Source organism: Magallana gigas, chromosome 9 (genome assembly GCF_963853765.1).
Source record: "Magallana gigas chromosome 9, xbMagGiga1.1, whole genome shotgun sequence".
Lineage (NCBI taxonomy): Eukaryota > Metazoa > Mollusca > Bivalvia > Ostreida > Ostreidae > Magallana > Magallana gigas.
In genome coordinates this window covers 29,884,394-29,956,482 of record NC_088861.1, presented here as the reverse complement: position 1 = coordinate 29,956,482, position 72,089 = coordinate 29,884,394, and the positions used below count along the sequence as shown (strand labels likewise).

The following is a 72,089-nucleotide window of genomic DNA, read 5'->3' as shown; positions in this document are numbered from 1 at the left end:
AAAGGAATAATATGCACAAAGATAAATGTTTGTGTTCACTTTTGGAAGTATCAAAATCTTACCGACGGGAATGCAGACCGAATTACCAAATGCTGATCGAACACATTTCGAGTAAGAATTGCAAGTCACAGCTCCACAAGTTTTGTTTGCCTATCATCCAGTGTTCCAAAAAGGAAAAACAAACAAGTAAGTACAATATTTTTTTAAAGATACAATTACGATTTCGAGTAAAACACGTAACAACTACATGTTGTTACATAATTTCTAAGGATGACTATATTAATCCCAATTGCGGCATGCACTGACTCTAAACTGTCAAATAATTAGTTCACTTTAAAAAATTAAAACTCTGCAACTAAATGAATGGTGAGTGCATTTTCTTAAATTATATTTTAGTATAGGGTCACAACCCGATTCACTGTCGATCTGTATTTACATTAAGACAAAGGGGAAAATAAGAGAATGGATACGTTTGGCTACTCTTACACATGTGCAGGCCATAACCACCTTTATCCTACACACAAATATTATGTAAACTTGTTCTTAACAAGTAATGTTCGCTACATTAAAAGTATTTACCGGGTTTCCCCTGCATCTTCCCCCATTACAATTACCTGTAAAATATTTAATTCTTATCATGTCATGAAAGAAAAAAAATAGTTATAGAAAAGAATTGAATCAATTTTATATCTTAAAAGAATGGGATTATTATTCTAATTTTTGATATGATGTCATAAAGGAAACTCTGATGTTTTAATAAGTCTCTGTCCGTAAAACAAAGTATCAACGTATTAGAGTTATGTTGTTAGTGTTTTTCAGCTGTAACATATACATGTAAATATGATACAAAAATAGTATATAAATCAGAAAACAAAATTCTGAAAAGACAAAGACGGATTGCTCTTAAACGATGTGAAAACATTGGATCTACAGAAGATGGAAACTATTAGCTTTGTGGTCAATACATTTTTTTAACATTAAAAAATATTATAAAGCATTTTAATTAATTGTTATTGACAACAGTGCTCACGGTTAACTACTTGTGTACAATTCGTATTTTACATTATATTTCATAATGTCATTATTGTATATTAATTTCGGCATTTAAATGAAAGCACCCAAAAATTGTCCTGCTTAAACAAAAGGAAGTTGTTCTTTTGACTCATTACAATAATGAACGAAACGTAATATTTGGACAATATCTTTGAGTGCTCAAAAACCAAAACTACCTGAAGATTTTATTAAACTTTTTAGATAAAGAATTCTTTCGGAAAAGAAGTTAAAAATTATACTGAAACTGTAGCTGAATGAGGCCAAAATTAAGAACAGTTCCTGAAAAATCGCCCCCCCCCCCCCGAAAAAAAAAAAATTGCGGCTGCTGAAAACATACTGAATAAAAGGAACTTACCGGGCGTTGTATCTCTTTGTAGACATAGTCATTGTCATTAAACAAATAAAGAGTGCTGCTTTTCCATCCACTGTTCAGCTCACAAACAAAGTGCTTGCGATTGTAGTTGATAGACAAACACGCGCCGTACGCCTCACATTCCCTGAAACACATCTGCAACCCAAACTTGTCTAAAAACATAAATGGGACCAATGGTAGCTTTTTCCCGAGCTCGAATCCCTCTTTCATAGCGGACGATTTTGGATAACAATTGCATGTAATAAACACAAAAAGTATTACAGGAATATACACATTCTTTGGCATATATGTACCCATTATTGTGCATTGATACATAATTGCTGGTTGTATCCCGACCATGTACAGTTAGAGAGTCTTCAACAAACATGAGCTAATGTAATACACCAGATCTTTTTCTCCATCAATTTGACAAATGTACGTTTTTGTTTTAAATCAGATCCATACAACATTTTCCTTTGTTCAATGAATATTTGATGACACAGGAATGGTTCTCTCTCATTTTATTCAATACTTTATATCTCGCTCATCCTTTTGATATTATTGGCTGCAAAACTGAAACATAAGTTATACTAACACATAGAAATTAACAACACTTTTACTTTGCTGAAAAACAAGAGATAGGTTTGGACTTATATCCATAATTTCTTTTAACAGTGTGCTGAAGCTTATTTGACACTTTAACATGTCAAATTATTAATATACAGTTGACTTTATCATTTTTTGTGCTTTTCGTTTATCACATATGATATTTCAGAGGCCATTCCCGAAAATCGGAACATTTTGAAAAAACAAATCGTAAACCGTCTTTAAGAACATATCCAATAAAACCAATGCTAACAATTTTCAAATATGGTGCTATGTTCTAAATGTTTTCATCGCTGCGTTTTGCTCAAGACAAATCAAGTTTTTAATAAGTTAAACAGTTACTGTTCTTGTTCGACCGTTTTAGTTATCCTGATACATAATAAAGTACATTTTGTAAGCATAACAAAATGACAAACTTTTATTTTTATAGAGCACTTTCGTTTGTCCGTTTCCTGTTTCGAGGTTATAAACTTTTTCTAAACCAGCGGTGATTACTAAAAGAACCAAACTTACTGGAAATATAGCACAATGTGTGTAGATGTGTTTAACATGTTTTGATTTTTTTATCGGCGTCATAGTATACGTATTAACAATTAATGCTATAACTATGTATGAAATCTTGCTGTTTACAATTTTTATACCCACACTTTCTGAAGAAAATTCGGGTATATTATTGTTACATGTACCCTGTTCCGTCCGTCCGTCTATTTGCCCGTCCGTCTGTCAGGTTTAACTTTCTCAAACTGTTTTAAAATCTTATAAACCAGGAAACTGAACTTTGGTGTTTGATTTGGGTTGTCATGCTGTTTTGTAAAAAAAAAGTTTAAAAAAGTATCTTGGGGGTTAAATAATTGGTAAAAAATGACGTTTTTTTTCATACAAAAAAACTTCTTCCTCGAACTCCTCTCACATTTAAACAATAAACAAATCATTTCTTGGTATATGTTTTGAGGTGTCCTATACATGTAGATGCGCAATAAGTAATGGAAATTTCAAGTTTGTCCGGGGGGGGGGGGGGCATTGGGTGATCGAAAAATGCCAATTTTGTTGTTGTTGGGGTTTTTTTTTTTTGTTCAGAATTTTTTCATTTATTAGGGAGACGGCAACAAAAAATAACGTTTTTTGCAAAAAAGTATGGTTCCCGGCACTCTTACAACTTTTTGAGTAGCTACGTCATCTCTTGGGATATAATTGGGACTATCTTTTAGATGTACAATAAGGATTTAAAAAATTTAATTTCACCCAAGGAGTCCAATAGTAGCAGAAAATTGACGTTTAATACTCTTTAAAAACCTAGATCCCAGAACTCCCCTTATAATTCAATGAATAGACACATCATAATTGTATATGATAAGGGCTGTCCTATAGATGTGCATAAGGTTTTAAAAATTTTGAGTTTCATCAAGGGAGTCAAATAATAGCAGAAAATTGACATTTATCACTCTTAAAAAACATAGATCCCAGAACTCCTCTTATAATTCAATGAATAGACACATCATAATTTTATATGATAAGGGCTGTCCTATAGATGTGCATAAGGTTTTGGAAAAATTTCATCAAGGGAGTAAAATAATAGCAGAAAATTGACGTTAATCACTCCTTACAAAAACTAGATCCCAAAACTCTTCTTATGATTTAATGAATAGACACATCATATCTTTGGATATGATAGGGACTGTCCTATAAATGTGCAATAAGGTTTTGAACAATTAAATTTAATCCTTGTTGTGTAATAGTAGCAAAAATTTACATTTATCCCATGCACGGATCTAGAGAAGGGGCAGGGGCTCCAGACCCCCCTCCAAAATTCAAATTGCCAAACATATGCCTAGGACACCCCCCCCCCCCTCCGCGAATGTATCCCTCCTTAAGGTGGAATAACACACCTGGAAAGTCTCTTGAATTAACAGGAATTTTGTTGAAAATGAAAGATATAATGATAAATAAACTGTACAAATGTCAAAAAAGCTAAAAAATTAGCAGTTTGGGGATAAAAAATTAATATCCAAACTAATTATTCCAGTAAGTAACAACAAAAGCCCCTGAATTCGAATTTGGGATGTACGGGTCAAAAGTCCGAGACTTTATCCATTCGCTATTGAGTAAGTTACATGTGTCAGTCCATGAAATCCTTTTAATAAAACGAAATGTCGTTTCAATCAGCGGTCAGCTGAATAAAATGACGTTTTTATTCCTTAAGATAAAAAAAAAACCCTTGCATTTATTTTTCCTTGAAATAAAAAAGAACCTTACATTTACACTCTTTTTAATTGTCGAATGATCAATTAATGATTTTAAAGATAATTTGGAGTCTAAAAAGTTTTATAAACTGGTAAAAAGAATTTCCTACACATCACATTAAACCTTGCATGATTGACAAATGATCTATTGAGGTTTTTATAAGTTATTACAGGGAGGAAGGGGTCTTTTTTCTTCGTGTATTTTTATGGGATTGTTCTGACCCCATGATACAGGAAAATACCAAATATCTTTAAAACTGTTGAGATCCTTACCACTACACTTATTTATATTCTTCTTTCTAATGTCATTATGATGAATGGTGTAAATGGTGTAAAGTACATGATCCCCAGGAGTTGTCTTTAAACTTTGATATCTTTTCACCCGGCTTTTGTGAATCAGTTTTGAAAAAAAAAAAGATTTTAAATTGTATGGTTATCAATACTCAAATCGTTATTATTAGTGAAACTGATATCAGATAACTTTTAATAATAAATGCTAACAGATGTTCTGTGTGTATATAGCATATCAATAATTTGATATATCGACTGTAGATAAATCAATAGTGTTTATTTTATGAAAAAAGTTGTAATGAATTATACCGTCAATGCGGATAAATACAACTAAAATTAACTGTTATCATATCAATGACAATAAGTATTTAATTATTAATTGATTAATGATTTCATAATAATGTAGTGCATTGATATCGTTTTCATTTTATTCATTTACTCATGGCAGACCGGTAGTATTCCTAAAGTTGTCCAATATTTTGCGTGAAATTGTGTTCTTGAGTCATCTAAAGAATGGCTAAAAATACATATATATTTGATGCAGATGATATAATATTTACATCTAGATTGGTGTAGGTACCTTTTTTATTCGCCAGTACTTCCACTCGCTGCCGGAAGCATATTGAGAAATCTTGGGGTTTTTTTCTCCACCCCTTTTTTATTTTTTCTTCGGTTAATAGACACGCTTAACTGGATGCAGAATATATAATTTGTTTTAAAATCAATGAATGCATTCTCTATATGTTGGGCTTTAAAGCTAACGTTCCCGTGGACTTTAAATAATCAAAATAATCTTTTTCACAAGAAAAAATAAAAAACTGTATGCTTTCATTTCATAACATTTGCTTCTTATTAAAGCAATATGAGCTGAAGTTTTAAGAATTTTATTTTGCTGCAAAACCCTGCTAGTACGATCAGTCTGCGTGTAACTTTAACTTTTACAGAATTGAAAAAAATCATTGATTTTTGTCAGAAGAAAGATTTCTCTTTTAAAGAATATATATAGCAATCCAATTTTTGTACAGGACGACAATATTTCCATTTTGCTTCAATTAAGGTTTCTTAACGGCTTTTCCCACTATAATAAGGCTAACAGAAATTAAAAAACCATGATATTTTTTGTCATTTTTGTAGAAAATAACAATTTTGTTAAAAAAATTCAGCATGAAAATTGCAGCTCATATTGCTTAAGTGTTATTTTGTGCGCCAGCTTAAGGCTAACATATTTGATTAAGAGAACATATTTGTAGTATGGTTTTTGAAATAGTATTGTAGGAAGATTGTTATTATAAAAGTAACTACAAGGTGTTAGCATATTTCTGGATCCACTAATGTATTTGATATGGCGGTATGTGATATATAATAATTGCGTTACTTATGGCGAGACTCCAATAAATGTAAATAACAAGGTAATAATATATATAATATAATAATTATATTATGTTGCAAACAGATTTTTTTTTCATGGTTGTTAAGTAGAATTCCAAATATGTGTGGCCTTCTTAGTCATTTAAGAATGAAATATTACATTGAAAGGTGTGTAGCAATACACAACTCAAAATTGTTAATTTTTGATAACCAGTGGTCGCTCTGGAAAAATATTTTTGAACAAAACTAGTTTTGTTATATTTTATCTTTCTATTTTTTTTTTTAGTATCAAGAGCAGTAATTGATTAAGTTATTCCATTTACCTGTGTAAATTTTAAAGCATATTACTTTACTAATGTGAATGTGTGTGCATGTATGAATGGGTGGTGAAAGGAAAATAAAATTCATTGTAAAACCTGTATATATCTTAAAAGTGTTTATGAAAATACAATGAATAAATGTTAATTAAAAAAAATTGCGTTACTTATTGTACATATAAAAAAATCTCATCTGTTCATACTTATTTGTTTGGTCTGATTCTGTCTTGATTATATGTGGGGGTTTTCTTCTTTAAGTTAATTCAAAGTTATATTATACTTATACAAACAAAAGGTTCATGTATATCAATGAACACCTTTGATTGACATAGTTCTGTGAAAAATGTTGATAAGTCCGAAAAAGGATTATGCTTCTGTCGTATGGGACGCAGTCACACATCTAACCACGCATGAAATGAAAATGGTGCAGCGAAAAGCAGCACCTCTCATTAATTGGAATAATATACCCTTTATTTTTTCATATTTTATTTATAACTACATATAGTTAACGATTGAGACTTTAATCATAAAATAAAAATGTAGGAAATTTAAAAATGAACGAAAGTGAAAGTTAAACATTGTTCACCCGAGGGCAATTCAAATATACAAACATATTTTCAATTAAACCGATAGTAATCACAATGCAAGAAATCGGTTTAAAGTATTTCGCTGTATAAGTCTTATGGGCCATGTAACTCGTTTACAATAAAATTTTTAATTTCACGCACCTGTAAAATTGAAATTCAGTGAAAAGCGCAAAACTAAGACATCTTAAGAAATACTACACGTCTGCCATGAGTAAATAAAAAAGGTGAAAACGAAAACGTTGCATTATAGGAAATATGAAATCTTGATCAATAAATAAGTTTATGTAACTGATATAATATTGCGGTGTTTTTTATTTCGCATTTGACGCTCTAATTAAATATGATTTAGTTTTAATAATTTGAAGTAAACCGTCAGCTTTTTCAAATGCAATAACTATACGAATTCACATTGACTGATGTGATAATTATGCATCAATGCATTTGGTTAATTGATCTGGAATAGGTTAGGTCTGTGGCAATAACAAGCCACATACGTATTAACAATGAGGATATTTTGGTTAAAACAGACACAAGACTCAAGCGCACATTTAAAGATAACGTATATTATAAAGAGCCTGAAAACAACTTTTCTCCAGAAATGGTATATTTTCCGGATCCAACTGTACATAAAAGAATCAACATCGGTTTCAGTTTACAAGGTTATACATTTACAATTTTAAGATACAAAATTTGACGAGATAATATTAATCATCTTTGATCAGTGGTAGTAATAAAAAGTGAATAAAATCAAATACGAGGCCTCTTCAGTATGTATTGTCTATTGTACGATGTCTCAAAAGCTCTCAACTAGCTCAGATAGTAAAATGAACATCTCATCGCTTCAAAGTCTTCTTCGCGACTTGAAATACATAATTTCAATCTTGAAATCAAGTTTTGAAATGGTTTTGGAAAAAGGAAAAAGCCGCATTGGGCTAGATCTGGAGAGTATGATGGGTGTGATCAGACGGTAACCTTCTTTGACTTCAAAATTTGCTTCACAAGGTCAGATGTATGTTATGGAGCATTATAATTAAGTAGACAAACATGCTTAAATCCTGACATCATTTATGATATTTTTCTCATGAGTTTTTTTGTTAAAGAATAACATCTCGGTAATTCCGACCTTTAACACTTTTGTCCTTCGGCACCGGAATTTTTACGGCTACACCATTTCATGAGAAACACATGCAATAACAAACACGCCTTGTGCTCAATCGGAACATCGCTCCGCTTTTTAAGTCAAGCCGAGAGGCCGAGCGATGTTCCAATTGGCTTTGTGCTTATGATTTTTTTTATCGACTGTATGCCTTCTACGTACAGTGATTAGTAAGCCTTATTCTGGTTCTAAAAAGTGAAATCATGTTTTAACAACAGTAAAAAGATTTGCAAATTGTCATTGATTGAATTAGGAAAACATTTTTAGAAATTGCTTGTCAGTTTGCACTCGTACCCGCTGTTTGGTTATCTGTCAATATATGCGGTATCCATCTGGTAGAAATACCTCGTACTTTCAAAATACGCTTCAAAATGAAATGTCCCGCATAAGCAATTTTCAACCACTTTTAATTTTTTCCCCTGACTTTTGAGACATTTGCCTCGCCTGTTACAGTCACAAGTTGACCATATTTTGCTGCGACTTTAACAGACTTTCTTCCACTTTGAAATGTCTTTCTCCATCATTCTCAAAATATCTCATAAGACATTATCAGGTCCCAAGATTAGCAAAAATTTGCATTACCGAATGATTGAGTTTTGTGCGATCTTGTACATTGTATATGGGTTTTTTTTTTTAAATTTCATCCCGTTCCCAACTTTTTTCCAACAATAATGGACGAGTTGCTCTATTTGAATGACTTTAGATTAAAACTGTGAAGCTTTTGGCTCATGTTAATGCCGTTTAAAATATCATGTATATAGCTTTTCAAGATTTATCGCGCTGTGCTACAGTACACATTATATATCAAACAGCCCTTGCAAAGCTATTTTAACTGACATTTTCTTCTTGAGTATAAAACTTCTAAAGAATAAGTGTGTGACTTGTTTGCCTTTGGATCACTGACAAATCAACGTGAAAAGTCAGCATAAGGAATATATCTCGTTAAGCGTAATTTTATAACTATGATAAGCCTTATTTTATAAACACATACATGAAGAACAAGTGTAATTTTATCGAGTTTGGTTTTGCTATTTTTTTTAATATGAATGTACATATAATTTCAGATAAGTTTACTGTGAAGTAACTTAATTACCGCTAAAGAAGTATAAGTTAATTATAGCAGTTTAATGAGTTTCAACTAGTTGTTGAGATCTTTTATTAAGGAGGTCGATTTGTGCTTTTTTTTTTACATGACTCTATGTATAACTATTTAGTAGAACTATAGTCTACATTTATATATTCTATTTTGACTCTGTTCGGTTTTTGGTTTACTTTTGCATAGAAACACATTGACAATGTTCATGTCTACAGCAAAGTCCGCCTAAAACTGTATTCACAACGTTCTCTATAAAATATTAATCTTTTTACGCTTTAGGATACATGTAATTAACAGTTGCAGGATTATGATTACTTCTGCAAAACTAAGAAATGGCCACGCAGAAGTTAAGAGATGATTTTCAACGAATTAATGTTATTTTTATGCACGTCAATGTAACAAAATAATTTACATATGGAATACCGGTAACTGTAATTGCTAAATAAAATGAAATTAAAAACAAATATTACATGTATATTTTGTTAAACATGAATTAATTTCATACATATTATGAATTCTGTAGAGGAAAACACCTAACGATGGGCCAAACACCAATTATAAAAAATGCGGACCTGAACATATCAGAATGGACTAAGCGATTAAAACGCAGTGTGAAAACCATTCATCCTTCTATTTTTGATAATTTAGAAGTGAAAAAAGAACTAGATAGATTACACGATCAGTTTGTATTGGTCCCTGCTGAGAAAGCAGGAAACACCAATGCCTTTGTAAGGCTCATGGTTTAAATTGTATATTAGAAGAACTAATCATTTACGCTGGTGGTTAAGTATGCGTTGTCTAAGTCTTACAAAACACATGGGTATTAAATACTTGGAAGGGGGATTTACCACACTTACATTTTGATTTTTTTGGTTTTTTTAACCATACGCAGGAGGTATTTTACTCAGTTTTAAGATAACAGTGTAACCAATTTTACAAATTTCTCCCACTCAAAAATAACCACTTTTACAGTATGCTGAATGATCATCCTAGTGGGGTTTTCCTGCTTACATGTGTACGTACCTCGGCAGGCAGATTTTCCAATATTATGTTCAAATCATGGTCCCCAGAGGTAGTACGGGGCTAATAGGGGGACCAAGCTTCACATTGGAATATATAGAGACAATCTTTTAAAACGTTTTTTTTTTTCAAAAACTATTTGTTCAGAAAAGCTGTAACTCCTGTAAAAGCATCATCGGGTAGTGCCGGAGAGAGTGGGGGCCACGGTGGGAGATCTTAGGAGTTTTACATGTGGATATAAAAGTAGAGGAAATCTCTTAAAATGTTCTTCTTGATAACAATTTGTCAAGATAAGCTTATATTTTGCGAAAGCGGGTTTGCTTGGGACCACAACGGGGGTCAAGCTTTACATTAGAGTATGTACAAAACTCTTTTAAAACTTTTTTTCAAAAACTATTTGTCCAGAAAATACAAATTCTACTGTATCACCTATTTGACAAAAGAGCCAATCGTTATTCAAAACGAAAAAGTTGTTTAACATATTTATTTATGGGATAATTGTAATATTTTACAAAACAATAATAAGAAAAAAGATGTACTCTGACAATCATTTACAAATTTACCCCTCTTTTTCATTGCGGTCATAATTAAACAACTCATGCATAAGTTATAGTTCATCGTTACAGGTGCATGAGTACTTCTTTGTCACTGCCATTTGTGCCTGTAAATCATATCTGTCAAACCATCAACACACTTAAGGAAAATTCCCTATAGAAGGTGGTAATGCCTCAACAATTTTTTTTTTTTCAAAACAATAGAGAAATGCGAATTAGGTGGATTTAATACTTATAATAGGACAGACAAGATAATAAAAATTTATCACTTTTTATCAATAAGAGGTGTTTTCAGCAGACATGAGTTATAAACTTTTCTTCTAATGACCTTAAACTTAAACAAATAACCTAGGGTCAAGATCAAGACACATCCTCAGAACACAAGATCTTTTTTGAATATAGTTCTTTCTATGAGAAACATTTGGACCTAACACGAATTATACTTTTTTTTTCCAGTGACCTTGAACTTAATCAAATGACCTTGGGCCAAAACTTTATAATGACAAACTTTAGGTCATAAACAATCCTTGTATGAAGTAGAAACTTCCAGTGTTTCTCAAAAAGACTGATATGATCCGGATACAGATGTAAAGGAACACAAAGAGACGTGCAAGCAGCATAGAAAAGGGTGATTTCTATATAGCCCAAACTTTTTTTGCGGGGGGGGGGGGGGGGGGTAACGACTAACTTGTGGATATATATATTGACATTGAACAGTATAAATTAAAAAAAAACGTGATTTGAATCCTTATATATGTAACCCAATAAATGTTTTATTTTCAGGGTAAAATGATAAGAGTAATTTATATATGTCTAATCTATATATGTCTAATTATAGATTTAAATAAGGATGTCATTGCATAGTAAAAAAAAATATTGCAAGGCGCAATGCGTGTGCAAATAGTTAAATTTGCCGGATGCCTTATATGGACACAACTGTGATCAGCCAAAGCCGATCACAATAAACCGAATACATTTAGTAGAAAAAATCATTCCAATTTTGCCGTCAAAACAACACTTGTTTGTCGTTGCATATAGCTTTATTTTAACAAATATTTTATAAAACATAGATCGATTTTCTAAAATATTGCCTCTTAATTATGATTTTCTGTTTAACCCATATGCATATTTGGGGAAAAAACAACAAGATAATTAATAAAGAATAAATGGTCAACTGTTTAAATCCTATTAAAGTAAAATTGTCACGACAGCCGTATAAAAATAAACAAATAAACACAAATCTTACATGTCATAAACAATAAAATTGAAAGTTCTCCGTTGTCACAAATCTCTAGTACAGGCACAAAAAATCCTGTGAGGAAACAGATCTAGACTAGAGGTGTATAGGACTGGCATGGCGTGATACAGTAGCACACAGGTATTATCATGGCGATGGACTGCCAGAAACCGATTAAATGCCTTATCTAATCAAACAATGAACATATCTTGAGTAACATGCATAGTATACCTTACATTGAGATAACCTTATGGCAACAACAGCACGCCATATAGCAGCCCGAAACCACGGCAAATACGAACAATGCATAGCATTAAAAGTATCACACTACTTAACAAAGAATAAATAGTCTATACAATAACCAAATTACACGCTATTACGTGGCAAAAATACAACTATATAATGCATTTGTATTCCAAGTTTAAACACACACACTCGACACGTGACCACACAAGAACGTGCGCGAAAAAACACCTTTCTTATCAGTTCTACCGCGTAAAACCAGTGTGTCAAAAAGTTACGAAAATACTTAATACAAACAGTAATGTTAAAAAAAAACTAAGCTGTAGTTATATTACAAAAGTATAAAATAGTTCAGCTTACCCCTAATAGGAAAAGGGGTCACTAAATTCTTTGCTGCTTATATCTGCCATGGAGAATTCATGGCCACTGGAAAGGTCTGCAATGCTGCATTTTAAATAAAGTAATTAAACAGAAGAAAAAGAATTGACCAATTCTATAGCTGACACAATGTTCAGAGAGGTACACTACGGCTACTAGTTTAAAAGAATAGTTAAAAAAGAACGTTTTACAGGTTCCCTAAAGGATACTTATACGTAATAATATAACAATAGAAATTGATTTTGTCGCAACAATCAACATGTATAAAACGTCAATGTATATTTACAACTAAAGAAAAAGTTTAATGACAAATGACCCCAGCATCTTCGGAATGATGACAGTCATGGTTCCCAAAACCCGCGAAGGAGCACTTTGCAAGAGATGTCTCATTACCTACACAGGCGACATTATCCATCCAAATCTGTCCACTTCCTTCACCGAAGTGCGCCGATGAGACGGCCTCTGCAGTACTTTGAAAAGAATACAAACATGAGTGACATCGAAGATATTGCTGAGAGAAATTTTATCTACGTTCATGTGATAAATTGACAAAAGTATATTTCGTTCGGCTTTACAAACTTAGGGCTTTTAAAATGTATGTTAAGGAGTCTGGATGGTTAACAGATCACCCAGTCAGATCTTTCTTAAATTTTCAAATATCATTTTTGGTCCTTAACTAATGTTAAGTAAAGAAATTTTTGTCTACAGAGGGAAAAACAGTCTAAGAATCGCCACAACTATCAAATCCTTATTAACGCAATGAAAAGCCAAACAAAATGATATAAAGTTTGCTTATTTTCTATAAATTTGTTAGTTTTCTGATTGATAAAAATGCTCATGTTGAATGTTTATTTTCATTAAGTAATGACAAAAAAATGTATGAATGACATACATATGCAATAAAACCAGAATTTCATGGAATGTGCATGCATTGCCATTTTAAAGATTATTTTTATATATTTGTGTTATTTTGATTTGTTTTTTAATTGAAATCCCTTTACTTTCTTCTTCTCGTAAAGTAATAGGAGCAATTAAACCGAAAGAGATTCTTATGATATATCAAGAGATTTTCTGCTTTTTATCGTTCATTTAAAGGCATTAGCAAAATGTTTTTTCTATACCCAGACATATAAATCATAGCTGTTAAAGAAACCGTTCAATACTCAAAAACTTGTTTTATAGTTGTTACCCATGATTATATCCCAGCATTCTACAAACAACTCTGGCATCATCATTGTCCCACCAATCAGCACAAACAGTCCCCTCTGTGTTTCCTAGTGTCACAATTATAGTTCCTTCTCTCGATGTCGAGCCTCCAGCCAAACGTACGGATACTATTTCAATTGTAAACATTTATAAAGAAAATTATAACAATTAATTGTTCATATTAATCATATCTAGTAGAATAACAGAATGGTTTATATGTTTGTCGCTGTTGATTTGATATTCAATGCAATACTATAAAATGGGAGGAATATTTTTACATAGGAATATCATCAGTTTAATGATAAATTGGATATAAAGTTACAAAAAAGTTATAGAAAAAACACATACAACATACAACTCCGACGTCCTCCGTGTGATGACAGTCATGCACCATATATCCGTCGTGGACGCAACATCCAATGAAAGTTTCTGGACCTCTACAGCTAACCTCATCTAAAACGATATTTCCCGAGCCTTCGCCATATGGGGCATTGTGTTTTTGAACAGCACCGGACCTTCAAAAGGACTCATTTATAAATATATACATGTCCTATTATAGAAAAAATACTATAATGAACATTTTTAAAAAAATCCATAACATTACAAAAAAAATAACGTTCTTAACGAAATAAAATTTCAACACAATTTGGCTAACATTTTGTAATGAAAATATGATAAAATATGTTTAAACTAATCAAAGCAATTCAATAAACAGACGAATATTGCTCTTAATAAATAACAAAACTATTCTGCTAAATTAAAAATAATTTTATGTTCTGAACTCACACTTATTAAAATTATGGAAATGCAGATGAAGGCACTATCACTTTTTTTTATTTTCATGAAAAATTAAAAATTTATCGGTTTTCAAAAATATGTTAGTTCAAATATATAATTTCAGATGATTTGTTTAAATGACCATATCTGATTTTTCATTATTCTGCAGTAAAATTGAGGAAAAGTTAGTTGTTTTTGTGTGTCGCCTTGTCATGTTGGTGATGGTTAAGATGTTTTTCTTTTACATTTCACTAGGTTTAATTTCGATAGGGATTATTTAGTGTGATTTTTTTCAAGTTAGTCTTTTGAAATGTCATTCATTAATGTATAATTTTAGTATATCACTGAAATCTTTAATAAACTCACGAAAAGTTAAACTTTCCTCCAAACTTCAACAAATACTATGTGCCTCCTCCAGTGTCTCTAAAACATGTTAGGGGTTTTAATTGTGCAATTTATCCTTACTGACATTATATCAAATCGGAAAAAAAATCAGCATTGCTTTGAGGTAAATCATGTTATTAAGAGAAAACACTCCAAATAGGATAACCATTCTTTCCATTTTAACGTCAAAAAATCAGTACATGTATACTCAATCACTTCTGAAACCCCCATTAGGACGTTTTTTACTCATGGTTTGAGTTCTCAAAATTTAATTCTTTAAAGTTCAATGTCATGGGTAAAATTTGTTTTAAACACAAAATGTATTTATGATTTGAATTATTATTGATACAGCATTCGATATTGTTATTATATAATGGAATTAGACTACAAACAGTTGTGATTTTTGCAAAACAGATGAAATTAGGATTAAATTTTCCAAATTTTGTTTTTCACTGAAATATTTTTGGTAGCTATATAGTTTTATATTATTCGAAGTAGGTTTTTATTTGTTAGTTACTTAGTTTTGCATTTTTTTTGGTTAGTTTTATTTTACTTTTTCATTTAGATAATTGAAAAATTCTTAAAAACTATATAATCTAAATATCTCAAAATTTGATCATTGACTTCATATTAAAGTTCATATGAAACGATTTTTAACACTATGATTTTCTTTCATGAATATAAATCTTGGTATAAACAAATGTTAAAATACGTGAAGTAAGATTTTATTGCCTTTGCATTACTGAGAAATAACCGTGAAAACTCCGCGCCTGAAAAAATTCTTCCCCGCTTATCGTTCTTGATTTTGTGGATTTATGACGTCACACAGACCCACCGATGTAAACAATGCATCAAAACTAGTGTAATTTTACAGTAGTTTATCGATTTGATTTTAGTAGTTTCTGCATATATGAACGTTTCTTTCTTTTCAAATGAGATCATTTGATTTCATAGTATAGATGACTTAGTTTCGTTAATGAATAAATCTACTATCAGCTTCTCACCAAAGTAAAATAATGATGAAGATCCCGTACTGCAGTGAAAATTAACAGCTGATTAATGAATTATCCTGATCCTTTTGGAATAGACACATCATTTTCTTCTTCGATACGTATAATGATTGAGCTACATTTAAAGGGAATTAAAGCATTTTAATTCATTTGATTTATTTGTCACTAAAAAAAAAGTATAAGGCAGGCCAATGAAAATGTTTGAGGTATAGGTATTGTGTACATAGTTTGTACATGTATTTAAGAGCTGCTGCAAAATACCGCAAAATTATTCTTAAGTTTTATTTTTTCAAATAATATTAATTTCTGACTTATTGATATGTACATGTAGCAATATCTTTAGAAAATACTTTGTGTACTCGTGTATTAATGTTTTATTAAACTCGATCGCAGAAATATGGCACTTAAGGATTTCGAAATGTATCGGTAAAATAAATCGGTTGTTTGATAAATATTGTTGTGAACGAATGTGAAGATAATCAACAGATTTTATTAACATTGCGTTATTAACATCAATAATAATAAAAGAACGAAAGAAAAAATTGTGAGAGAAAGTGAGATAGAAGGAATCTGTGAGTAAACACAGCACATACACGTTGTAAAATCAAAACACCGCACATATACAAGTACACGTTTCAAAATTAAAACATTTTGAAGAAATTTCTCTTAGACTTAAAATAATTAAATGGTAACATATTTGTGAATTTGAAAGCGAAACAAACAATATATACTCGTGATGCGAATGATCTTAAAGAATATTGCATGAACGTGCAAATGGGAAAAAAACGATCAGTTATTTTTTAATTTGAAAATTTCATTAAAAAGATTGAAATAAAACATATATACATGCATATATTAAAAGTATATTAGACTTGCACGTAGATTAGATCTATAAAGAAAATCATTCATTCTCCGCGCAGTCTCTAAATTGAATATGTACACGCTATCAAATATAAATGCACACGATTACATTTCTTAAGAGAAAAAATACTACCGTGGTTAATTATTGTATAATTATACAAGTTTTTATATAAAATAGTATTTGTTTTCTTTTAAAATGCTGCAAAATGACATGGATATTTGTATTCATAACATAGCTTTATAAGGCCATTGGGTCTTACTGACGTCATAAGCAAGGAAGGTAAGCCGCGTAAGTCAAATGTTCCTTTTCCCGATTAAGTGATTTTGATCGATTGTGGCGCTCACATTTTACATAAAATATTCAAAAAACAATGTCAGTCTTATTAAACAGGCACTTATGAACTCATTCCCGTATATAACTCAATATGGTCAGGATATCGTTTCATGTGAGCTTTAATTTAATGCCAGCAGAGTAACGTCAATATACGTAGTTTAATGGTTAAGATTGGTTTAAATGGTTAAGTATTATCATCATTCAATTTTTTGTAAAATAGATTAAAAAATGGGTTGGGATTTAAAAACTGATAGAGATAAATCGGACAGGAACATTTATAAAAATTGTGAATAAAGACTTTTATGCTTTGTATCTATTTGGTGTCTCTGTAATTCATCAACTTTATTTCATTTTTAAAAGAGTTAAGCAATGTTTTTTTCACAATTAAGGAAATCTCAATCTTAGTTTTAAAATCTTGGAATTTTTTATAAATCAATTGGCATTAAGTCAAAAAGTAGGTCAATGGCCTACTTTTTGAAAGTGAAAAATAGCACACAATAGATAGTAATGTATTATCATTAGTGGAATTTTTTTCATTTTGAGTAAACGTAATCCTGAATCTGTTGGAATCAATATTTGCATCCTAATTCCTTCTTGACGATATTATTACGATGAAAAAACCAGCATCAGTTAAAGGAAAAATTATTTAACTAAGAATCTACATCCCCATGAGGAAACCCATAATGTTCAATTTAACCATAAAAAATCACTTTGGAAACCCCCGAAATTAGTTGAAATCAAATGAATATTTGTATACTAATTTCTCATAAATAACATTAAATGATCAGCATTATTTAAAGGAAAAATTTCTTTATTTAGAAAATACACCCAAAAGAGAAAACCAATATTTTTTGTTGTAAAGTTCGAATATTGGTGTAGTCAATCAGTTAGAAAAACCGGGTCCCTTAAATCTTTTTAGGTCAACTGAGTCAATCAGGTTTTCTGTAAACTATTCAACACCATCTCGTTATTTATCCATTACATATCATATCAAATCATATCATGCATGCTGTAGCCAATCAGATTCGACTATAAACTTCAGAGTAATTGTGCAAAACGAAATTAAAATGGAAATACATTTACAACATCAATTTTATTTGCTATACAAAGTAAATATCAATGAGAGACTGGTATTTTTATATATTTACAAAACGGTGACGAAAATTGATGCGTGCTATTATTTTTTTTCGAATCGGATATAGCAATATGCAATTACTCTAAATATGTTAGGTTACATAATACATATTTGCATTATTCAAGGTGGGTCGCGCGTTTGCTTTCGTCATCAAATTCTGTACGCAATTTAGACAACTAGTTTGGCCGTTTTGTGCACATTCGTTAATGACGTCATAACGGATACATCTCAAGTTTCTCGAATTACACTCTAAAATCAAATGCTCGGGGTGATAATGAAGTTATCATTTATATATATGCCGTTTATACTAGACAGTAGTAGTCATGCATATTTATTCTCCACGAATCAAAAAAGGAAGTGCACATCGAATGCAACACATAATAATTATGCAGATAATCAGCAAGAATTGGAGCGTTCTTTTTCAGTCTATGTAAAAGTTCAAACTGTAAATAAAAACCAGCGGTGTAGTCTCAAACTTGTAACACAGGAGAGAGAGAGAGAGAGAGAGAGAGAGAGAGAGAGAGAGAGAGAGATGTAAAATATTTGGTCCTCGGCTTCGGCAATAATTTTTTAACAATCGATTAGTTATTAAATTAATATATAATGATATAGTATATCAATAATATATTATTATTACATGTAACTATTTTGCCCGAAAAAAAAGGAAAGAGCACAGTCGGGGAATTCATTTTTTTTAGATGTGAACCGTTTTCTAGATTCGAGATTATAAACATTAGGTCTAACTTATATTCCGACCAAGCAAATTAATATGGAAATGCACTTGCTAACAAATTTGATGTCCCCTTTCCCTCCGTGATTTTAGATATTTAAAACATTATGCTCTGCGGCATCTGATTTAGAATAAGACTGTAAAAGCTAGCTTTTCTGGTTTTTAATTTTTAAAAATCAACTGAGCAGATGTCTTCATGTATATAAAACCGGAGGTACACGAGAGCCCCCCCCCCCCACCCATTAATAGTTTATTAATAGTTTTGATAAAAATATGTTTTATCTCGAGCTCTTTCATATTCTCAAAAAGTCCATTTTTTTAAAGAGAGATGTGTGCTTCAGCAAGTTTATTATGGTAGGTGGTCTAATCACTAGGAAAATTGTCATTTTAACTGTTACAAAGTTATGTGTACGAACGTGGCTATATATAGTTGTTTGTAAAATATTTTCTCTTTTCTGTAATTTTTTGGGCAATATTTATGTAAAAAGAATCTGCGTCGTACTTTGAACCTTAAATCTGTAAAAGTTTTAGCTTTAGCTGTCCTAAAGTATAGTAGTTTTTAAATGATTGCATCACTTTGTAAGTGGAACAGGTCTAACATTGTTTGACGTCGTAATCATGACGTCAAATACGGAAATGCGACAATTTTTGGTAGAATAATCAGAAACATAAAATAAAATAGCAAAAAATCGAGCGAGAACACATATATTTTTTTTTCATAAACAATTTGTAAATCACATTTTCTTTACACATAGAAACCGTTGATAAATTCGTCTAAATTTAGAAGCTATTTTCAATTTTTCAAAAAAACTCCATCTCGAATATAAAGAAAAATATGCTCATTTTCCTATATATTTCATTAGAAAAGCGTCAAAACAGCACTACAAACGATACTAAGTTTAGAGGGGTATTGCATTCAAATAGCGTAGGCAAATTTGATAAAAAATTTATATAATGAACAGAGTATCCTAAATAACGATTTAACAAATTTTCAGGGTATGTTTATATATATTTGTTTTTAAAACCCACCTGAGATAATTTAGTTATATCACCTCACCGAAAGTAGAATGTTAGTGTAAAATTAACATCGCATAGATGACATTCATAAGAATTTATACATATAATTATATTTATTTTATGTAAAATGGACTTAATTTGTAAGAAAATTAAGTTTTGAAGTGCTTCCGCTGACGACCGGAAGTTCTTATAATCAACTCAAAACAAACATATTTCATGCCATTGTTATGTAATATGAGGCATCTTAATACTATACTGCTACTTGAAACAAGGAAAATCTACCTCCAAGAGTTTATGATTTTATACCTGATAGCCACTACTTGAGGTCACATGACTCAGTTTGAACACGCACCAGAAACTCACTTGAGTGTGTAAATCTTCCTTATTTACACGAAAGTCAATATATTTAGTAATGTGTTGAATTGTGGTTGCACAAAGGACATTTAATACATAAACCGTTTATCACGAGAGAGAGAGAGAGAGAGAGAGAGAGAGAGAGAGAGAGAGAGAGAGAGAGATTCATAGTGTCATACATTCTATTGTATTTCAAATATTTAGTTATTTGGATTGAATAAATATTTCAACGCTCTTTAAAGTAACAATAACAAATTAAAATGCTAAACGAATCAAACCGAGTGGTGTGTAATACTAAAAGTCCACTTGCTTCACTTGTCAATTAAAATCAACATCTTTAGATCAGACCATGATATGCATCACGTGCTGCTCAGCTAAATACTATAATTTTGCTTGAAAAAAATTTAGAGGAATTGTTTACCTCTTAATGTGTTTATTATCTTAAAATTGATCATAAGTTTTTTTCCTGCCCGTACATCATGCATATGTTCTATTTATTTCTTCAGCATACCAAGAATATCTATGGTCACACTCTTTAAACAGTTTAGGGGAGGGAAAAACAGATAGACAAACAAATAGACAATGAAAGTAAGAAAGATATGTATCATTATAAGACACGCACAACAACAAGTCACTACATTGTTGGTGCACAGCAAGTACCTACATTGATGATACACAGAGTATAGTCACTGCATTGTTGATATAAACACACTGTAAAGCCACTACATTGTTGATACACACAGCAAAGTTATCCATTGTAGACACAAACAGCAATGTACAAAATGTAACTAGATTGTTGATAAATATTGTAGTCAAATTGTGTTAACTTTAGACTTCCTTTTGTTGTGTATGGTTTATTGCTAAATTTAGCTAAACTTAATAAACTAACAGCTTGACCTACCTTGACCTACCTTTTGAACAGAGAGCTTTAAATAATTCAGCAAATTGTAATAAAAATTATTTGAATACACAAGTATTACTAGTACTTCAACCTCCAGATCAACTCCTGATACATCTGCTTCGGGCATATCCAATGTACATCATTTTTTCATGGTAAACTCAATTTGCATATTGTCAAACTTTATCACAACTATATATACTTTTTAAGTGAATTCTGGATTAGCCAGGCTGGACTGAACTTTTTTCACGTATGTATGTTTTTTTATTTAGTATACTTTGAAATATTTTTACTACTATTAGTATTAATGCATAACTTCCAATTTAACGTCAACAGAATAAGGGTGTAAATATTAACCCAGAAGGATTTAGGGGTTTCATTAATCTTAAACTATAAAAGCGACAGCCATGTTCTTTTGTTATTTTGTTGTAATTGTAACGTGTCGAGGGGTCCGTTACCTAGTCAATTCTAGGGTCTAGGGGTTGAATATAAAAATATCAAACAATAATAATTTTCCTCTCTAAAATGATTGGTGATTACAATTGGCCTACAAATATTTACAGAATAATCTTCCCTTACTTAGGGTAGAATCACAAATGAATATGGTCGGCCGGGATTGAAACCTTATTGAGGTAAACACTATCATATGCCTTATTCAGGCGGTAGTAAATACCCGTGACACGCCCTAGCTATATAACCTACTCTAGAGGTAAACTCTCAGCAGAGGCAGTCACTGTGTTAACGCCTTATGCAGGATGTACAGTGTACAACCTCTAACTAAAGGCGTACCCCTTCCCTAATACTACTACTAGAGTATCAGCGACGACTAACTAGAAGAGGATAGCCTATATGATAGGATTCAAGGGGATAGCCTATATAATAACGAACTAGTGGTCAAACACGATTTGTCCTATAAAAATCAAGCCTCTCTTTCAAGGCAACCCACCTACCAAATCGTACTTTAGTCTCGCAATTCCTATCCGTTGGAACTCTGCTAGGTAAGAGAACGCTGCGACGCGCTCGCTTATATACCCTCTGTGGGTCACGTGACAATCTCCGCTGGTTGCTAGGCGACAATACAAACACAGTCATCATGAGCCTTACGCATGATTCAACATTACATAACATAAAATCGTCAATTATTATCACTTAATAAAGGTATATTCCTTAAACTAATGTTGATTATTTCTTTGTTTTAATATAATTCAGAATAAATTAATGTGCAAATATTGATAAAAAAGATTAAGGTGGTTTCCTATGTGTCTGACTAATCATTGTACTGAAGTGGTAACTTTAAATGTAAAGAAAAGGTTTCCTCATGAGGTTTTAAGTGAATTCATAATTATAGGATTCTTCCTTACACTAATGCTGACTATTGCTTTGTAATAATGTAACGACGGATATTTTAGGGTGCAAGTATTATTAAAAAAGATTATAAGGGGTTTTCTAACTGATTTTGCAACGTTAAATTGAAAAAAAAATATCGGTTTCTTTATGGTGATGTAACGTCTTAATAAAAGATATAATGTTGATTATTTCTTTGTAATAATGTAATTAAGACGATATTTGGATGCAAATATGAATCCGAAGAGATTTATGGGATTTCTAAAATGATCAACTATACAGATTTTTTAACGTTTAAATAAAAACTATCATGGTTGTTCTGTTTAGAGTTGGGTTTTTTTTCTTAACAACATGATTATTCTCATGTATTGGTATAAGAAAGGACAAATTAGGGTGCATACATTGATCAAACAAGAGGCCAATTGGCCTTAACGGTCATCTGAGTAGCATATATACCATACACAAACTTGTCACGGAGTCTCATAGATGCATCTAATTATTATTAGGTTTCATACTGGAGTAAAAAAAATTATAAATTTGCAATGACGACCACATTTCAAAAAGAACTGTGAAACCTATAATTTTGGTGAAAGACTAAAAGATCTGGTCTACAAAATCATGAATTCAGTTTTCCTTTCAGTCGTGTGGGAGTAAAGAAGATAATTTTTAACGTTATACGCATTAACATCTATACATCCATTTTGGCCCTGCCCTAGAATCAAAACCCATCCTTGAGGGGACATGAAAATTAAAATTTTAGTAGAGGACTTCCTGGTAAACATAATTATTATTCAGTTTTTTTATACAGATGTGTGAGAATAGAGAAGAAGATTCTTAAACATTATATGCATTAACACTATACATTTGTATTGCCATATTGCCCCCCCCCCCTTCATGTCCTGAACCCCTGACCCAGGGGACATGGATTTCACAATTTAGGTACACATGTAGGAGATTGCGGATATCATAACCATGTATTCAGTTTTTTGCCCACATGTGTGGGAGTAGAGAAGAATATTTTTTAAGATTTAAAACATGTTACTACATGTATATGGCCATATTTGCCCTACACAAGAACCTGAACACATAACAAAGGAGTCATGAATATACAATTTTTGTAGAAGCCCTCATGGACATCATAACCATGTATCAAGTTTTTGGTTCACATGTGTGGGAGTAGAGAAGAAGATTTTTTAAGATTTAAAACATTTTTACTATATGGCCATATTGGTTCCACCCTAGAGCCTAAACACCTAACAAAGGGGTAATGAATTTCACAATTAAGGTAGAGTGCCTCATGGACATCATAACCATGCATTTAATTGTTAATATATATATATGGGAGTAGAGAAGAAGATTTTATAAGATTTAATACATTTTTACTATTTGGCAATATTGGTCCCCATCCTAGAGCCTGAAACCCCTGACCGAGGGGTCATGAATTTCACAATTTAGGTAGAGGGCTTCATGGGCATAATAATCATGCATTTAGTTTTTAACAAATATATATGGGAGTAGAGAAGAAGATTTTCTAAGATTTAATACATTTTTACTATATGGCTATATTGGCCCCACCCTAGAGCCTGAACCCCTGACCAATGGGTCATGAATTTTTTAATTTAGGTAGAGGACGTCATGGACATCATTATCATGCATTTAGTTTTTAACAATTAAATATGATAGTAGAGAAGAAGATTTTCTAAGATTTAATACATTTTTACTATTTAGCCATATTGGCCCCACCCTAGAGCCAGAACCACTGACCCAGGGGTCATGAATTTCACAATTTAAGTAGAGGACTTCATGGACATCATATTTATGCATTTAGTTTTTTAAAAATGTATATGGTAGTAGAGAAGAAGATTTTTTTTAGGATTTTATACATTTTTACTATATGGCAATATTGGCCCCACCCTTGGGGATGTTTTCTCTAAACTATTCAACACTATCGAGTTATTTATCTTACTTAAAAAAATTCCCCCCATCGAACCTCAAAGAAACATTGACCCATTCATATATCCAAATGTGCTGTAATACAAAAGCATCTAGTTCATTTATGATTCCAATAGTACCATACACAATAGCCTAGCCAAACACACCTTTTATTCATGGACGAGTGAACAGGTGCGCATGTTAAAGTAAAGCAATCCGCTGTACTGAGCAGACTTAAATTTAGATAATGAATTTTTTTAACGCAAAGTACATTCAATGTATATAGAGGTCTACGCTACCGGGAAAGACACGGATACAGGTTGAATGATATTTTTGACTTGCAAGGAGAAAGGACAAATCAGAAGTTTGACGAAAATTAACAGAGCGATGATTTGTTAAAAATTTTGATAGGAGTCTTGTGAATTCATAGTGCGAAATATTCCCTATATATTTAAAACTAAGGAAAAGCTAGAGCGATATGGTTCAAGATTCAAAGAGAAAGTCTAAAAGTGTTGATGGAAGTGATTTATATGTGATCTCAAAATTAAGAGAAGGAGATATTTCTGCTGAAATTTCATTCGCGGCTTAACGGATATACATTTATGGATGACAAGATTCTGTGTTATAAAATTTGATTTACAATGTATGTTGGAAATACACGTTTCAACATTTTGTCATTTCTATTTGTTTTATGCACTGTTGGATATTTGAATATCCAACTGACGGGCAGTTTGATATTAAAAATATCCAACTGTCCATCAGTTGGATATTTATATATCCAACAACTGTTGATTGAATAGTGAAAATAAACGTAGACTAAATACAATGGGTGATGTCATAGAATTTTTTTTAAGATAGAAAACGATAGGATAGAATTTAACATGACTATTTATATCATTCATCCTTCATAATGAGTATAATCGTATCATATCCTTGTCAACGTTCATTATGCCAGCACTGTATATGCTGTTATATTTATGGTTTATAATTGTATTTCAATGAATTCATTTTCACTTTAAGGTAGTCATAATTGAATTTAAGTTGTTTGGGTTTTTTTTTATTTTGTTGGTTTCATTTTGTTTTGTTAATTTTGTTTCGTTTCAACTTTTGGGTTCGTTCCGTTTGGTTTTGATTCGTTTTCATCGATTTTGTTTCGTTTGGATTTTTAGGTTATTTGCGTTGGTTTTGTTTTGGTTCGATTTATGGGTTCGTTTTGTTTGATTTCGTTTCGTTCGATTTTGTTTCGTTTCGTTCGATTTTGATTCGTTTCGTTCGATTTTGTTTCGTTTTGTTTTAATTCTATATAGTTTCGCATTTTACAGGTACCCTTTAATATTATTTTTCTAAAGGAGCATGGTTACAATTTGCGCTGAAATATCTGAGATTTTATTTTCCATATTTGAATAAAGTACGTCATGCATCATTAGTGGTTCTCTTATAATCAACTAAAATTTAACATTACGGCTATATATTCGACCTTGTCATATTTTCAATCCATTTTGAAATGTGGATGAAAAATATAATGAATGCGATATATTGAACCCCTCTCTATTTTTCACTGCTATTGGAATAACAGTTCAAAATATTATGGCTGTGATATACAACCCCCCCCCCCCTTTGGTTTTTCAACAATACATAACAATGAGCAGGTGCAACCAGTCGGCAGGGGGTGCTTACTCATCCTGGGCACCTGATCCCACCTCTTTCTTTTTAGAGGTCCGAATTTGCTCTGCTTGGAATTTTTATTTCGCTATACGGATTTTTGAGACGGTTGACAGTTTGTTATTGCCATCTTTCATTACGGACCGCCGGAAGGCCCGTTATTTGATATACATTTAAATGTTGTTACTTCGTTTCTGCGGGATAGTTCTTTTTTAATATAATTAATAATATGCTTCTTTTTTATGAATTTAAAATAAATTTGCATGTAGAAATATGTTTAATGCCTTTTAAAAAATATCACATATTTTTTGTTTTACTCGTGAATGAAAAATAGGTCATACGTAGTAGACCGTCGTGCTTAGCGCGTTTTTATCGAGACTATAATCTATTCGGAAAATTTCGGAGCTGTTCATTCTTTTCAAAACAATGCATCGGGATAGGTATGCGGGACATACTTAAGACCTGAAATACTAAAGACCTGAATGTAATTAAATTTTATGTAAATGCTATATTGGAATTTCTATGTGCCGTGTCAAACAAAATGGCTTTGTATGTGTATTTATTATATCTCCATGTAAAATTTGGTAGAAAATATCATGAAATGAAATACATATCAATTATTTACGCAAAAATAGACATAAATGAAATTTTGAATTGACTGGAAAGTTTGAACTAATCAATTTTCATTTTATCATGTGGTCCCTTGAAACCATATAAACTAATGCATTAAGTTTTAATTCAATACAGTACAATGCTAAAAAAAACCAAAATGGTTTGAAATACATAATCTCCAAGAGAAAAAAAATGATGAGTTGAACTTTGTATTAGAGTAATGTACAAATAAATATGTTCTCCATTACTTCAATCTATGGCAATGATCATAACATTACCGTTAGAATTGCTTACAGTAACGAACTCGATTCTTTATGATAATGGCAAACTTTTAAAATTAAAAAAAAAGTGCTGAAAGTATATTAAAATTTACCATAAAAATAAGTACAACCAACTTTTATTTTCTTCTTTGTAGTGTTTTTTTATGTAAATGACCAATGATTCATACAACAATTATATTTTTTGCAGCCCATTCGACGCTTGCGTCAATATGATTTCTTGTCAATATCTGGATCACAAACCATCTCAATCCTTGAACAATATCAGCTACTTATACGGTTGTTGTATTATAGTATAAATGAATAAATTAATGATTTTTTTACCATGCATATCCCAATTGGCGGCAAACAACCTGAGCGTCTATATCATCAAAACCATCATCGCAGACGGTTCCCCAACTGCAATTATACAAAACTTCAACACGTCCTTCACCAGAGTAGCGCCCACCAATAAGTCTAACATCTAAAACCAAGAAACGGTACAAATCAATATATAACAACAAACTTAATGTATGTAACTTGATTAAACATATGTCCATAACTTGGACATTACGTGGCAACAAAGGTTGTATGTATAAAGTCCTTTACATCTAAATAAGAGAGAAATAAGCATAACAATTTTGATTTATTTTTTGGTTGTTGATTTTGTAATCTCTTTTTACTAGAATATTACGTTTTCTCTGTCATTTTCCTTCAACTTCTTCGATATTTCATTTTTGTTGTCAGTTCTACAATGTAACTACTGTTCAATATTAGATATGTAAATCAATTAAGCAAATTTTAAAAAATGCAAAAAACGAGAGCTGAATATATTGTCTGCTTTATCTTTAAAATTAACATCTTCTAAGCGTTAATAAACATGCGTTAACACAAAAATACACTCACCATTTCCTGCCAATGATGTCTTTTTGTACGTTCTCCATCCTGATTCTGTGTCTGTATAGGTGCATTCATTCCATTGGCAGTAGTGCCGACACATCCCTGTCTTACTGTTGAAGCTGAAGAAACGACAGGTGTCGACACACAAGACGGCGCAGCCAGAGATAGAATCTGAGTGTCTAGTGCCAAATAAAGGATCGGACAATACTTTGTTGTCTAACGCTGGAATGGCAATAATATGATATTCGGACACCATGCCTTCAGATAATGCAAGAAATAAAAACAGCAACTGACGATGATAAGGTAACATTACTTCTTAGATTTAAGTATAATTGTATTTTTGAAGACTGTGCTCTCTACACCACCATGCATTTGCGTAAACTGTCATCTAACGACGGATTTTTAATATTAATAGTGTGTTCTGTGTCATGGAGCAGTACTCGTTAACATCTGATTGGCCGATCTAAAAATTCGTTGGCGAGGGTTACTTTTCAATACACATCGATTTTTATATTGTTTCATATCTAATATATAGCTAACATATTGTTCGTTAGATTGGTGTGTAATGGAAAAATACACAATTTATCAACCTCAAGATATTTGAAAAATAAAAATGTGATTTATTTTTTTTCAATCCCAATACTGGTATATTCGAAACACTCTTCATTTATGCTCATATAATTATTTAATATTGATTAAAAATCAACCAATACATTTTTCCTAAATGTAAACTTGCAATTAATACTAGTAAAACTTTGTTTCAGTCTGTGTGTGTAAACGAATGCACTCCACTTATCACCTATCTGCAAGTTTGATACTCTTTTCAGTTGCTGTAACTCATTTAAGTTATTTTTAAGCGGATGGTGTTCATTTATTTTGCACGTTTAATTGACATAAAATGTTAAAAGAATACAACTAATAGTAGCTATTTAGAGTGCTTTTTTAAAGTTTCACAATAGCATTTTTACTTAATATTTCGACACTTTTAATGATTCTTTTATAGTAACTATGGTGAGTATATGAAGAATCTCGGTCCAACTTTAAAATTCTTAGCATAAACATTTCAAGTATTGTATTTAAAAAGATATTCCAATCCTGGTTTTAATCGAACTAGCAGGTAACTACAAATAGACCAATATATTGTAACAGTGCACACATCATGTTAGGAATAGTACTACCTGTTTGGGTATTTCTTAAAATATGATATTTGAAAGCTCACCTTTTGATACTTTGAGCTAACAGTTACAATGATTGAATTTGTAATTGCTAAAGAAAATTGATATTTATGATTTTGTTTTATTCATGCTAATGCAACATTTGAAAAAACATACATTTATTAAGAACTCCTTGATGGATTGATCCATGGCATCTTAGACTGTATTTGTATTTTGATAAGTAGTTTAATTTAAAACACCAACAAATAACAATAAAAAAAGAAAATTCATTAGTTTCAATAATTGCCGGTCTACTTTAATGTATGTAACTATGAGCTGCTGTTTCATTGACAAAATTTTCCTGTCGATGAGGTAGTCTCTCGTTGAAAAATTGCAACGAATAGTAATGAACCCATATGCATTCAAATATTAGGCATGTGAACTTTTCGTATTACATTTAATCATATTGCACATTTGACAAAACTTTTACCGTTCTGTTGTACAGACCGCCAGGAAATCAATCTCACTATTTAGGAGTATGGGTAGTCAGCAAAATTAATCTTCAGATCCACTTTATAAATTTCGAAATGATTTGATGGACAATGAATTCTATTATTAAGTTCAGTTATGCCTTTCATATATGTTAATACAATATCTCTTAACAAGATTTAACGTATAATGCCAGAGCTTATCACAATTGGTATGTTATCATTCAAAATTCCATTTTTATAATGTTTTATTAAGAAGGCTTCAGCATGAATTGTACATTTACAAACCAAACATCTGCCGGCGAAGTTACCAGTCGACTGAGTCTAGCAAGCGGCTAACGTAAACATTGGCTGTCATCAAGTGGGAAAATCGACGGTATTTTCAAACGAGCTCTAACAATAAAGATAACAATGAACTAATCTAATTTTACGCATTTGAATAAAAACTCTTTATTGATTTATGGACGATATATTATCTACATTGAGCAGCTGTTAGAATTTATTATTAAAATCTATGAAGATGTTAGCTACACTAACGATTGAAGTATTGACAACCCTGTAAGTGATAACCTCTATTTAAAATCTTAAAGTTAATAGCAAGCAGAGTGTAAAAGTTTAGTATAAGCCCGAAAAACATATGCCTACCGATTAATTTGACGATGTCATAAATAATAATTAGATTAAGCAATTAGAAATGCATATGGTTCAAAACATTTATATCAATTTATTAAAATCATTTAACAAAATAAAAAAAAATAGTTTAAGTTCAAATTAAAATCAGGAATGTTTATACTATAGATCATCATTTTCTTTGATACAGCGCCAACAAAATGTGCAATACATTACCAGCATACTTTAAGTTCTACTTTTAGCGTCTGATGTTTAATTTTCTTTTTTACCTACAGTACTGAACATTTAACACTAGATTGCATTTAAGAGCCAGACATTTGTTAAGTTGACAATTCGTTAAGCCGGCAAACATTTGATCGGAAACCTTATGATCATAGATTTTGTTTAATTTGAAGAGTATGCATATAGTTTTCAAAGAAGGCTAATTATAGCATTCATATATTAAATGTTCCTACCTTTAATAATTAAATATAAACATGACATTTATGAATACACGAAAATATATTATCTTCCATATTAAGTTCAAGTTATTTGCTCCGGTACATATTTCTTACAGTTCAATTGAAGCATTTATTTAAACATTTTTAGTAATATACAAGAATAGGAATTAATGCAACTTGAAAAACAAAGAAATTTGATATCATGAGATAGTCCTCAAAACACCAGAATATAGTCAAATACGCATTATAGAGTCTGTACATTGGTGAGGTATCATTATTTGTCTAATAAGTGATTTAATTTGAATATGAGTTTGGTTGATAAAATAAACCATGTTTCATGTTTTGCTGGGTTTGATAAAGTGACTAATTCGTCATAAATCCCCCAAAAAATGATTCTGACACACAGCAAAGAAATATCAAATGGGTAATATTTTCATCAATTTGGAAACGCTCGGGGATCTACGTCAAATATTTCTGCCTTCATTAATACTTAACGTTTTTTTTTTGTTGTTCAACAGTCCAAAAATATTGTTTTTGAATAATTTTCATATTTTTTATAAATGTTGTGAAATCTTCTTTCTAAGAAATGGTACAAGTAAGACTGATAATAAGAATTAAAACAAAAAGACAAAATATCTACTATTTTATGCACAAAACTGATGTCAAATATGTACAGAAAGACTTTAACAAACCTTTCAGAGAAAGTTGACTTTTTTCACCAAAAAATAAAGAATGGTGAAAATAAGTAAACGCTGATATCTTAAACTGAAAAAAAAATTAGAAGAAAAATGAAGAAAATTCATATTTTCCGCTTATAAAACATAGGAGCAATGAAACGCTTTAAAATGACGTAGTGATGAGTTTCGGGTTGCTCCGGGTCACTGGACCTAAGGAAGTTTATTAACTCACCAGAAATGATCTAATGAATTCATTAAATGGAAAATTGTCACATTTATAAATGGTATCCTGGTTACCTTTTTAGTGAAATTTCATTGGTTTATCTTTTTTTCTCAGTGCAGTAAGAATAAATGTCTCAAAAATTTCGAACCAACCCCCATACTTGTAAAAATAAGTTAACGTCAGTGAAAATGTGATGAAAGAAAGAAATTCTTGAGAGAAAATTGTGTGTGTGGGGGAGGGGGGGGGTTAGTTATGATATCGTATATCCGGTAATTTTCGCGATAATCTAATATATCGTATACTTAAAGAAAATATACCCTATTCCGCCATGTGCGATATAAACAGAAAATTCACCTACCCGTGCGATAGAAACCAGAGGGGTGTGATATAAGATTTACAAAAAGATTTTCTAGTTTTTTATAAAAAATTAAAAAATTCGTTTAAGATAATTAAAAGCATATCCATCAAATAAAATTTTGCTGCAGCATTCCGCCTTAACACTTGTTGTTGTATACAGGAGGCTCGGACACATATGCCAAATGTTGCATATACTGACGTGCTTTGCTATTAGTAGCTGTGACGTTTGAGTGATGTCTTATCCCCAAAAAAAATCACCGAAAAGTTAGCGTTTGTTCTTAGTAAAAGACGGTTGTAACAAAGGGGCAGGGACGGGTGATTTTGTTTTTTATAAGCGTAATTCGTTATATCCGTCAATTTTACAACATGTTATATAGTCACGGGAAATGAAAGTCACTTCGCTGTAAGCGTCAATGCATTATAAACGTGTTTGCTATAACCGTGTCTTACTGTTTTGAAAATGGAAAGGATGGAAAAGAAATACGGGTAAATATCGCAATTTTTGTATATTATACTTGGTCGTTATGTAGTTTAAAAGTTTCAACGTTGGGTGAAAACAAATCTGGATTTATAATTTACTAAAAACTAACATTTATACACGTTTAAAATATTTTCTGCAAGGATCGAGAGAGCCTTTTTGTAGCAAATAATTTTATTGCTGCAGTTTGGTATATGCAAATATATAGATTATTTTTGTTTTACATATTTTCACCAATCAATATAAAAAAAAACAATTTAATTTTTTCTATGAATTTTTCTTCTAGCAACTAGATTGTAATCTGTTCTTGGCTAAATTAACACGTCAAACAAAGGTGTAATCATGAAACGATAACCTTATGAAAATGTTTTATATTTGTTATCTTATTTACTGATCATCCGGTGTGCCTTTTTTTATCTAAAATCACAAAAAGAAACGTATAAAAGTAAAAACATAATGTAACCGTGTTAATATTTTAATGAGGCCAATTTCTGCTTCATCTCCGAAATGGATCATTTTAATCAAATTCTACATATTTTCACTCTGTCAATTATTTTATTTAATGAATAAATATTAACTCATCAAATCAAAGAAAATGATTTTATTAATGATGATTTTTTAAAATTATTTTTTTCATTTTTTCCCCAAATGACCAAAGAATACTTTTCCCTGCCTTTGAAATCTAAACGTATCTGATAAACATGTTTAAGATCGATCACTGACTTGCATCAAGTCGCCTACAGAATGATGTCCTTTACCAATCAAATATCAATCGCTTTGAGTTTCAGGATACATGTATCAGTTGCAATATCAGAACTGCAAGGTTAAGAAATGGCCATAAAGCAGTTAAGAGATAAATTTCTTGATTTTTTCTTTGAATGGAATTAATATTAACATAGTTCAACTTCACAGTAAAGCTTAACACTGCACGTAAATAGGCACCGTCACACGGGTACCTGGTATATAAACCCTTCGATTCCGTTACACCCGATTGCACACCTTAACCTCGTGGCCGACGTTTAGTAATCCTTTCGTGGTCTTTCGATTTTATGCATTTATTTCTTATTCTGTGTGCATATTCTGTTTGTAAATAATGTATTGACCAATTTATTTGATGTTAGTATCCTCCTGGCTTGAAAAAAAGTGCGTAAAATTTAGTAATTTCACCGCAACTGAATTACACGGCGAGACACGATGTACACCCACACTTGTGAGACCTCTACAGCAAAGTACTTTGAACTGTTTAGAGGTCTGTGCCTTATATAGGGGTTGTAGGGACAGCAGGGATGAAAGAGAAATATGGCGGACAGTGCCTATTGACGAGCGGTGTTCAGCTGTAAGTTTTGGGTATTTAATGAAATTATTCAAAATAATTTTCGTTAGGAGTACCGGTAACTGTAATTGCTCAAAAAGAAATAAAAATTAAACAAATATCTCATAAATATTTTGATAAATATAAATGAATTACTAATGTTTATATTTGGTTTATACCTAAGATGCTCATTTACATGTTTAACCCGGAACTGTTTGTCGGTACAGTGTTGTTTGTATGGACAACTTCCAACCATACAATCCAAACTGACATTGGTAGCCTTCTAGCAGCTGGTTTAATCAGCATTGTGGGAATTGCAGCGGTTAAATATATTTCATCATACATTTACACTAAAGCAAATATTTGTAAACAATATAGAATCATATTTGAAAACAGTTCGAGTCTTTTTTAGTACATGACCTAATTTAACCTGGTCCTGTGGATCCTGATTTCGTAGATTACTTATGATCTATTTTGGTTAAAATAAAATGAATTTTCAATTATTTTAGCTTAATATTCGTTGATAATGTGTAATTCGTAATGCGTAAACAGGATATTCAAGAATATTGATAAAACAGGTATATTGATAATTAAGTGGTATTTATTTTCTAATTTGATTCATAATCATCGACTTGTATTTTTTAGCAAGCGGCCCAGTTGCGGTAATAGCTAGACAACAGGTCACCGGGAGAAATTGCAACTGTCATGAGAACCCTTAGGATCAAGGTCAGTCTTGTAAAGTACTTCTAGCAGCTAGAAGACAAAAATACATTAATGAAAAAGAAGCCACTTATCTCTAACTTCAGAATAGGTTAAAATGGTTGCTGATGTAGTTAGTAGTCATGACTGAACTCTAGTGTTAAAATATATGGATAATGACTAGAAATTTTATTAAAGTGTTACAGTGGTTGTAAACTTTTTATTTTGAATACCAAATGCTACAATGTTGAGCATCCTTGTATGCAATTTTTAGTTGTTTCTTTTTCGAACGCGACATTGCAAATTTTGAAAATGCTAGGATTTCATCATTTGGTTGAAGCTCCTGATTCGGGTTCCTTTAATGCAAGAATTTTAAAAGGTTATTACTTTCCACTGTGTTTATATAATTCTTTTTATAACTATTCATTCATTTTCATTGCTACATTGTTAGAATAAAGTAGAAGCGGAGCTTATTGCGCCAACGAATGCACAAATTTGATTGTATACTAATAACATTGATAGAAATGATAATTTACTCAATGACATGTTATATTTCTGATTTTTCTAGATATTATTATTTAAACCTGAGTTTTATTCATAAATGATACAATACGCCCATGGACCACATTGCTCACCTGAGGAACAATAGGTATGATAAAATCAGCTTAATGGAGTCATAATACAAGCTATCTTGACAATTTACAATAATACATGTAGATCCTGTATAAATAAAACCCATTTCCCCCTCTGGATTGTCTTATCTTGATAATCATTAGTCCCTTTTCTAACAGGATGATTTTGTAGTCATATCACATGTTGAGTATTGCAGTTCTCAAAAAGATCCTTATCAATTGTTTATATATGGGATATAAACCTACATCAAACTCTGAACCTTCTTGTGACTCCGAACAATTGTCCTTGGGCCAACGTCTTAACAGTTATAAAGAATCATCTGGCTGATTAGTTTCTGAGAAGAAGATTTTTAAATATTTACTCTACATATTCCTATGTAAAACTTTGACACCCCCTCCCTCCATTGTGGCCCAACCCTACTCCAAGGGGTGTCATTATTTTTACAACTTTGAATCTACACTACCTGAGGTTGCTTCCACACATGTACAAGTGTCAGCTTTCCTGGCTGATTAGTTTCTGAGAAGAAGATTTTTAAATATTCACTCTAAATATTCCTATGTAAAACCTTAACACCCCCCCCCCCAGTGTGGCCCCATCCTACTCCCGGGGGTCATGATTTTCACAACTTTGAACCTACACTTCTTGAGGATGCTTTCACACAAGTTTTAGCTTTCCTGGCTGATTAGTTTCTCAAAAGAAGATTTTTAAAGATTTACTCTATATATTTTTATGTCAAAACTCGACCCCCCATTGTGGCCCCACCCTATCCCCGGGGGTCATGATTTCACAACTTTGAGTCTACACTACCTGAGGATGCTTCAACACAAGTGTCAGCTTTCCTGGCTGATTAGTGTCTGAGAAGAAGGTTTTTAAAGATTTAATCAATATATTCCTATTTTAAACTTCGACCCCCAATTGTGGCCCCATCCTACCCCTGGGGGTCATGATTTTCACAACTTTGAGTCTACTCTACCTGAGGATGCTTCCACACACGTTTCAGCTATTCTGGCTGATTAGTTTTTGAGAATAAGATAATTAAAGATTTACTCCATATATTCCTATGTAAAACTTCGACCCCCATTGTGGCCCCACCCTACCCCCGTTGGTCATGATTTTCACAACTTTGAATCTTCAGTACCTGAGGATGTTTCCACACAAGCTTTCCTGGTTTGATGGTTCTTGAGAAGAAGATTTTTGAAAATGTCTCAAAATTTTTCATTAATTTCTAATTAACTCCCCTAGAAAAAGGATGTGGCCTATAATTCTCACAACTTTGAATCCCTTTGCCTTAGAATGATTTGTGCCAAGTTTTGTTGATATTTGCCTAGTTGTTCTTGAGACAATGTTGAAAATGTGAAAAGTTTACGGACAGACGGACGGACGGACAGACGGACGACAGACAAAACGTGATCAGTAAAGCTCACTTGAGCGTTAAGCTCAGGTGAGCTAAAAAGGACATAGAGGGTAGGACAAGAACTTTAAGTTTACCAAGTTTACCAATTTCGCCCATAAGTAAACATCCAATTCAATTTGTTCTTTGCCAAGGATTTATATCTGAAAACAAAATAGTAGCTTTACAGCGACAGACTTCTCCACACGCTTACAGTTAGTATAAGTAAACTGCTTAAAAATTAACGTTTATTGGACAAATTAAGTCATATTCAGAAATAAACACTTATTAAATACATAATTAGAGAATATCTGGAATTTTTCGTCACATGGATGAATATACCTTTGACAAAAAGTATTATAAATAACTAAATAGTACATTAAAAAGTAATAGAAACAATAACTTGAGGCAGAGTTTATATTAACAAATTCGAATGCAATCAAATGAAAGGTTTTGAGCATTAATATACCCTGAGTACTGTTTATTTGATAGAGAGATCATTATTTGGATGTTTCATTCAACGAAGTGGACTTAATTGAGTATTCATGTTTGTTATATACAGGATACAACTCTACCGTTCTGTCATTCAGTCACCTTTCAGTTTCCTTTCAGTTACATTTTAGTTAACTGAATGGCAAAGCTTTATCCTGTTTTTAATTTCTTTGATAGCCGTCCAGGAGATATGAGAGGCGTATCTTGGAGAAGGGGAACAGCGTAGTTTTGACAGGTGCAACTGTGCAAGCTACGATATGTGTAAAAGTGACAGAATTTGCTTTTTTAGAGACAAGTTTTGTGTATTTGACGTTTTTGCATTGTAGAATTAAAAGGCCACCAATCAAACATATGAGCCATGTGTTTTGCCTCCGTTTTACCTACGTTTTTATGAAATGTATGACATCAACATTCGAATCCCAGATATTTATGAGTTATCGAAGAGAAGGGGCATCGTAAAGATTTCGCCAAGAATAAATATTCTATCAATGTAACATTTATACGTAATCCTGCTTTGGAATTCTTGTTTATATCATTATCATCATTTTGTTATTATTCTTACGCAATTTCACATTTAAATTCTAAGTCTTATTCAATATTATTTGCAATTTGAGTAATATAAACATGTATAACACAATGTTAACTCGTGTTTAAACTTAATTTAACGTGTTTAAAATAATTTTAAAATGTTTAACAACAAAATCTGCCCTGTTTAATCCTCAAAACAAAACTTTACTAATAAATCCTGATGGCTTATTATAGCGGTGCAAAAAGGTAGAGAAACTAAGATTATATTTTATTGACTATTTAAAGGATGTATCAAAATTGGAGAAGAGAGTTTGATAGAGAAAAGAGAACTGAAGACATCATTTATGTATAGCAATATAAACCAGCAAAGATGACTAGGTGGAACACTATACAGTTGTTGACTGGGGTCTCGGGCAACAGTTGATCTGTCGGACCTGCTCGCAATCTGTTTGCGAGCCTTTCCGACATATCAACTGTTGCCCGAGACACAGTCAACAACTGTTTTGCTATACTTCTTCTAATCAATAACACGTTTTCGCGGAATGTGACGTCACCGGTCAATAGTCTTTTTTAACAGTCGATTTTAACAGTTTCAATCCAACAGTTCCAGTCCAACAGTCAAAATGCTGGACTTTTTTTTCGTATAGAGTTATATAGTAACTGTTTTACAGGGGTATAACAATTTTTTTAAGTTCATACTTCTCATAATACTTTTTTAAACTTTGATGTACAAGTGTTTTTTTTATATGACATGCTATACAGATGTAAGGGTGCATGCATTCTATAACAGAAGGAATCGAAGAATATCCTTAATGCTTTCAGTGACATCTGACCCCAGCATCCTCGCTATGTACACAGTTATGAATTCCAAACCCTTTAAAATCACACTTGGCTAGAGATGTTTCACTTCCTGTACAATCTACATCATCCATCCAAATATGCCCGCTTCCAGCACCAAAATGTGCGAAGGTACATTGTAAATGCCTCTGCAATATTTTTTTGGAATAAAAGATTAAAATCTTATTATTGCTTAATAATGAAATATTTGAAGTTGTTCTCAATGATTACAAAAAAAGTAATTACATAAACATTAAAAGGGCTAGCTTTTTATTATTATAATGTAAATAGGCTTTAATACCATATCATCTGTCCATGTATACTTTTAAATGGTTCGCCGTTTATTTAGAACAATAAAGATTATTCGCGGGTATATTAAAGCTTTCCGATTTATTTCGCTGCGATGGGTAGAAAGTCACCTGTCTACACTGAATACGATATGACGTCATAATTAACTTTGACGTCACGATTTGCATTCCTAACAAACGTTCTCAGGAAATGTATCGTAACGTGGTAAGTGAATTTCATTGAACATCATAAAACAGTTTGATTCCTTAACATAGACGCCGTTGTAAATACTAGTGATACTGAATTCAATATTATTAATATTAAGTTTCAAGATATCAGCGGTTTTAAAGCTTCGTAAAAGGAAAATAACTATTTATACGAATGATTTAAAGACTTCTCCTGCTACATGTAAACTTATGGATGTAGATTTTTAAATGCTTTGTAAAGAACAGCTTGGCGCAAGTGAAAGATAAATACAATCTTAGTATATTTCACGTGAAATTGGAAGAAAAATAATTACCAATGTGAATCATGCTGAGGAAAACATACAAATTTATCCAATTTTGCGTAAATCGAGCTTAAAAGTTAAATTATGTGCCTAATTTCGATGATGGTGCGAACTGTTTTGACAATATTTTAAATAAACGAAATCTTTATGGGAAACCCCAGCAAGAACCGCAAAATACATATTTTACTTACCGAATATTTTTTATAAAGATATTTTTGATTAAATGTCATTAATCAATTGCGATTTACATAAAAACATTAAGAAATTCGGCCAGTTAACGTATTTTTTGGCAATTAAAATAGTATCGTTCTCCGATATAAATTAGCTTCGGACTGCCTTAACATAACTGCGAAATTCCTATGAGTCGATATTATTGAATCAAATGTAACAGATGCAGTTTTCGTCTTCTTTTTTTTAAATATCGTAACTTGTTTTTTTTTAAAGTTACAATATGATAAATATTAAGAATGTTTTCTTCCAAATTTGAATATTAACTGCAAATTTAAGAATCAACATAGTGTTTGAACTTCTCGATCATATCAGAATCACCTTTGAAAAGATAAATAAAAAACATATTTTCAATTCAAATAAATGAGATATATGTCGTAAGTAATAGTGAATTTCATCGTAAACTGAAAATTAAGACGTCGGTCTTTAAAATGTGACAGATTAAAATACTCATTGTGCATTGCGACAGCGTCAAGTTCATATATAGAATCAAGTATGTACGGATACCAAGTGTGCATGCATCGGGAAAAAAACCACAAAATTATCTTATACGACATTGTATTAGCGTCACATGCAAAGTCGGCAATACATAGATACGGAAAGAGAGAGAAAAGAGAGAGAGAGATTACAATTTATTCGGACTTTTGTCGATCTATAGTTTATATTAATTCAGAAGTATATAATACACGTTGAAAATAAAATGCTGATAATAAGTATGCAAGACAAAGATAATGGATTTTATGGTCGTCTAATAATGGTATGTTTAGTAATATAAAGCAATATGCAAAATATCAGTTTTTATTCAATTTATATCATTTAAGAAATAAACAGCAATTTAAAAAGTACATTCACCGGGATATGAAGTTTGTTGGTCACGTAATAGAAGATTTGATCACGTACCAACCAACTTCATATCCCGGTGAACTTTTTAACATTGCTGTTTATTACTTATATTTACGTTTGAAAAAGACAACTCGTTCAAAACTGTTAAAATTGCCGAGATTTCATCTTTACAATAATCCAAGTGACAAGCGATAAGCGCGTGCGATGAACATTGTGACGTCACGAAAAAGTTCATACAGAATTGATCGTTTTAGCTATTCTACAGATTCATATAAGGAAATGTATTTGCAAATGTAAATATCTTAATAAGTTAAAGAAAGAATATAGTTGTCGCTTTTTTTTTCTAAAGAACGTGTTAAGCCCATATATGTGTTTCTAATATATGGGACTATATATGTTACAATGTGTTATGAACATGATATTAAGATACAGATTATTAAAGTCAATATCTAGTAGATTATCACAGTGTCTCTTTGAAGCTAGAACCACGATATAATTGATTTTATGAATCCTTTTCCAGTACTTTACGGCTTCAAAGAACTATGTAGAAAATTATACAATTTAATGACATTCTATACTAAATCATGGGAAAAGTATTCCCGATACCTATATTCAATATGACATCATTTTAAAGGGGAGGTCAAGATCTTATTTAATTCCATTTATTAGAGATATAGGCATTCACGATTTATTTTATTAGTCAAATATGTTATAAACTTCGATATTTGTTACTTATTTTCGTCATATTTGATTTTTAAAATGGCGGTTTAAAACATGACTTTTTAATAGTGTTTACCAACAAAAAGGCTTTGACACACCCTATCAAACGAAGCTTTTGATATGAAGCATCAATAGAAAAATTTATATATTGAATTTCATAAACTTGTAGACACCTTTTATTTACTAGATCTTGACCAAAAGCAACCTTTTAAACCAATTAAAACGTTTTATCCCAACACGTCTGTTATACAACTGTTTGTACAACGAACTATAATATTGCCAATACATGTAGTTCAATGTCATAGGGCTTTTAAAGCTAAGCCTGTTAAGATATCTGGTGTCAAAGAAGCTTAAGATTGCTTTTGCTTATCCTGAATTCCTTTTTTAAATACTTTGAACATATGTTGTTGAATGAAAAGTGTTTTAAAGTGCTGTATGAACCCATTAATACTACAATTACCCCAAGATAATTCACAAAATACATAATTAAATTCAACTATCTCTTCACTTTGATATGAATGTTTCTGTCAAAATGTGTTTTAAAGTCTGTTTTAAAAAATTTACTTTTACTTCAGATAAGTTTTGTTCATTGTACATGAGTGATTTGTTTGTTAACTCCCACTGAATAGACACATGGAAAAAAATAGTCTAACTAAGTCGATAAAAATGGTGTTATTTTATAATATCTAAAGTAATAATTTGCCTGGATCACACATATTATTTTCAGTTGTTTGATTTGATAGTTTTCTCATTTTTTACACAATTATACATTGTGTTTGAATTCAGTATGAAAACAGAGCATCATTAAATACCCGTTATATCCCAGCGTTCTACAAACAACTTGTGCATTGTTAGTATTCCAGATGTCATCACAGACTGTCCACCAGATATTGTTGTACAAAACATCAACTCGTCCTTCTGAGGAAGTGTTTCCGTTTACCAGTCGAATGAATACAAAATAGCATATCTACCACAAATCTAGCTAAAACTGATTGCAATAATAGATCTATTTCTAAAATATTACTATAGCTTAATTTTACTTAAAATTACATAGCAAACAAAAATTTGTACAGGACAACATTTTCTCACAAAAATATTACTAATAGAGTGTTGAAAATCATAATTTTTGGCCATTTTAGGACTTAGTTTTTATTTCACAATAAAACATTTTGGAACTATAATTGCACCTACTTTTTCAATAAACATAACCATATTCTTAAAATATGTAAACATAATCTTTACATGTTACACGTACATGCAGAAACCAAATTTTGACTTTCTATACATTTATTGCAACAAAGTATCCAAAAAAATGTAAAAACGTAATGATGGACTGTTTTACTTGTATGTACTGTTATATGTACTTTTATTATTTTCGAAGTTGAATAGTGGTTTTAAACATACATGGTTATTTGTAGAATAATCCTAGGTAAAATATATATTTTTTTTAAATAGTCAAAATATTTTTAACTAAACTGCCTTACTAGTTTTATTGGGGTTTTTTTTAAATCAAAAGGAGCAAGAACTGTGATTTGGTTTGTTTATCTTTTTGAAAGCGGACGCCTGTTTGTTTGTTTTTTTTTAATGTAGAAATAAGCCCTTTAAGTGTTGAGTTTTTTTTTTCCATTTTTCAGTTCTAAGGATAAATTCCGAATTTCTTATACAGTAAAACTTGTTTAATCCGGCGGAGAGTGGTTCTGAAGTATTGGGCCGGATTAGGCAACATCCGGTTTGGAACACATTGTAGCATATTCATTTTAGTATTTAATGCAATAAGTCTTGATCGTGTATTCTTCAGCATTTTGATTTCTTCTGAAATATATTAGTCATCCTCGATCGTGATTACAGTGCTAATTTTCATTTTCATTTCTTTTTATTTGGAAAAAGCAATAATTGCATAACGAAATACGTACAATGGAAATACCTTTTCAATCAAATCATTGATATTTTTTCTTCACCCTATTACACTGAGAAGACACGAGACAAGTGAATGCTTCTCCAAAATTAATAAACAAACATTGACCACGCGACAAGTCAACGGGTGGTTGATTATGTAATGCCGAAAACTGTTTACATGCAGGGAACAATACATAAATATTTTAAATTTACAAGAATTTTATCAAGAATGGAGCATTTTGACAGAATAAACTGTTACTCTGCAAGTATAATCTAATTGATCTAATTTTTGCTTTGGAAATGGGTATTTATTGATAAAAAGAGTTAACGGTAAAAACTAAAATGAGTTGCTAGTTTGGAAAACAACAGTGGTTTAAATTAATTGCAACGACGGGATAAGTGATCGATAATTGAGCAGTTATTATCCCGCATAAGGCCGATTGTAGCATATTCATTTTAGTATTTAATGCAATAAGTCTTGATCGTGTATTCTTCAGCATTTTGATTTCTTCTGAAATATATTAGTCATCCTCGATCGTGATTACAGTGCTAATTTTCATTTTCATTTCTTTTTATTTGGAAAAAGCAATAATTGCATAACGAAATACGTACAATGGAAATACCTTTTCAATCAAATCATTGATATTTTTTCTTCACCCTATTACACTGAGAAGACACGAGACAAGTGAATGCTTCTCCAAAATTAATAAACAAACATTGACCACGCGACAAGTCAACGGGTGGTTGATTATGTAATGCCGAAAACTGTTTACATGCAGGGAACAATACATAAATTTTTAAGGAAGGAGTCTTTTTATTATCAAACATACTTCTTATAATGAGAAATGCATGAAATTTTGACACAGTCAAACGGATCATATTACTTAATGATTCTATCAGTTTAATTAAATTTGACCCTTTTGTTTTCGGATAAAGGTCAGGTCAAGGTCACTACCTTTTCCTCAACGTAAATACTGATAAAAATAAGGGTAGCTCTTTATAGTTCTGTAGACATTTGTTTAAGATTTGAAGATTCAAATCTTCAATGAAATCATAGATTATGAGAGTGTCTATCAGCTTATACTACTAAATTGGAATAAATATTTATACTAAAATTGATATTGCTTACCCCGCTTTTCCTCTAATTTTCTTACATTTTGAAGAAATTTTGATTATTTTTTTATGCTTCAAATAATAAAATATTTCTAATTTTTATGTATTATGAAGACTTTATATAAAGATATAAATTGACAGAAAAGCTAATATATTGACCGTTTCACAAGAGAGAAAAACTGATTTTAGTGATTTTTTCACAAAATTCAATGTATAGAATGGGCGCTTTAAAAAGCTTATAAAAATGTTATTTGATAGGCAAATCATATTTTAAAAACATATTCTGAAACCCAAGTATCATATTATTAGTTCACATTAGTAAAAAAAATCCAACATTATTGTTATTGTTTTTAAAATGCTAAAACAGACTCATTATATATATATAATCTGCAGCAATTCTGAATTGCGCAACATGTGATATTTTCCTACGCCAAAAATATAGTCCTTGTTCCATTCTAAACATTGATTACATTTTTCTATGCCAAGTTGTATGATAGTAAAAAAGAAAGAAAAATATACTATTTTAATTTCCTTTCATCTTGATTTAATGAACAAATAATCAAATTTACGTATGACAAGTCGAAAACCAGAAAAGACTCCTTCCTTAAATTTACAAGAATTTTATCAAGAATGGAGCATTTTGACAGAATAAACTGTTACTCTGCAAGTATAATCTAATTGATCTAATTTTTGCTTTGGAAATGGGTATTTATTGATAAAAAGAGTTAACGGTAAAAACTAAAATGAGTTGCTAGTTTGGAAAACAACAGTGGTTTAAATTAATTGCAAGGACGGGATAAGTGATCGATAATTGAGCAGTAATTATCCCGCATAAGGCCGATTGAAAAGTGGCCGGATTAAGGGGGATAACTCTAATTATAGTTAGTCGGTTCTATAAATCGTGGCCGGTTTAGAAAATAAACAAGATTGCACAACATTTTTTAAACATAAAATGATTGAAAAATGTCAAGGGGATGAATAAATTCGCCGGATTGGACAACATGCCGGAATGCACAACATCCGGATTTAACAAGTTTTACTGTATATGTTTTTTAAAATATGTTATTAAAAATAAAGATTCTACTAATACATTAAATCAAATGGGTTTCCTTAGAAAGGATAGAATCATCGAAGAAATACAATGTAAAATAAAAAAAAATGTATCAAAAAAAGTTGACACACGTATGTTATAAACATACGTATAAAAGTGCATCATTTTTTGCAATATCAACATTTTCTTAATTGACATGAACTATCGTTGAAACCATGGGTTTTTCTTCATAGAAAAAATAGATCTAAACAGAATGTGAATCAACAGATCTAGTTTGAACTGATATGCAAGCACTTGAATACTGTATGATTCAGATCAACGGTTACGGGATATAAGGAAAACGTCAAAAAAATAATTCCATTGACATATAACTTTAAAGCCTCCTTGATCTCAAAATGAAAACTATCATAGCAGGCTTCGCATATGGAACACAGACATGAAGCAATATGTAAGGGAAAGTTTGATATCATATTCCACTAAAGTGACAAGTTTCGTTCGTAATGATAAAGGTTCCTGTGGTAACACTCTGAGAAAAAAATACGAATTTGAAAAAAAAAATATCCATTTTAAGGTGCGTTGAATTACAGACCAAATCAACCCAGCTTGAAAAAAAAATATCAAAGTGAGTTTTAAGGTACATCATTCTTTTTTATCATGAAGGCATTTAACCCGCTTTGAAAAACCGTTTAAAAAAAGAGATTGAGCTTTTAATTTGTTAAAAATACTAATATTGTAATTGATCAAATATTGTTTTGTTTAATTAACCAATTTATATTTTTCATTGTCATAATGCTTGTTTACAATCACAGGAAATTTAAGCCATTTGAAAATATGCTATACATTAACCCCTATAATATCAATCATTTTCGTTTCTGACATAGCCTAGTCTTTTGTACTAAATAAGAGATCTGTTTTAAAGAAGTAAATTTGCAGCATACGTATTTGCAACGTTAACAGTAAGACGTGATAGCAGTCGATGTAGTTTAAGTCCTTTTGCCATAATACAAATCTCACGGGTTGTTTTCGGTGTGTAAATTTTGCACTACTTGGGCTTCTGAAAAAAAAAAATTAATTGAGAAACTGTTAAAGCTGCTTGGTCCGACTTTATATCAAATTTTATGCTAGCTTTTAAACGATGGCTATGCTTAGTATATGTATAATAATAGACATTGCAGTAGTTTTACCCATCAATTATGCCAAATTTCAATGAACATACACAATTTTCTAACAAAACAAACGACATTAAAAGGTACCGCGTTATTTCGCCTCATGTTAAATTTCACCCCTGACGACGAGACGGGTATGGTTGTATTACGACTTTGACATCGCTTTAAATAAAGGTCGAAATAATCAGACAAATTACAAATAAACATGTGTACGTTTTGTTCGCTAATATTTACAAAGTCTGCTCTCTTTACAATCGATGCATAGCATGCAGGTTGAATAACCCCAATCATTCGGGGGACGAAACCAAGCGGTTTCCTTTTCTAAACATTCCCGTGGTGCACTTTGGTTTGTTTTTTCGTTTGCCCAAAGAGAAATTATTTTTATTTACTTTGAATATTTCTAACTTTGAAAGGAGACTGATTCTGCTGGTGTAAATAGGAGAAAGTCCATAACTTTCTAAGATAAATGATTTGTATGGAAAAAAAATGTGATACTGTAATCATCAAAAATTCGGGCCAAGCAGCTTTAATCAAGTTACCTGGAAATCCCGGTTTTCTTAATGTATCCAAGTGAGCTTAACAGGGTTAACACAAACTATTTATTGTAATCAAAAGTATTAAGTATTTCGATCAAATCATGCCCAATTTTTTTTTCGTGGTGGGTTGATATCGACGATATCAAGTGCTTTGGGTTGGTCTCAAAATCAAAGTACTTTGACTTTTCCTTTTGTCAAAGTGCGTTAAACTACAGACCCTTAAATAATTTCACATCAGTACAAAGACAAATACTTCTTGTTCGGATAATATAAGCAGCATACACATACTTTAGGGATATATGCAATCATTCCCAGATTACACAAAAGTTAATATTTTCTGCTAACAATTTCTCTTTGTTGAAAAAAAATTCAAATCAAAGGTACTATATAACATAAGCATAGATGTTGCTCTAACAAATGCTTGGGCTGTTACGGTTTGTTTGAGAAGAACTTTACAACGTTGTACGAAATACATTTGAAATGATCTTTACACAGTTTAAAATAAGATAATGGTGATCATGCATTTTTTTTAATTTCCAATAAAATCTACGTTGGATACAGACCTTGGTCATGCAAACGTTTCCTTTTATGTGTTTTTGTTTTATCAAAGACGGCAATATATCACTACGAATTAATTTTGTGAGGAAACATATTCTTGTCAATAATTGATTTTTCCCTTTCATCCTTTTCATTCTAAAGATATTTTATAAAATATGCTACGACTGTTAAGCACTTTTGTGACAGACGCTTCTCAATGCGTATACAGACTTCACAAGTTAAGTCAACACATGGCGACATAGGAAATCTTCGGACACTCTTGTTAGCGGGATCAATCGTTCAATGAATATGCATTAGACACAAATAAAAATATATATTAGCATTCATTAATACGAATATATATTTAAGTACAGTAATTTATTTGTATACTGTTTATTCAACGAAAGTTATTTTTGTTTACCAAGTTTTCCTTTATTTTGGCAATAAAAACAGTGTCATGTAATATGTAGACAGGTATTGTACGATCCATAAAATTTCTCCCTGTCCATATCATCTGTTGTATTCACCTCTTCCTTAAAACCTCTTACAAATGTGAAAGTCATAGTAAATTTTTCATAATTTAACGTGTAAAAGGAACCGCTGAGATGTATGATTCATAGTACAGTTTATTCTATCCTAATGGATAGTTTTATTTCCTAAAAGTTTTTCCCTTAACCGCCATTTTGTGGGGATAGGCAGTAAACTTTCTTTTTGAGCAACCAATTTCAAACAATTATAGTAGAAATATACAGGGAAAAGTCCGAACATCATAACAAATATAAAGCACAGAAAGCTCCAACAAAAGTATATTTTGCATTCAGAGTGCTATTTGTGTCAAAATACCCAGTATGGCAAGATGAAATTAATAATGAAAGAAGCAATGCAGTTTAACGCACAACATTTACGCCCACGGGAAATAGCTCCTGCTAAAATTGTCCTTCTGAAAAATATATATTTCAAACGACGGACTAGTCAACCATCATTGCAAATAACAAATAAAGGACGCACTGCCAAAATACCAAGTTCAGATCACTTTAGTTACTGTTGGAGAGAAAAATGCTTTACCTTTTACAAAAAAATGAAAATCTAATATTCACCTCTATCGTGAATGGTGCTTAATATTGATACAAACCCACATGTACAAAAATGATACTTATGTTGCAGCTGATATTCGTTGTTTCCAAAAATCTCCCTGGAATACAATGAATAACGTTTTTATCGCCTTCACTGATGAATCAGAGTAACAGCCATATGTAATAGATGATGGAACGTATGTTCTTTCCCAGATTATACCAAACTGTATCTCGGGAACTGGGTCACTGCAAACTAAATTGTAAGATTAATTTTTTTGTTAAGAAGGCTGGATGATCGTGGCCATTTTTAGACGATTTAAATTTTCTCTACATGTAAAAGGAGAGCTTTGCATTAAGAAATATAAAAAAGTCCAAATTTAGAGCTGAATTTCTGAGATTTTGTTCTTTACAAAATTCTTAGGTATGAGTACAAAAAATCATTTCTAAATTCCAAGGAAACCTATTGGGGTTATTTTTTTAAACATTCAGCCTCATTAACAATTATAACTTATGTGTCATTTATTGATTACAGGACAATACATGTAATTAGTAAGGTACATTTGAATTAAGGTGTGATATTTTTTTTTAATTATGTAACTAGGATAACTACATTGTCTGCAATTTTGTTCTTTTCTTTTTTTTGGAAATTATATCTCGACTAAGAACGGCTACAACAGTGTTCAGAATATTATACAGTCAATTTGGGCAATGCGTGTTACTGTTTAAAATTAAATCATAGAGCTATAAAGTATCACACTGGTGGTTGTTTTGACTATATAAAACTATAGAGGGGAAACAATTCTAAAAAATCAAATTGTATTTCTCTTGACAAAATATTCGGTTGTTATTTATTACCTATCTCATCAGCTGACCCCACAAAAAGGGCACACGATACGGCATTTCTCAAAATATTTATCTCCAATTGCAAACAGGTCTACGCTCAAAACCACGTATTTTGCGTTTGTGTGTGAACAGACTGCAGGAGGCTGCTGCATGTGCCTTGAAAGAAGTAGTCCCAATGAAAAATGATCATCATCTAACAAAATATATGAAATATCCTTTTTGGTACAAATTTTATTTTTTGACTGAGTAAGGGCAAATGAAAATATTCAGTCAATGAAAAAAAATTCTAAAGTATATACAGAACTTGTATTGACTAAATTCATTTTGATTGGTCGATTACCAGTGTGATACCTTGAAGGGACTCTAAAGATGTCAGATCTCTTTCAATTTTGCACCCGAGAATTCCCAATCAACTGCCACTAAATTTCTAAAACCCTGTCCAGTTCTAATATCTAATTTAATATTCGGAACCTGCAATCAATGATTTTTTAAAAAAATATCAATTTTCTAAATATTGAAATGTGAAAGCCAATTTTTAATGCATTTTTTTTTTCAGTATTACATATGTATCAAATTGAAATCACGAATGACATATCTATGCACATGTAAATCTGTATAAAAAAACATAAACAAGTACGCCATTTCAAACATTATTGTACCGGCATATTTATTCACTGCTTTAGAAATGTACAAAAGTGAAGGAGGCTGTTAGAACGTCAAACCAGTGTTTTATGAAAACTATTTTGCTTATAACTTTAATATTGCTTTTGAATTTTTCTGCACTAAAAAAGTTTTAGGTAAAATGGCGCAAGAAAACCAAGATTTCGATTGGCTGAATAGTTTATAACTATCGAACAGTTACATTTTTTTTTATAGATTTTTCAGAGCGGCTCTGTGATAATACCGTTTTAAGCAATAAAAACCATTTTCAGCAAATAAACAATGATGTTCGATCCTAGATAAATCATTCAATCATATATTAATTTGCAAAGATCATAATAATATGTACATGGCTAAAATATAGAATTCTTTTTTTAAACAGAAAATGTTAAGAGTCTCACTCTTCGAAACACACAAAAGTTTTTCTTCCAGCTGATGTTTATCAAAGTACAAAACAATTTGTCAATACATTATATTCTAAAGTACAATGATTTCTATATCACTAATCTGTAATGTATCTTTATCTTGTCTTCTTCAGAAAATGAATCGTTTCGGAGATCTCTTCCAGTTTAAATGGAATAAACAGTCAAACAACGGAAAATCATCTTCGTATCAGATTCACATTCACTTAGGGCAGCGTAAAAGAGAGACTTATTACGTTTTTAAACAGATACAGTTTCTCACTGCCAGATTATACAAGATAAATACGTGCCACTCCGACAACTGGAATAGTAACAAAGCGATAGAAATGTGACAGTTTCATCCTTTGTTGTTTTTTTCATTCAATAAATGCATCAAGAGATGGGAGGTAAATATTTTGTTTCAAAAGCCAATGTTCTATCATACAGTAGAATATTATTTTTTGTTACATGTAAATTGTCCATTTTGCGTTTTGGATTCTTTATTGGGTTCATATTAATTTTTTTAACATAACACATCTACCCTTAGGAAAGTGCAACCGGAACACAACAATGTGACGGCAACGCCGAGTGTATTGATATTGACGGATCATTTGAGTGTCAATTTTAAGATGGATTTGTAGGCAGCGGATTTGACTGTAAAGGTACAAACAAGTATACAAAGCATACTTGAGAAAATGAACGTTCTGTTTGATATAAAGAATTTGTTCATACCTGCAAAGATTTAATTATAAAAAAGAATGATTGAAATTGAGAAAATAAATAACCAATTGAAAAATCTAAATATAAAAAAATCTGCCTGATATGAATAAATTGTGTTTTGCCTGCAAACATTTGATTGTATTAAAAATTTCAAAAATTAGAAACTAAATAAAAATAAAATCCATTTAAAATGATTTACAAGAAATGATTTGTTACACTAATATCTTAAGTATATCTTAGTGATAAATCAATTTTTACCAACCAGAGTGCCTGTTTCTAAAATATTTAACTGTTTCTTCTTTAGACATAATTTGTGTAAAATGCTAACATTCAGTTACGACATTTTTTATAAGAACGATTTCTCATCCTTCCGAATCTCGATAACTCTTAATTTACTGGTATGTATTTTAAAGTATTCTTGTATGTGCTTAGTACAAGATGCTACTGTTTTCTAATTTTCATCCTTGGCACATTTTTCTTTACACATGTAACACATTATCACACACTTAAAACAATGGTTTGCGATAGGAAACATATCAATAACATCTGTCTTTCTGTTTCATCAAACGTTTCTGCTATGACAAAATCATTAAAGAAAATCTTGCTGCCCCTGCCCCTAGCCTGGACCGTTGGGACTCAGCAGAGAAACGCTCCTCGTTCTGCTGTACAAGATGGCCGACGCACGGAAAACCAGTACTTAGTGACCGTCTCGTAATGTACTTGTGTACTTGTTTTTGATATAATTTAATTTTCAATGTTTTGTTTTTCCATTGATCTTATCGCCATCACCCAAAACATTCATATGTTAAGTGATCATCCCGGGGACTTTTTTTCCGAACTTATCCCAATAGGCAGATGCATGTATACCATATATATATATATTTTGCCAAAAAGCTAAAGCTTGTGTGGAAGCATTCTCTGGTGGTGTAGATTCAATTTTGATGAAATCGGGATTCCTGGGGGTAGGATAGGCCAACAAAGAGGAACTAATTTTTACAGTGGGACAGAGAAAAATCTTAACACTTTAGACTTCTCAAAAACTCGTCAAATTGTTCAATGTCTAGAAAACATTGAATTCAGAGTAGTATTATGTCGTGTATAATTTGAAACATCGTTGAGTTCAATGAAATTATTCAAAATTTTAATATTATTTAATGTATATAAAACATATGCAATAAACGTTAGTTAAAGAGAAATAGACAAGTTTATGCACATAAGTAGCATTCTTGTGAAACATATTTAACAAGCAGATAAAACAAAGAAGTTTTAGGTGAATTAAAAGAGTAAATACTCTTGCCATCTGCACAACCAACATTTTAGAAAACTAGAAAGGAGGTCACTTTTTTATTATTCATCTCTTATTCTAATGGAAGTTCGTTCCCACAAAATAAAAATTCGTGGACTCGAAATAAAAGTCGTTTTATTTGTTGTAACAAATGATACTTAACAAATGATAACAAATTTATATACAAGTTAGCCTTACTGCTTCTATGAACCTGCATATTGTTAGTTACATGTATTATGAATTGCAATTATTACTTTAAACAATTCAGATAGAAATAAACAGATTGTTGAAAAATATGATGAAATATATCCTAAGCCTTCATTTTATTCAAATCAATATTTGAATCAATATTTGAAATGACCCGTAAAACTTATCAAAAATCAGTTACTTCCTGTTTAATCGTTTGTCTAAATGATTTATTCAAAATACTAAATAGAGATAAAAGCGCTTTATAAATAGATAGGTATACACAAGCTGGAAAATGTAACTGAAATCATAAGAAAAACTGTTTCATGTTTATAAAGCTATAATCTAGAAATAGAAGTAGATTATGAAAAATGCCAATAACAAACTGTCAACCATCTGAAAAATCTTTAAAGCAAAATACAAATTAATTCAAACCGAGCAACGCTGACCTCTAAGACGATAGAAGTTGGATCAGGTGCCTAGAAGAAGTACGCCCTGTGCTCATTGTCAAGGTAATGGCAGCCCGGTGAATAAATAATGGTCTAACAAGTATATAAAAACAAGCATTCTGAGAGTATTGCATAAGCAATACACGTACCCTACCGGTTTGTGAAAATTGTGAACACAATACACTGATATGCAGAATATCGAACCTGAACATTAAAAAATTGCAATATAAAAAATTAATTTTCTCAAAAATATGTCCACAAGACACTACAAAAGTGTAAACTTGATCTGTAGTTTGACATTTTGAAGCTGTTCAGCAAATTTCATATTATTCGTCAAACGCATGAAGAAAAAAAGTGTGGAAAACTGAAGTGGGACAGACAGACGGACGGACAGACGGACAGACAGGCGGACGGACGGGCGGACTAACGGACGCAGAGGAAAGCTATATTCCTCTCCGGTTAAAACGGTAGAGGACTAAAAAGTCAGACAGCAAGTGTCTTGATGAAACATTGTACTTGCTAAACATGTCATTGTATCGACCATAGGGCTTGCGTAAAGATTATTAGTCCCCTACCGGTTTTCACCGGAGGGGACTATAGCTTTCCTCTGCGTCCGTCTGTCCGTCCGTCTGTCTGTCCATCTGTCGTCTGTTATAACTATTGTACGTTTTTAAAAACGTGACCCATGGACCAATGCTTGGGTCCCAGGAGGGTTCAAAATTAACAAGGATATATAGAGGGAAAATGTTAAAAAATACAATGCCCAAGGAGGGTTTATAGTAATTCAAAAGTCAAATATATTGGGAAATAGTTAATCATATTTATGAGTTTATTACGCAAACATCCTTAAAACGTGTGCGATGAGATTCTGAATTGTTAAAATCGTCACCCCCGAACCAATACTGGGTCCCCAAGATGGATTTAAAGTTCAACATACATGTAGGTGTATATAGGGAAAAAGTGTATTGAAAAAAATTCTCAAAGACTTACAATGCTACCTTTTTTACTATGCATTAGCATTCTCACATCTTCATATCTTCACATCAAGGTTACAGCGACCCTTTTTTTTTTAATTATGTATAGGTTATTCTAAAATCTGGAGTACGTTGAGGCCTAGGATAACGCGATAAAAAGATTGACCAGTTAATGCATCTTAGATCTTAATAAAAAACAAAGTCCAAAAAGTAACCTTCTTCGTGTATTGTTTAATGTATTGTCAATTCTCAAAATGTATGAAAGTTGTGCGATACTTTTAAAGAGTTTCCTATTTAAACATTTCGAAAAAGACTGATACAATTTTTTTTGTTCAGGTGAGCGATGTGATCTATGAGTGGATTGTTTAAATATGCTTCAAAATGCGGAAATTGACAATTTTCTAAACATATACAGTACTGTGTATATTCCTATGATTTATGTTTTCCTCGTCCCGATTCAATTCATACGTATATTATTGCACTTATTCGATTAAGTGATCTGTTTCATTTCTGTGTACTTTAACTTCATGTTTTTGGTATTTCATTTTTCCTCGTTCTTGTGGTGGATTACTGTGGTATCATCAATATTTGTTGAATACCAGTTTTCGTGGATTTCGTTGTTATTTTTATCAATAAAATCAAATGTTCATTGAAGTGCAAATTCTACTAACAATTTGTATTGATAGGGTGATTTACCATGAATTTGCGTATCCTTGAAACTGTGATTTTCACTTTATCCACGAAAATTTATACCCTTGAATACTAATGAAACCACAGTATCATATTATGATTTAATGGAAGGATTTCATTCAAAATCATTACAAAGGCTTTTACTTTCCCTTGATTTTATGTGAAAGTGGCTCGAAATCATTTTATTTTTTATAGTTTTATATAAAAGCAAATCAATCATAAAAAAATATTTTAAAAAAAATTATTTATAGAAAAAAGACATGCCGTATTCCATATTACAGCTATAATTAATATAAACCAGAGGTCAAGTGCCTGAGGTTCTGCAGGATGCTCTTTGGGGGTGATATGAATAACCCTATTCCAAAAATAAGAAGTAATGAAATATCGGACTCATTTGCCCAAAAGAAAATGTACCAAGTTTGTTATCAAAACAACATTTATTTGTCATTGCATGCAACTTTTTTTAACAAATATATTATTAATCATGACTTTCAATTATGATATCTGTTTTCATGTTACCCATGTTTGAAATAAACTATAATAAAACAGTACAAATTTAAATTCTGTTTAAACTAAAATCAAGGTGTATAAAAACGTCAATGCAGATACAGAATGAAAGAATATGTCACTGGCAAATAACACCAGCATCTTCGGAATGAGAGCAGTCATTAATTCCATAACCAATAAAGGGACACTTTGCTAGAGATGTCTCGCTACCAGTACATTTGACCTCATCCATCCAAATCTGTCCACTTCCTTGGCCAAATCGAGCCAACGCTACGGCCCGTGCAGTACTTAAAAAACGAAAATTACGTAAGTAACGTTGTACGAAGTAAGTACGGAAAAAAATATTGTAAGTACATGATGCCAATAAATTTATTTGAATTTAGTTTTTATTTCGTGTGTCCTAATATAACAAACAGTGCTACCAAAAACTGTACACCCCCCTTTTTTCAGTTTATTTTTCTCCACCAAACATTTAACACTTCAAATAATTATGTCGTCTTCGAATAGGTATTTTGATAGAAAAGAAATGAAGAAGAGTCATTCATTGACGCAATCATTACTCATCAAGAAATTCGGAAGTAAAGGAACGTTTGTTATAATTCACCAGAATTTATACCACATCCCCGAGAGCAGCAAAAAAGTTAGTTTATCAAGGTAAGACAATAGATTTGAGGATGAATATTCTTCAAATCTTTACACACAGCAAGCATTAGGTCTTTTGTAGGATACTCTGCAAGACAAAGAACCAAATGAGGCTAAAGCTACTGTAAACGTTATCAAAACGAAGCGAAAATTATGACTGCATTTACGATTTTCTTCTTCTCGTCAAAATCTTCTAATCAGTTAACGAGGCTGGATCTAGTATTCTGTCCTAGTTTTAAAAATAAAAGATTATTTACATGAATTTCAACTAATATAATTTCTATTTTAAAGGGTACCTGGGTACCGGTCAATTTTAGATATAATGGAGATCTTTGTGTAAAAACAACATCCTGAAAATATTACAGCGATCGCATAAGTTGTTTTTGAGATATTTGGGGAAAACCCGATTTCAGACCCTAACGAGTTTTGAATCAAGCCGATTTCGCGCGAGATGAACTGTGACGTCACGGGGTCAACGCAGCTATATGAGAAACAGAAATATCGTATGAAAACAGTTCGTTTTCCTGCATTGTTTTATCGATTAAAGAACATTATTTTCTGATGTTTTAATTCCTTATCAACCGTGGATGACTAAATATACTGTTGTTTGAGTTTAAACTCGTATTTTATCGAAGAAAATGCCGAATTCGGAAAATTGTTTGCTTTATGAATTTAGTCAAATGTGTAACACATTTTGCATATAAATGCACAGCATATGTAGTAAAATTATGATTAATCAAAGCACTATTGTTATAAGAAACATATTATTTTAATATTGTCATTCTTTCAAATGATTTTTCCGTGACATTATGAACTGACTAATAATATTGATTATACATATTTCGTAAAAGGTAAGCAGGGTCTATTCCTCGTATAGGGCATAAAATTACAAATGATGTCGCCCGATTATTCAATAATATTGATATTGGACCAATAACAATCAAAATAGTATGCGTTTTTTTAACAAACAAACACGGGATTATAAACGGATCAAGGCGAAAGTCCAAGATGGCTGCATTATTAAGTTTGTCTCGTATTCTTTTAAAAATACGATAATGGAATTTCATCTTACATTTATTGACATCCTTTGTCAAAATATTTAAGTTTATTCAGATTTCATTATGATTCGTTGTCAGTAATTTAAGCTATATGGAGTTAAAGCGTTAAATTGCTGACCATAGCGCTCGAAAGAAAGTTGGACTTTATTAAATAAGAAATATAGCCAACATTACTTCCGATATAATTACTTGATCACATAAACAGGGTTTAAATTGCTAAATTGTAAATTGCTACATTATTTAAGTGATTAGATAAGTAACAATAAAGGCATTTATTTTGAACAATAGTTTACTTTTTGATAGTCTCATGCATAATTCTGTAATCACTGATTGAAGGACTATACCAATGTATTAGCTTACGAAAACTTAATTGTACACGTCTAATTTTTTTTTTTAACAATTGAGTAGCTAATTATACACATATCAATTTACAATTCTAGAGATGTGAAACCCTCTCTTTGTTCACCAGACACGTGTACCATGTGTATACATACCCCAGATACACGTGTGTCTGGAGCAGTGGCTTCGTTAGTTTACCTGTTTACCTGTGTCATTGTCTCGGATCACTCGTGTGTGAAAGGATATTATGTAATCAAAATATGAATAATGAACATGAATCTGCCAATGCACGCGTTTTAAGATATCGTATTCATCGGTGAAAAGGCGACGAGAATAGCAAATTTCAAAATTCTTAAAAAAGAAATCTGACTGTAATAAAATAATTACTGATACAAATTTCTAAATCTACAATACTTAAAATAACTAGGTACGTCAGAGACTATATCAATCATTTTCGCTGAAAAATCGAATTTAATTCGTAAAGCTTTGTAAAGAAATTTCCCTCCTGTTGACCTCTTGACGTCACTTCCGCTGAAGCCTCATTATCGCCCAAGTATGTTTTCTCTTGATTAAATTTCCAAAAGCAGGTAAAAATAGCCACTTTGAAGCGGCGTAACTCCGTTATTTTTGCATCGATTTCGATGCGTTTTTTGCATTAAATTCCGATAAATAAACTCTTTAACATAAGTTTCACATTGGGTGGGCTGCAGGTACCCTTTAAGATAAAAAATTTTTTGTTAATTTCTAACATAAGAGCTATTTTCGACAAATTTTGCCGATTATCTAAGTTGAAACTATAACGCCGTAGCATTAACCAAGCAAAAAAATGACGTCACAATGATGCCGTCGGCATTCACGATCTTTCTTGCAAGTCTAATGAAAAGTCTAATGGACAATGGTTGTTTAAAGTAATTTTGTAGACCTAGACACCTCCCGAATGAAAAGTCTAATGGACAATGGTTGTTTAAAGTAATTTTGTAGACCTAGACACCTCCCGATTTCGGATTGTCACATAAAATGACATATCTAACATGACTACAGTGTGTGAAACGAGAGATTGTTTCACTACATATTCCGAGTAATCAGTATACTTAAAATTGAAATAAAATTGAAATTTCTTTTACATGTATACCTTCAAATTCTCAACTCATTATAATGACAACGATAAAAATATTCAAACAACAGAAAGAACCACATTTGCGATGTCTACTGGATCAGATCTGCAGGGCAGGAGTATACCATCGCATAATAAGACGCAAAACCACCGTGTTTGCTTCGGGACTTATAAGTGAATATAAAGAATAATCGCCAACCATTCCTCCACTTCCACCAACAGGAGATGGTGTACTAGGAAATTGAGTAGCATAATTTCGCAGAAGCAACTTTTTAAGAGAAAGAACTTTACTTATTATTAGATGATTGACCCAAAAGCCGACTACAGAGCGGAGAACAGATTTGGTCAGTCAAAAATATTAGCACGTTAAAAAAATTATAAAGCGAGTCCTTTTTGCAACTTTAAACCAAACCAGTGACTCAGGAGTAATATGACAGAGGGACAATGTCAATGTCTTCCTGAATACCTGTAAAGGGTTGATTTTAAAAAGTTTACAATCAACAGGAAAACAACGGATGATGATTGGGTCTTACAAATTAAAGAGGGTCTCAAGCTAGAAAATCTTAGTTTTTCAATTCAGACATGTCTTAAAAAATAATGCAATTCTTTACCTTTAAATGAGGTTGGAAAGAGGTGAATTAGAACATATTCCTTGCATGGAAATTCAAAACGGCCTTTACATTTTTCTGATAACAAAATAATCGGGGGAATCGAGAATGATTATATTTGCATAAATTTTTAACCTCCGAACAGGTATAATTATGGTGATAAACATTCAAAATGGACACATTGATAAACGTAATAAATTTTGTGAACTAGCTTGATTGCTTAATTTCTCTAGATTTTAGAGATGCTCTCTTTACACATACCAATGCATCCAAATCATCGCAAGTACCTTCAGTTTTTCATAAAATGGAAAGCTTTTCAAGAAGCATCTCTTTGTTTTCGTCCATTTTTATCAAGCTTCAAGATTTTTTACCAAAGTACTTGCAACATTAGCTGCTTATCTTATTGCACAAAAGATCATACTTGTTTACCAACTAGACGACTGAATAAAAGTTAATTACCTCAAAAGAATTTTGGTTGCTAAATATATTGTTACATCGATACTTTAAAATCAAATAGAAACAAATTAAAAATAACTACCACTCAAAAATATTCTATTTGGGAAGTTTTTTTTCAGAATACATTAGGGTTAGTCTTTTCAACTCTTAGACGAGTTCTAAATTTAGAGACAACAATTCAAACTCTAATGGACATTTTCGGTTGGGTGAACATTTACTACGACTTGCAATAATCGATAAACTGTATGGAACCCTAAAAACACTAAAATTCTGCATGTATTTCGCATAAATGTTTTTGACATGCTGCACTTTTTCAATATGGCAAATAAATAATGTTTTCATGTCCAAGTTTATAATCATACACTAAAAGCCAATTGAATTTAGATAAAAATTACAACACAAAACATTTAATTCTATTGAAAGCTACATGTACATGTACATGTATATGTAACAAGGCTAACTGCTTTCTTCATCGGAACTAACTCCCAGTGGAGTGAAGTGGAAGAGATGTTTGTCAATAATTCTGTACACACATGTACATGTATTCATTTTATGAAATAACTGGCAAAACTCCCGATTCGTTCGTTGATATTTTTCGTGATTTGTTTGAGTTTCAAAACAATGCAATCCCAGCACGTCACCTGATTACGTCAAACAACAGACACTGCTCTTCTTAATTTGGTTGAGATTTTACTCTACATATCATATGCTATCATCTTTATTTAACATTAGCGTAACAACAGTGAAAGAGGAACTATCATATCTTATCGAGTTATATCATGTGTATTGTTTTCAATTTGTATCTTGGCCAACCATAAACAAATGGGGGCAGATGTTAATTGTTTGGCAAAATTGTCACAGCAGTAGGTGCAATAGATAGAACATCCTTTAAAATATACAGACCAAAGGCAGAACCCTAAGAACTTTATCATTCGGGTTATAGACATGTTCATGCTATTCACGCACAGATTGTACATGCATTGACAATTTGTGTAAAATACGGCATATTAGGTGTGGATTTCCAGGTCCAAGCAGTACGCCCTCCTACCTAACTTTGTCGGAAGAGAACTCCCCTTTCCTGAGGAGTGCGTTTTACTTGCCGATAAAATTTACTCAAATAGTTATCCAATTGGGACTTCGTTCACTGAACAGCAAATAAATAGAGAAACACCACAGGTTAGACGAAAATACAACAGAATTATATCATCGAACAGAGGTCAACCGCAAAACTGAAAGCCTATGAAACAATATATTGTTATTGTTCTCTTGTTTTATTTGGGGGGGGGGGGGGCATTGCTGTCTATGTGTGTGCAAAGTACGTAAGGTATATAAAGTTGTTATAAAATCTACATGATTCATTTCATATACATATACCTATAGCAAGGCCAGACTTTATACATTTTTTGCGGTATACAACGAGCGCATTGTTGGTGTAAGAATGTTATCGCCATATATTTCGTGAAACTGTTGTCATATCGTAAATTTTGAATTTACCGGGTGGCAGTAAATACAAAATTTACAAGTTGTCGTGATTTAAATTTTGTATATACTACCACCCGGTTAATGCAAAATTTACAAGACACTATACACTTTTAGTGAGACGTGCACTCCATACTGACAGATCGAAGTCGCTGTTTAGTAAATGTTCATCCAACCGAAAATGTCCACTAGTACTAGTAGCAAAAAACCCCAGTATTATTAGCATGAAATATCCATAAGGTTTTGGGGTAATTGTCTCGTGTCTAGGAATAATTCAATATTTCAGACTATTCATGAGAATATTATTAATTCAATTACCTTAAATTTCACTACCTCTTTGGAACCCATTAGAAACGTAGGAGTTCAGATTCCTGCTACTAAACATCTTGTAGATCATTTGAAATGGTGGATAAAGAACCAAACACTATAAAGAGCAGACAAATCACTCTAACAAAAGATGCTTCGAAAGTAGTGTTCGTGGTTTTTATGAGAAATGCTTTTATAAGATGATATGGACTAATAACGAGAAAGTTTCTACATATTAATCACTTAGATTAGAGGCATTGAACATTTTGGGTACTGGTGTTCTGTACCTTATCTGATAAATCAGAAATTTCTCATTTGTTGCGACAATACCACATTACAATTTATAACAAAAAAGAGGATGGGGCATAAATCACTGGCCTTTGTCTGCGAGTTTGGAAATTGTAGACGTTGGTGTCAATTTAAAACAACAGAATATATATTAAAGGCTGCTAATCTACTTGATCATTTGATTCAATTGCAGATCATCTTTCGAGAGTAAAAATTCAACACACAAAAAAACCTCTGATCAGTCAGTTATTGATTTCGTTATTTATATTTGGGAGAAACCAATGATAGATCAGAAAGCACTAGCAATAGATGAACAAAGTGATGACATCTGCATCCAATATGTCTCATTCCAAATATTCTATCGCACAGGAAACATTTTCAGTGTCGAATAATTCTCACAATTTTGATCAAGTCTATCCCTGACTTGGATCCGCCAAAGCGTGTCCACCACCTTACTCTCATTTTTGCTATTTCGGGCTTGTTTATCGAAAATGAAAGTAGGTTTTTTATTAATTTCACAATAATATCTTATCAGTTAAAATTCAATTACATCTTACGGACATCATCACACATGTATTGAAATACCAAAGGTGTAAGCAAGTGCTCTGGTGCAGGCATTTTGTAGTTTATTTGCAAAATGCCTTAATTTATAAGTATAGATTTACAAAGATATTTGAATATTCCTATTTACTCTCTTTTAAATAAATAGATTTAAAATCTCTATTCTTTCTTTTTTGGTTATTTTATCATGCATCTGAAGACTCCAACTTCTCAATCTTTTTTTATCCGGCTTTATAAATGATACTTTTTTCGGGTTTTTTTAAAATGCCATTTGATACTTGTACATTTTCTGTACTTTATTTTATTTTTACCCATGATATCCAAGCATTCTGCAAACAACCCTGGCATCATTGTTGTCCCAATTATCATCACAGACAGTCCCCTCTGTGTTTCCTCGTCTCACAACCACACGTCCTTCTTTCGACGATGAACCTCCAACCAATTCTACGGAAACTATATTGATTGAAAATATACATTACATCATGGTATTTTCCAGCAAAAGTCTAAATGAATCCTAACAAACATTTCTTTGATGAATTAGGTGTGATACTTAACGTTGTATTTAGATCGATGGATTATATATATATACTCAGACAAGAAAAAGAAACACATACAGCATACAACTCCGACGTCCTCACCGTGACCACAATTATGGTGCATATATCCCTGGTGGTTACAGAATCCAATGAAAGTTTCTGAGCCTATGCAATTAACATCATCTAAAACAATATGTCCTGAGCCCTGGCCGTATGGAGCACTTTGTTTTTGATAAGCACCGTTCCTACAATGGGGTATACTTAGACATATTCGGATACAGATGAAGGGTACTTTAATCGATATTTTAAAAAGTAGTTTTCATCACAATAAAAGATTAAACTATGTTATCAAAATAATGGTTCAGTATAATTTGGCTAAGCTTTTGAAATGAAAACATAGAATTACTTACGTTTTAGCTAATAAAAATGTTTTTAATAATAATAAAAAAAAAATATTTCTTATTATATCTATCACTTCTCCTTGCTTTACCCTTCAGGTTATTTCAATATATTTACATTTGCAAATATGCTTCCTTACATGTACATGTATATGAACCTATAAAGAAGCTAAAACGTTCAATTCTGTAAATTTAAATTTCCAATTATGTTTGCTTATACGAACTTATAGAATAGCAAAAACGTTTAATTCTGTGTGAACTTTTCCGTTACGCCACAATGATCATAGCACACGTTTATCGCTTGTCACTTAGATTATTGTAAACACAACATTTCGGTAATTTTAAACAGCCTGAACCGTTTGCCTTTTCCAAATGTAAATATAAGTAATAAACAGCAGTGTTAAAAAGTTTTCCGTGATATAAACTTGGTTGATAGTTACGTGATAAAGTCTTCTGAGATGCCCTTGGAGCTTCCCGGGATTTGATCACTTAACCAACCAAGCTCATATCTCAGTGAATGTTTTTAATTGCCGTTTATTTCTTAAATGAACATTTTAATAACGTCACAATAATTACAGTGCTGCTATTGTGACTGTTGACTAATTTCAAAACAATCATATCCAATGCTACATGTATATCCTGTATCATGTATTATATCCTGTATCCTTCATCCTATCCTGCAAATAAGCTCTATCCTATAACTATCCCATACCATCCAACTATAGGAATAGAAGATAAATAAAACGAAATTTGAGAATCATGTGATTTTATTAATTAATTTAGTACTCAAATTGACTAATTAAAACATAAAACCGATAATTCATACAACGGGATAATTTATATACCTGTGCAACTGTAAAATTAAATCGTTCGCAGATTGTACACAATAACGTAAAGCGATAAAGCGATTCGATTTCTGTTTTAATAAGATTTATGTATTAAAACAGATAAATTACTTCAATGCACTTATCAAACTGTTGTTTTAAAAACACAATTTATAAAATAATTTTCCTTATCAAATAATCACTGAGCGTAACTATCAATTATCGAGCGATTCGCTCGGCGATGAAAACAAGATCTAGAAATTATGATTTCTCTAAATCTCAAGCGTAGTTAAGAAATGTACGTCCCTGTTATCTCGCATCGAAGAAATAATATTAAACGTGAAAAACACACACAAACAATGTCTGTTTCTTGTTTACGTGTTCAACATTTAAAATACCGAATTGTTCACTTGAAAATCCAATTAAGTTTTTAACATTTTGTAGACTTTAAATGAAGTAAAAAGTTTATTTTTGAAGTTATCATACTTGTATGTGACATCGAATTCTCACAGTTACTCCATACTTGCGTACTAATTGAGAGACAAGTAGCGTCAAAAAGCGTGCATCAATGTTTTGCATCGTTTTGTTGATACATCAATAATCATTCTTAAATGTTTTAACTCTTAAAACGAATAAAATTGGCATTGTAAATGCATTGTTACGTTAATTTTCATTTCGCGAAATCACTCTAAAATTTATACTTGAGTCTGATTGGCTACAAGATGCAGGATAGGATAGAATAGGATTGAACTTAACTTTTAAATTTCTATGATATATCGTGCATCCGGCATCCTATTCAATGGCCTATCAGTTTTTGGACAGTCATTGCTTTTTTCATAGCAAAAAGATCATGAAGGCTGGACCTGTTAATAATTTGTTTTTTTGGTAACGTTGTTATTGTTACGTTGTTATTGTCACGTTGTTGTTGTTACGTTGTTACTAACTGAGACAACCTAGATTTAGACTGTACTAGGGAGTTTGTCCGGAACTGCAGTACGAACAGTGTTGGGAACGTAGACGGTATATTTTTAAGTTGTGGGTGAGATTCGCAGTGGGTCAGGGGTAAAAGTGCATTATTCCCGGGGGTCCATCAAAATACAACTTCAGAGAAACGAAAGCTAAATGATGAGGGATTCTGAATTTGATTGACGAGGTTCAGCGACGTCAAAATTAAAATGTTTCAAAGGGTACGATGTCCATTTAAGTTATTGCACGGCGTTGGCTGTAAGTAAAACAAGAGATCGGCTGCTATATTCCCGAAGGCCCATCAAAATTCAATTTCAAAGAAACAAAAGTTAGCGAGGGTTTCGAAATTATTTGCCGGAAATCAACAACAAGGTCACGGTCCTGTAGTCCGAACGTTCATTAGGCAGAAGGCCCACGAATTCCAAAGTTCATTAGTCCAAATGCTCACTTATTCGGGGGCTCATTAGTCCGATGCCCAGTATTTCGAAGGTTCAATAATTCGAAGGCCTACTTGTCCGAAGGTTTATTTGTTCGATTGCATTACATGTACATGTATTTAGTGTTAGAAATCTTTTCGAAATTAATTTTATCTAACAATTTTTCACGTAAGAAATTCGTCATAAACAAATTCAATGCAACAGGTAGCAAAATTGATTCGACTTTGACCAGTTGATATCATTTTGTTTTTTTAAATAAAAAAATTTGAGTGAATGCTTTAGATTTAGTTTTCTGCAAATTAAGTATAAAAGTATCATTTCTCCAAAAGTCTCAAAGTACATTCAGTACTAGGTTTTAATCCCCCCTGTATTTTCTAATTTCAGATTAACAAACTCGCAGTTTTCTTCTAAAATATTTGCACATTTTTTATTTATTTGTTTTTCACTTTATTTAAACTTTACTTATTTATTTTTTTTTGACAAGAATTCATGTCTATTCTTTTGGATTCGTTTTGCTTCAATGTATTATATTGTTTCCCGCTTTCACTCTTTATGGATAATACTATTTTGGCGCTGTGCATTCATTCGTCTGTATGTCATTTTTTCGTATATTTCCGGATATCGTTAATTTTACAGCGATTCTTTAAATAAAATATTCTTAACTCCTATACTTAATTTTTATTTCTAAGCGCTTGTTAAAACACTACAACCTAACCCCAACCCCCTCCAACTCCTTTCTTTTGCAGGAGATAAATAAACCTTTACACCAAGTGGGAGACACAAGATCATTGTAGTCCGTTAGGTTTTGTTAAAATATTATTTCGTTTAGCACTTAATACGTAATTTATATACTAGTATGGCGTGTAAAACGTTCCTTTCTGATATTTCTATTCAAAGTCTTTGCTATTCTCATTCTTAAACATACAAATTTATTCGATAAAACATGATTTCTATTCAATAAGTTGATGCTTTTATGCAACAGGTTATTAATATTCAATAATTTATTAAATAAATTAATCTCTCCAACACACCTTTGAATATTATAAGATATGAAATATTATAAAATAGAAATTATAGATTATGAAATAACATAGAAAAGTTTTTAATTTTGTTTTGAGAGAGAAAGAGAAAGGTGGCGGAAGGTAAGAGATAATTTTTTAAATCCTATTTTAAAACAGGCGGTTACTTTTCGATGACTCCATCTTTGGTATCCGAGAATTGTATCACTCTTTATCTTTATAATATATAAGCCATTAACTTTTTTATTTTAAAAACTCCAGTTAAAAAACATATTCCTTTTTTGAAAATAACGTTCATGGGCAACAAAAGTCAAATTAAAGAGACAAATCTAAATACCAAATAAAAGTTATTAAACATCCATTTAAATTAAAATAATACTACAGATCTATATAAGATAACAATTCATATTGTAGTACTCTCTTTTCGTAGTGCTTTATGTTCTGAACCCCGAAAAACTCAATGAATAAATATTAAAAAAATTAATAAAACATAATCCTTTGAATCCTTTGAATAATTTTAACCTTAAAACATTTACTATTACCATGTTTCATTTGGACTAGAGGGCCTTTAGACTAATTAATCTTCGGACTAATATACCGTTTAAGTACTGGACCATTGAATTAATGAACCTTCGGGCTACTGGGCAGACCCCAACAATAACAAAAATAAAATTATAAAAAATTCAGACTTTTTTACGTTTGATTTTGCCTGAAGTGGCCTCCGAACTCTGAACTCTGATTCAGGGTACATCGGATCTGGCCGAAGTTGGCCACCGTATTTCGAACAAAAGATTTACAATTTTACTTGACTATATACAAGGATCTTATAATGAATACAAACCGACAAGTAATGACATTAAAAAAGCTGAGTTAAAGATTCACAGGTATCAAATAATTAGATAAATTCAATGATTGTTTGATGTCCTGGACATAAACAACAAAAACTTGCATGATGTGATGTCATTTGAAAGGGGTGGGCAACTCTTGAAACATAACACTTTATTTACATCAACAAGTAGTATTCCCTCTATTTCTTATGGAAATTCATAGCTCTATAGAAACAGCCACGCCCGTTTATCGATTGGTCAAAATCTTCAGCGGCTGAAACTGACAAGAAAGTGACAGGACTTAAATAGTCACGCCCAGTTTATCGATTGGTCGAGACCTACAACTACTTAAGAAAAATCAAGGACTGCACGAAATAATCATGATGATGTAAGACTCAAAGTCTCATAGGAGACGATTAGGCAGTTTCTTTTAGCTAACGTACTTATGTACATTAACAGAAATTTAGTGAATGTTATTAACTTTTTACGCTCAATTTATTAATAAGTTAAAAAGAAAGATGTTAACATAAACAATAAAATTCTTTCTTTAATGATTCATTCGGGTTGTGAAGGAAGCGATAATTGCAGAAAAAATAAACATTACCCGCTAACGCGGGTTTAGTAATTTTTCTGCAATGTCGATACCTTCGTATCCTGAATAAATCACCAAAGAAAGCATTTTATTGTTTAAATGTCTTTTTGTGCGAAATGTGTCAATCGTTCATTTATTAATCGACATCCTTAACATTGAACTGTGAACAGCTATATCAAGACAAATAATGATTTTGAAAATTAGAGTTATAAGTAAATTTTTTAATGTAATACTAAACAATTGTTCTGCACTTGGATAATTTTGAGCGCATGGATTTGGACGACACCTTTTTAACGGCATCAGGTATGTACAGGAATAACTGTTAACATAATTTTTTTTTTTCAAAAATCTACTTTTTTGTGTAACAAATTGCATTCAAAAACATTACCAAAATGTAATGCAAAAAGTATTCTCATTTTGCAACCAAATCTAGGATCTTGGTTCCAACTGATTATAATACTAAACTGTCTTTTGGAATATTTGAACCAAACAAAACATCCTCTTACCATATATTAAGAAGACCTTAATAATAGGAAATACCAAACCAATGAAAGCATATGTTTTATGGTTGTTGAAGCCTTTAATGATAATCTTTACCATCATCATCATCATCATCCTCATCATCATCAAATAAGATCTCAGTAAATATCAGCAATTCTCAGCACTAACAGTACAATATCAGTAAATATCAGAAATTATCAGTAAAAATGGCACTTTCAGTACCTATAAGAGTCAGTACTGTCAACGATACATATCAAGATTTGGATCGCACATTATCTCAATTTATCAATTTTCCTCCGGTCAGACCTCAGATTGATATTGGAGTCATGAGTTGAAACGGAATGGGAACAAAAATTATATATATATATATATATATATATATATATATATATATATATATATATATTTATTTATTTATTAAACTTACATGGTAGTTGTATAATGGTGTAAATGCATGAAATAATACTTTTACTTACCATGCATATCCCAATTGACGACAAACAACCTGAGCGTCTGTGTCATCAAATCCATCATCGCAGACTGTTCCCCAATTACTGTTTTTATACAAGACTTCAACACGCCCTTCACCAGTATAAGTCCCATTAACAAGTCTTACTCCTTTAGTTGAGAAACGAAAAAAATCAACATACAACAAAAACAAATAACTAAATGTGTGCACAGGTAAATGTATTAAATCCATAAATATAACTTAAACATAATATGTTAATGGCTGGTTACATGTACTATGGATAAAGTCAAATTTCTATTTTACTTTTCAAAGCTACTGTGTTCAAAATTTCAAGATAAGGTTCGTGGCTTGCAATTGTTAGGCACTGTGCAGAAGTTACATACCATTTCGTTTACTTTCCTTAATTCTGTTTTCTCATCAAATTCAAATGATTTTGCCCGACTTTTTTTATAACTACGAAAGGTCAAAGTTCATAATTTTGAACAGTCATGATGATGAAACGTGAATAATTTCGTGAAAATATGTACATTTTATATGTGAGTATTATGCGGGTTATTTATCCTTAGAATGACATTATTCATATCGTGATTCATTTTTTTAAAATTTCAAATGAAATATTTAAAAATAGAATAAAATGCAACCAAAACAAAATTTTGGACTTCTTTTATGCAATCGAAAACACCTTACCACTGATTACAGGAAAATTGTATCTAATTATATGTATAATTAAGTGTTTTTAGATCATTATTTATAACCATATGTTGCAGACTTTGTTTTTTATGATATTGATAAAATGCTTGTGTTCGGTAATTCTTTAAATGTAAACTACAAAACCCCGCGAAATGAAAAAAAATGAAATGAATGATTACGTCGATGATTTTGACGTCATATTTTAAATAAAGGGTATTTGAAGTTACGTCACAATGAAGATCTGTGAGTTACCTCCCTGTAACCACAAACCTTACCTTAACTATTTAGATTCGGTAATATTACAAGTTTACAACAGCTTCATTATTACTATTTGCTTATGTATCTGGATTGCTTTCACAAACTGTACAGTGCCCTACATGTATAACATATAACCTACATGTAGCTACATTGTTGTTTCTATATGCAGTATCTATATATATGCTCTCTATTAAATTAAATGCCTAGAAAAAAGTCTTGATTGAGCATTGCTCTTTTACCAAAGAAATAAAGACAAATATCATTAAATCTAAAAAAAATACCCGGACTATCCTTAGAACAGAAATGTAGTTCATTTAACCAAGTTGTTTTTTTACTTAAAGAATATATTGAAAAGTTTTGACGTCGATGAAGACTCAATTTGTGAAAAAATTAACTGAAAGTAAAAAAAATAACAATACTTACTCATAAACTTGCTTTCCAGGTTAAGTACGCTAGTTTCCATGCTTGTTATCTTGGTCTGCAGGGTAGACAATGGATTAGAGAGTGAGGAATACTGTGTTGTTAATGATGAAATGGAATTTTGATTTTGAGACAAAGCATTTTGCAGGGAACTAATACTGCTTTTGGCAGAATGCACATCGTTCGACAAAGCCGCAAGCTTATTTTGATTCTGTGTCGACATAGTAGAAATTTGACTGGACACATTCCGCTGATTTTGAGCAACTGTGCTTTGCAGGGATTTCAAGGTGTTTTTAGTTGATTGAAATTCACTTGACATATTGGTTAGTTGATTGTCATTGTTTTGTACGCGAGAAGAAAGTGTTGTCAAAGTTTGTTGAATAGATGAGAGAAAATTCACACTAGATTGTAACTGACTTTGAAGTGTTCCGTTTAATGCCTGGATTTGTTGTTTAAAATCTGTGTCCATTTGCTGCATCTTATTTTCTTGACTAATTAACGAAGTTGAGACAGCCCGTAGGGAATTTGCCATGCTGTTTATTTTTTCTGCAAGATAGGTAGCATTTGCAATTTTGGTTAGTCGATGATACTCCTCTAATATGTGTTGTACATTTAGCCCTAGAACCGAAACTTCATTCTGCAATGATTGTGTAGAAGAAAAACCGTTCGTAAGATTCATTATCCTATTCAAATGGTCTTCCATTTGTTGGTGTTGGTTTTCGAGTTGATTTATCATATTGCTTTGGGATGTTAGGGAAGTCGTCAGTATTCGGACACTGTTTGACATGCTGTTGATTTTCAAAGCTAGATCGGTTGCATCAGATATATTCGACAACCTGTGATACTCATCCATAATGCGGCGAACGTACATCTGAAGTATAGACAGATCATTACTAAGACTTGCAGTTGACGGTGACTGTTGGGTAATGTTCAGAAGCTGTTGAATCATAGTTGCTTGAGTTTCCATAGTCTTGTTTTGTTGTTGAATTTGCAGCTGGAGATAATCAACTTTTTGAAAGAAGTAAGCAATGGTATTGGCATCATATCCAGCTGTTGGTCTGGATGAATTCAAAAGAGGAGGCTTATCAGTATTTAGTAAAAAGCTCTTCACAGAAAATGCTTGAAAAAGAAACACCAAAAGGAAGGACCTAACAAAACCCATATTCATAGGTATTGGTGTCTAGTCTCAATAACAAAGGCGTTCCCTTCTTTTTTATATAGGAGCACCTTATCAATATTTTGACCCATTTTCCTTTACAATGATGCTTGAAAAAATCTCGATGCGCCGACAATGATGCTTGAAATAATCGTGATATACATTTACTAAATGACAAATGGTCGATTTATCTTTTTTAAGATAAAATGTTTCAGTCAATATTTTGGTTTCTAGCTACCTGAGTGACTTGACTGAGTTGCCATCAAACTTTAACTTTATCGTACACGGTCCGTGTGTTCTAAGAACCTGAATGAAAATTGTTCTTATCTTGCTTAATACACTCTTGAACTTGACTTCTGTGTAAACTCTACCTAATATACCTGTTGTGTTTAAGAATATTGCGCCTCTCTTCGCACTGTTAATCTTTTGTCACATACATTAGTACACTGTAAATGCAGAAAGATTAACATATCTTTCTTCACCAAATGTTTGACATATTCAAAGTTTTTTCGAATAAAATCGCAAATTGTATCGCACAAATATTTGCGGGAAAACTATTGATATGCTTGACTTTGAAAAAAGAATTTCAAGTTATTCTGTTTAATGAATTCACAGGTTTTTAAAGGTTTTCTAAAAATAGTTCCTTATTTAGAGTCAATTTTATTTAAAAAAAAAAACTGTCTTGATCTGTAAAGTATGTTATTATCATACTCTTATATAGATTTAATCATTCTGAAAGATTGACAAAAAGCTGCATTATTTTGTAAACGTACTACAGTTATACTACTATTACATATACGTATTACATTTATTGTAGTAACCTCTAATGATACAAAATCCTGTAATGACATAAAGTTGCATTAGCGGGCACGATTCTAATCACTTATGATATAATTGTATCATTAGCATACTAATTAGCCGTCCGTTACTGATACAATTTTTTACATCATATCACAACTAATGATATGAAAATAATTTACAACTATCTGCAGCCCCTTACATGTACCCCTGAAAAAGAGGTTAACATATATATAAAACAATAAGACATGACCAAATGAAGATTTTGGTAGTTATGGTTTCCTTTTTGATACGACCTGTCAAGATGTGTGGATAGCCACCACCTCTGCCCCCAGCTTTAGGTCACAATGATACGCGCCTGAGATAGTCATCTTATTATAATATCAAACGGTGTCTTGACCTGAATATTGATGGTAAGTCTGAT

At 31.6% G+C, this 72,089-nt stretch overlaps 2 protein-coding genes and 1 non-coding gene across 3 annotated transcripts in view; all 3 read right to left on the bottom strand.

Annotated features, from left to right (window-relative positions):
- LOC105324666 (uncharacterized) overlaps positions 1-1,877 on the bottom strand; it is a 4,215-nt gene extending 2,338 nt beyond the window's left edge. Inside the window, exons 1-2 of the transcript XR_010709065.1 lie at positions 1,409-1,877; positions 63-150 (exon numbers count right to left, since the gene is read on the bottom strand). This is a non-coding gene — a transcript (uncharacterized protein). The remainder of the gene's footprint in view (positions 1-62; positions 151-1,408) is intronic.
- An 11,806-nt stretch (positions 1,878-13,683) lies between these two features.
- Positions 13,684-28,287, bottom strand: LOC117691407 (scavenger receptor cysteine-rich domain superfamily protein-like). Its single transcript, XM_066072457.1, has 4 exons — positions 27,918-28,287; positions 27,357-27,495; positions 14,053-14,219; positions 13,684-13,832 (listed from the first exon to the last, which is right to left on the bottom strand). The coding sequence occupies exons 1-4, from the start codon at positions 28,219-28,221 to the stop codon at positions 13,684-13,686; spliced, it is 759 nt and encodes a 252-aa protein (XP_065928529.1). The 5' UTR covers positions 28,222-28,287.
- A 26,754-nt stretch (positions 28,288-55,041) lies between these two features.
- LOC136271879 (scavenger receptor class A member 5-like) lies at positions 55,042-64,053 on the bottom strand. Its single transcript, XM_066072456.1, has 4 exons — positions 64,049-64,053; positions 62,413-62,555; positions 62,086-62,227; positions 55,042-55,210 (listed from the first exon to the last, which is right to left on the bottom strand). Exons 1-4 carry the CDS (start codon positions 64,051-64,053, stop codon positions 55,042-55,044), a joined length of 459 nt encoding a protein of 152 aa, XP_065928528.1.
- Between the last annotated feature and the right edge of the window lie 8,036 nt (positions 64,054-72,089).

Coding starts and splice junctions, on each gene's coding strand:
- LOC136271879 (XM_066072456.1), bottom strand. Junction 62,228..62,412: donor GCACCATAATTGTGGTCACG/GTGAGGACGTCG, acceptor CAATCAATATAG/TTTCCGTAGAATTGGTTGGA. Junction 55,211..62,085: donor AGAATGCTTGGATATCATGG/GTAAAAATAAAA, acceptor TCGTTTTTTAAG/TACTGCACGGGCCGTAGCGT.
- LOC117691407 (XM_066072457.1), bottom strand. CDS start 28,221: ATGTTACCTTATCATCGTCAGTTGCTGTTTTTATTTCTTGCATTATCT. Junction 27,496..27,917: donor GACATCATTGGCAGGAAATG/GTGAGTGTATTT, acceptor TCTTGGTTTTAG/ATGTTAGACTTATTGGTGGG. Junction 13,833..14,052: donor GGACGTCGGAGTTGTATGTT/GTATGTGTTTTT, acceptor CAATTGAAATAG/TATCCGTACGTTTGGCTGGA.